Source organism: Helianthus annuus, chromosome 4 (assembly GCF_002127325.2).
Source record: "Helianthus annuus cultivar XRQ/B chromosome 4, HanXRQr2.0-SUNRISE, whole genome shotgun sequence".
Classification (NCBI taxonomy): Eukaryota; Viridiplantae; Streptophyta; class Magnoliopsida; order Asterales; family Asteraceae; genus Helianthus; species Helianthus annuus.
In genome coordinates this window covers 184,113,750-184,185,838 of record NC_035436.2, presented here as the reverse complement: position 1 = coordinate 184,185,838, position 72,089 = coordinate 184,113,750, and the positions used below count along the sequence as shown (strand labels likewise).

The 72,089-nt window shown below is 37.1% G+C and overlaps 2 protein-coding genes across 5 annotated transcripts; both read right to left on the bottom strand.

The window, feature by feature from the left end:
• Nucleotides 1-18,728: 18,728 nt before the first annotated feature.
• LOC110933906 (small RNA 2'-O-methyltransferase-like) lies at nt 18,729-26,046 on the bottom strand. The gene is given in 8 exon segments (XM_035989496.1): nt 18,729-19,138; nt 19,217-19,365; nt 20,404-20,529; nt 22,709-22,920; nt 24,889-25,087; nt 25,132-25,475; nt 25,478-25,638; nt 25,732-26,046. Coding segments are annotated over 8 exon segments (1,575 nt in total). The 5' UTR covers nt 25,993-26,046; the 3' UTR covers nt 18,729-19,015.
• A 6,490-nt stretch (nt 26,047-32,536) lies between these two features.
• LOC110937280 (dammarenediol II synthase) lies at nt 32,537-47,344 on the bottom strand. 4 transcript variants are annotated; one of them, XM_022179675.2, is made up of 17 exons: nt 47,117-47,344; nt 46,716-46,988; nt 36,690-36,875; nt 36,523-36,612; nt 36,181-36,387; nt 36,024-36,108; nt 35,766-35,932; nt 35,040-35,231; nt 34,708-34,941; nt 34,462-34,584; nt 34,264-34,362; nt 34,111-34,170; nt 33,988-34,034; nt 33,527-33,848; nt 33,264-33,344; nt 33,073-33,156; nt 32,537-32,852 (listed from the first exon to the last, which is right to left on the bottom strand). In XM_022179675.2, the coding sequence occupies exons 2-17, from the start codon at nt 46,947-46,949 to the stop codon at nt 32,730-32,732; spliced, it is 2,334 nt and encodes a 777-aa protein (XP_022035367.1). In that variant the 5' UTR covers nt 46,950-46,988; nt 47,117-47,344; the 3' UTR covers nt 32,537-32,729. The 4 variants fall into 4 exon arrangements, with proteins under 4 accessions (XP_022035367.1, XP_022035366.1, XP_035844560.1 ...); XM_022179674.2 differs by having other exon boundaries at nt 46,716-46,952; nt 47,117-47,272; XM_035988667.1 differs by having other exon boundaries at nt 46,773-46,952; nt 47,117-47,272.
• Nucleotides 47,345-72,089: the final 24,745 nt, after the last annotated feature.

Genomic DNA, 72,089 nt, shown 5'->3' with positions numbered 1-72,089 from the left:
ATATATATATATATATATATATAATAACAATTAAAATCGCATGTGTAACATAACAATTTCGCATGTCTAAAAAATCATGCAAATGAATAAATTTTAAAATCGCATGATAAAAACCAAAATCGCATATTGCAAGATGATGATCTGAAAAAAAAAAAAGAAATTCGCATGTATGTTATCAAAAAATCGCATGTTTGAAATAAATATGCTATAATACCTCCAATAAACCATCTCCATGGGCTTTAAAGTCCTTCAACATTATCCTGATCTGTGGACCCTCTATTTTGGTATCCATCGGCAGACATTCAGAAATTGTACCATAAATCTCTATTTGCTGATCAAAGAATATAGACCTGGTGAATCTCTTAGCAGCATCTTTTCCCAAAGGAGTTTCGCTCCAATCAGCAGGCTCAGTATATCTTGAAATATGATCGTTCTTTCTATGATTAAAATGTTGGACATCCATTGCACCATCGAAATGATTCATAAGCTCTACGAGAGTGAGTTGTGAATTAGCCACCTGGCAGAAAAAATGGTTCTCACTCTCTGATCTTGAGGTTGTTCTCATAAGTCCCGACATTGGCTCGTGTCGGTAAAAAGCCGGAATCCACATGGATCTCATCACAAACATATCATCAATCCATTTATTTTCTGTGAGACCGAACTCAATCATCACCAACTTCCACTGTCTCTCGAATTCTTCGGGCTCAATCGAATCAGTCTATACAATGTCGCACATCCTCCTTTTAAACTCATCGTTATTGCATAACTCGTGTCCAACCTATAACAATAAATGCTTTTTATATCAGCTTATAACAAAAATATATAATATAAAAAAATAACGCTAACAGAAGACAATATAACATGCTATACCTTATCTGCCACTTTTTTCATTATGTGCCACATGCACAATCTGTGTCTGCTGATAGGGAAAACCTCCTCAATAGCCTGTTTCATAGCAGGGTCTTGATCCGTCACTACAACCTTTGGCTGCTGACCAAATGACTTTAAGAATGAATTCAGAAGCCATTTACATGATTCAATGCTCTCCAATGCCAACAACCCAGCTCCAAGTGTTACATTTCGACAGTGGTTGTCAATGCCAGTAAACGGAACAAACACCATCTTGTACCTCAACAACACATGCGAAAACACGTTGAAAACATGCGAATTACAAAAAACCAGATGCGAAAACAAAAAGTATAACATGCGATATATTCAACACCACACACATGCTATATTACAAGCTCATGAAGACATATAACATGCGAAAAATAGTAAAAAAACATGTTTGTCTTGAAACACTAACCTGTTTGTCTTGAAAGTTGCATCGAAGGATATCACATCCCCAAATTCCATATAGTTAAGCTTGCATAAACCATCAGCCCAGAACAAACCAGTTAAACATTTGTCATCATCAACAGAATTTTCAAACGAATAATCAGCTAAATACTTTTTTTTGTCAGTCATCCTATTAATCACCATATTAACATCATATTCTCCTATATAGTTGTTAATTCGCTTCCTAAAACTTTTGCAATCATCAACCGTGGCACCAATGTTCTCGAAACCACCATAACGTTTCCTTATTATATGGAAAGCTTTGACAGGACCAAGGTTTAAAGTGCCTAGTTCCTATACCATCTCCTCCTGGACATCTGACAATTGTTTGTAAGCTGGCAGCATGTGAATATCATCTTGACAAACAAACTTATGATTATGCCCATCAACAAATCTCTTTACTGTATATAATCTACCATCACAGTGCAAATCATAAGTTGAGCTTTGCATCCCGTTCTAATAGTCCCCCTGTTCCTTATTTTGAATTGCTTCTTTGACTTCGAATAACGATCGTCAATACACAGTGGCTTATGTCCCTCTTTAGAACAAACAAAATACTTAGTTTTGATTATACCACCACTGTGCACTTCACCACCTTTCCGAATAGAAAAACCATCTAACTTAGCATATGATTGGTAAAACGCATATGCTTGTTCAATAGAGATAAATTGCATTCCAACCAAAGGTGTAGCTGATGCTTGAACATCCGGAGTGTAAACCCTTTCATCTAAATGAATCAAATCAGAAAAACAAAAAACATGCGAACTATCGGACTATTTACATGCGATATATTAATAACAGCATAATTTCATTTTAAAGAACACCAACACATGCGGAATCAATGAAAAAAACATGCGAAGTTGATGATTTTGATTAATCTGTTTTATATATGCGATTTATTATACCATAACATGCGAAATACTTAAGGAAAATAAATATCAAATGCGAATTGAAAGACTCATAACGTGCGAATTTGTACATGTTGCTTTCATGTGAAAAATATACTCAACATTCAAACTTCAAAAACAGTTACAACAATGTAAAATCAGTGGTACGATTAAACAAAAAACAAGTATACGAACAATTTAGAGATCTGAATTAACATAATTACCACTAAAACAATCGTTTAGAGCACTTGAACTTGCAATTAGATTTGGATTTGCAGGTCGCGGATTTAAAACATCCTCAATAGAAACTCTCTGATATGCAGATAATTGAGCATGATCACCGATAGGTCGACTTTCTTCAAAATCAACATTTGCTCGTCCAGTGCTGCTCTGTGGACCATCGAAAAAAAACAATTGAATGAAACCCTAACACAGAAGAACGAAAACTGCAAATTGAGAATTATGAAAAATTTGAAACTGATTCGAATGACAATTACCGGGATATTAGTGTAACGAACTTCTCGCTCGCTGATTGAATGAAGAGACGAATTTACCCTCAGATGATTGAATTAATTGCCTCATTTAACCTTATATATGAAAAAACGAATCAGGACACGTGTACGGCTATTATCGTCGCGTATGTAATGTACGATTAGATAATTTGTACCATACTCTTTACCTATATATATATATATATATATATATATCAAACTAAAACTCATACCTGAAACTCTTTCTTCTTCTTCTACTACAGATGATAAACCAGCTTGTTCGAAATACGTTTAATTTCACTGAAACTCGATTGTTGAAAAAAAATTATGAGTATTTACTAAAGATAAAGAATGACATACTGCATCATAAACTTGATTCAAAAGGGTTTCACCATCAATATTCTCATGTGACCCTTCTCTTCTTGCAGCAATCCAAGTCGAATTCTTTCTAACAAATGCTGCCTTGTATGTGGGGCCTACAGGTGACAATCCACATGAAACTGGGTTTCTCCTATACCTGCTAAAAAAATATTAAGAACTTCTCATAGCTGGACGGAACCAATCTTTAAATGCAACATTACTAAAAGAAAATTGATCTCAAATACAGATCAGCAGAGATAGGAAAATAAGAAAGAAACAATAAGAATATGATAAACAATATGCTTGCTATACGTTTACAAGTTCAGGGGCTTAGGGTCAGATGAGGTCATTTTAAAAAGTGATAGGGCTTCAACGGCTAGTACCAATTGATCTCATACTCATTACTTGATCGTTTCGTTGTTTGATAGCGTTTTAGATTCGTTTTCTTTCGTGTTCGATAATCTTCGAGACTGGAATTAACATTTTGGTCTTGATTGAGATTTGTGAGCCATGGAAAACATTGCGTTAAATAATCTCTCTTAAACCCGCTTGTATTCTATTATACCCAACCTGACCAGTTAGTTTATTCTAACCTACTCAACCTGACCCACAAACTTTTTTCAAACTTCTAAATTATGCCCAGCCTAACCTCCCACTCTCCAAAATTGTAGTAAACCCAATACAAGCCATAAGTTAATATTTCAGGTTTATGGTCTATCAATAGCTTTATACGAAAAAAAAGGAAAGGAAAGATTTATCGGATGCAGCTGACTTAAGAGATATTCCAACTTAGGTGCGGATGAGAAATTATCAGATGTGGATGAAAGACCAGTTACCAGAATTCTACCAAGGGCAATCAGATGAGGATGAACAATTCTCAGATGCGGATGACCAATTCAGATGCAGATGACCGGGTAATGGTTCCTTGTAATCAATAACTACCTTTGTAACCGCAGTGACTTAAAAAAGGATCATCGAATGTAGCCCAGAACCATTTGAAGAACCTAATTGATAAACAACGAATTCAGTTTTACACATTATAAATAGAATCAAATTTCTATTTTGAACCATGTATTCGATTCTAAAAGAAAACTTATTTCACACGAATCAGATTATTGAAACGACAGTGCAATCGAGATCGATACCAAACACAATCCGTGATTATTGTAAACAGTTTGAAATTATCAAAGCTTTAACCAAAGATCACCATCTCAATCCGAAACAGTTCGTATAACTCCGAAATGATCCTAAACAAACAGAATTCTCAACGAAATCAAATGGATTAATTCGAAATCTATGAACAGCAATCCAAACGAATATATATATATATATATATATATATATATATATATATATATATATATAGGGAGCCGCTAAAATAGAAACCACCTCCAGTTGTAAGAACCGCGAGAACCACTTTCAACCAATCAGATTATGCCGACTAAAAGGGTATTTTGGTCTTTTACCCCTAATGTCTCATCTCTCTCTCTCTCTCTCTTTTTTAATTCCACGAGAAATGCCTATGTCATCTTCTTAACTGTCTCTCTCTTCTCTCTTCAATTCACTTCTCATTTGTATCCTTTCATTTGTCTCTCTCCTCTCTTCTTCAAAAAACAGAGAATTATCAATCAACCCAAACCATAACCCCCCCCGCCCCCCAGATTCATCTTCTCCGATCCACCCCTCCCACCTAAACTGCAGCCGCACCTACTCCCCGTTGTACCCCCTCCTTCTCCGTCTCCGGTGGATGCCGCCGCCGCACATGGGGGTTTCATTCATGTGTGGGCGGCGGTGGCTGATGATGTTACTATGACCGCTCGTTTCTCCGGCGACCCTCAGACCTGCAACCCATCTCTCATCTCCTCCAAGGAACCCAAAAGATGTTTGATCGGTGGAGAGGAGGTGGTTGGTCGACGGCGGAAGACGGTGGTGGGAGGTGGTTGGTCGACGGTGCTGGTGTTGGAGGCGGTTTCACGTTTGTGGAGATCATGGCAGAAAAGGGGAGGCGGTTTCACTAATGATGTTCATGTGTTTGTTGGTAAGAGATTTTGCTGGGTTTTGCTTGTGATTTTTAATGTTTGAATATGTGGGTTTTTGCTGGGTTTTGTTGGTGCTTTTTGCTAGATTCGAACACTGATTTTTGGATAGTGATTTCGAACCACAACAGTAATTTTGAATGTTTGGCTAGTGATTTGGAATCACAACAGTGATTTTTGGATAGTGATTTTGAATCAAAACAGTGATTTGAACACTGATTTTTGGATAGTGATTCGAACACTGATTTTTGGATAGTGATTCTTGGATAGATCCGAACAGTGATTTTGAATGTTTTGAATATGTGGTTTTAAATCTTTGAATGTTTGGATAGTGATTTTGGTAGATTTCGAACATTGATTTTTGCTGGTGATTTTGAATGTTTGAATGTTTGAACAGTGATTTTTGGTAGATTCGAACAGTGATTTTGGCTGGGTTTGCTGGTGATTTTGAATCTTTGATTCTGTGGGTTTTGCTGGTACTTTTTGATAGATTTTCGAACAGTGAACTATGTGGGTTTTGATCCGTTTTGATTCGAGCGGTGATGATGGAAAAAAAAAACCAGTTTATTTTGATGACGATGGCGCGGCACGGTTGGTGGATGGTAGATTTTTGAACATGCAACCCCACTTTGCAGCCACTGATTATCGAAAAAAATCTGAGCCAAACCCCTTTTTTTCAAGAATCCAAACATTGTTTTTGATTTTTGTTGTTGATTTTTTATTTTTTTCCCAGTCGATGATGATAACAATCTGCCTGAGACACCTACCGAGTTGCGATTTCTGGGTGTGTTCGGCTTTGTGTAAAAAAGTTTTTGAAAAATAAAACGCTAAAACCGTAAACTGTTTATGTAAAACGTAATTTTTTTAGCGTAAAAACGTATAAAGTTTAACGTAAAACTTTTACGTAAAAACGTAAAACGTAAAAACTTTAACGTAAAACGTAAAAAGTTGAACGTAAAACATAAAAAGTTTAACGTAAAACATAAAAATTTTAACGCAAAACGTAAAAAGTTTTACGTAAATCGTAAAATGTAAAAAGTTTAAAAAGTTTAACGTAAAATCTAAAACGTTAAAAGTTTAACGTAAAACGTAAAAAGTTTAACGTTAAACGTAAAAAGTTTAACGTAATACGTAAAAATTTTAACGTAAACCCTAAAAAGTTTCACGTAAAATGTAAAAAGTTTAACGTAAAACTTAAAACGTAAAAACTTTAAAAAGTTTAACGTAAAAAGTGAAAAAAACGGCGCGAAAAAAATCGACGCTTGAAAAAACGGCTCGTTAAAAAAACGACGCTTGAAAAAGCTCGGCGTAAAAAGGGCGCGTTAAAATATTAATAAATTGTCTTTGTTAAAAAAATCTGAATTTAAAAATGTTTTTAATAAAAAAATTCTTTTTAAAAAATTATAAGTAATATAGCAAAACAAAAAAGTAATAAAAAAATAATATAGACAAAAAGACAAAAAAGAGTAATTTTACTAAACTACCCTTTTAAATTAAAATATTAAAGACATAATAAGACAAAATCTATTTAATATTAATTTTAGTTACCTCCAATTGTAAGAACCGCGAGAAACACTTTCTAGCCATTAGATCAAGAAGATGGATGGATGAGATTGAAAGTAACTAAAATGAATATTAAATGCATTTTGTCTTATTATGTCTTTAATATTTTAATTCAAAAATTTAGTAAAATTATTTTTTTGTCATTTTGTCTTTATTATTTTTTTATACATTTTTGTATTATTATATTACTTTTTATTTTTATTAAAAACATTTTTAAATTCAAATTATTTGGACACAACAAAAATTTTTACGCGCCGGTTTTTTCACGCCGGGGGTTTTCAAGCGTCGTTTTTTTGTGCGCGCCGTTTTTACGCCGGAGTTTTTCAACGCCCCGTTTTTTACGCGCCATTTTTTACGCGTGTCGTTTCTTTTACGCGCCGTTTTTTTACGGGTCGTTTTTGCACGTCGTTTTTTACGCTCGGCCTTTTTAAAGCGTCGTTTTTTACGTCCCGTTTTAACGCGGCGTTTTTTTGCATTCCGTTTTTTTTTCGCGGCGTTTATATTCGCCGCATTCACGCCCCTTGTTTACGTCCCGTTTTAATGCCGCGTTTTACGTTAAACTTTTATGTTTTACGTTTTACTTTAAACTTTTTACGTTTTACGTTTTTACTTTAAACTTTTTACGTCTTACATTTTTACGTTAACCTTTTTACGTTTTACGTTATTACGTTTTACGTTTTTACGTTAAACTTTTTACGTTTACGTTTTTACATTTTACGTTTTTACGTTTTACGTTTTTACGTTATACGTTTTACGTTAAACTTTTTACGTTTTACGTTTTTACGTTATACGTTTTACGTTAAACTTTTTACGTTTTATGATTTTACGTTTTTAAGTTATACGTTTTTACGTTTTACGTTTTACGTTAAACTTTTTACATTTTATGTTAAACTTTTTACGCTTTACGTTTTAAGTTAAAAAGTTTACGTTTTACGATAAAAAGTTTACGGTTTAACTTTTTTTTTCCACAAGAACTTTTTTACGCAAAACGAACGCACCCAATAATCGCAAACTCGGTAGGTGTCTCAAATAGATTGTTATCATCATTGACTAGGGGGAAAATATAAAAAACCAACATCAAAACAATGTGTATCTCGAAAAAAAATAGGGTTTGGCTCAGATTTTTCGATAATCAGAGGCTACAAAGGGGGGGTTGCACGTTTAAAAACCTACACTCCACCATCCTTGCCGCGCCATCGTCATTAAAATATGGGTTTTTTTTTTTTTTTTTTTTTTTTTTTTGCATCATCACTGCCAAGAACACAGACCCATCAAGCATCTCTAATATATACATCCAACACCCATTTCATATAGAATACCCAAATCAAAGGAAAACCCAGCAAACAAAATCAAACAAACATGCTGTATGTGACAACCGGTAGTTAACGCCTTCTAATTACGCAATTAACAAACGTTAAGGCGATAATAAATAGTGTTTAGCGATGGATATCAATAATAAAAATATATGTATGTATATGCATTTAGCGTAGTCATATATTTTTAATAACAAGAATGACTGATAATAATTGTAAATAATAAAAACAAGATAAACAAAACAAATTCTCAACATATAGAACTTCACTGTCGATGAAGTTAAATAAAATAAAGTAACTCAAACATAAAATAAAAAAATAACAAAAGAAATGAAATCAAGAAATATCTTGTCTTGATATAAATGAGCATGAAAGTCAAAAAAAAAAAAAAAAATACTACCCAGTACTCAAAATGTAGAAACCATACGACCCACCATACTTCCTTGTAATTTTCTTCTTACTTGTAAGCAAACCGATATGGCCTCACTTACCTTAATGATTAAATCACTTGACCTCAAGTTTGATATATTTAAGCTTTAGCTTTGGCACACTATCATAAAATTCCTACAACCCTTTTATCACCACTCCTCTTCTCTGTGTTGTTTTTTTTAGAACCCTAATCCACACCTGCAATCGCACCCCCCTCATCACCCCTGTCTCTCCTCCGGCGACTTGTTCTCCGACAACCACACATCCACACCCTAATCGGACGGTACACAGCGATACACGACAACCACACGACAGCTCCGGCGTCAGCGCCGCCGTGCACGGTGGCGGAGGGGGGGGGTTGCTGATGACGACGACGCTGATGATAAATCGGGTTAGATCTGGTTGGAATCGGCTCCGGCAGCTTCACTTCTGTTGACGACGTGGTTTCACAGCGGTGATGAAGAGAAACATTGGTAAACTTTCAAATACATGGATTTACAAACATTCAAATGTCTTTAAGATTCATTTGACAGATACTCACAAATACATGGATTTACAAAAATTGGTAACGTTTTCAACTTATGTACAAGTAAGAGGACGAGTTGGTCCTGCTTACAAAGACTCTCGTGGGCTAGACTCACAACTATCATATATCATGCCGAGAAAATGATTTTACCATATTTTCTCAACAACTTTTAAACCGGTTATCAAAAGGATTTTGTTTTAAATCTTTTTCAAAACAAACTATGAACTCGCTCAACTTTATGTTGACTTTTTTTGCATGTTCTTTCTCAGGTTGCATTTTCAAAACTATGGAACGGTTGGAATAGGAGAACCCATGGGAATTCGAGTACTTAGCGGCGTTCACTTTCTAGAAGTCTTAGCAAACAAATACTTCCGCTCTGCAATGAAGATACCGGTCCAGTCACGCCAGCTCTGATATTTCGGGGTGTGACAGATTGGTATCAGAGCTATAGGTTTCAGCGAATTAGGTTTCTGTAGAGATACCTAGGCTTTAACCTCACTTTCCTCTGGGGACTTAGATTATTAAGGCTTAAACACACACAGAACGCCCAGTACTCAAATATGGGTTCCAACCGTTGCCGAAAACAACGAGTCAACAATTTTGTTTTTAAACATACACAAGTGTTGTGTTGATACACGTTACACGAAACAAATTACACACAAAAATCAAAACTTTGAGTGTTTTGGATAACATGCATTTAGGACCTTTGGAAAGCTTATGTTGAAACTCATTAGAGGTCCTCACTTAGAAATTGTGATTAACAACTTGGGCAAACGCTATTATCTATATTGTCTATGCTATTTCAATTACCTGAGCAGGCAACCTATGCGAAACGAAACGCTATTACGAACTATACGTGAACCTTAAACTATACGTCAGCGGACGTCGAAGTATATCACACGAATGACATGAGGTACGTTTAACGGGGATTTCACAACAATCTATACTTACTCTAATGAGACTCACAACTACTGGCGCTGCAAAAGAAGTCACATGTCTTCGCATTCCCCCTACGTCATTCATGGCGATTATGCTACGTGCAACATTCTATGGTAATGTCACATAACAACCAATTATCACGTGAACTTCCAGGTAAAGTCCTTAAAATTCTTTTGTTGAAATTTCGACTTCTTGCATATAGTGAGTAGATTTTTGCATTTCTACTCCCCCCTAATGATTGTTGCACCACAAAGATTTTCTTCCATGATAGCAAACACTCAATTGTTTTATTTTTTATGAATTCATATGTACGCATGCATTGTTTGTCGCGCATGTGGTTCGTTGATCCGTGAAGACCATTGGAGGGCTTCACTCCAAATTGTCGTTTTATCAAAGCTCAAATATCGTTCGCTATACTTGATCTTTGCATTGTGATCTAGATGACCCGCATTGTTGCGAAGTATTGACTCTTTGATATCGAGTCAACGAACTCGTTGAAACTCCTTTTCTTTTTAAGCCACATACATGGTTTTTCGTTGTAACCATGTCAAAACTTTCTTGTCAATACATGTACTCATTGTTGAATTCAATCATGTTTTTTACACAACCATGAATAGTCCAGGTTTCGTACTTTTTATTTACCGTTTAGCTAGCTTCATGGATTCTGTGATATCCTTTAATTTCATCTTATATGTATCGTCCAGGTCCCGTGTTTTTTTTATTTTTCGTGCCGCTAGATAAAACGAGTTCTGTGATATGCTTGTAGTTCATCTGATTATTGATTTCAATAATGAGATTGAAGCATTATGCTGATTTTGATTATCTGTCGACAAAAAACTGTTTTTTGGTGCACGGTTTATAGAATTCTGAATGAGTTGTTTATTGCCAGTATGATAGAATTTTTGTTTGCAGATATAATGAAGTAACTGAATTTTTTTCGCTAACAGTTGCATGTACACATATGTACGGATCATACACATAACAACTTATATTCTTGTGTTCATAAGTTATTATTCTTTGTGTAGTCTAAAAACTGATTGTTATGTAGTTTTTAGAAAATCCTCTACTTTCACTTTATTGCCAGTATTTTTTTCCTGATATACTAATCTGTATAAGAATGTTTTTGAAACTTAAATAATTATAGTTGTTTTGTTCTATTAATGTTCAGAGTCAGTTGCTAGCAACGTATACGAAACACCCAACGTCAGTAGGTATTGGACGCTAGTTGTTCCGCCCGGTTTCAAACCCGTTCTCAATGCAAGATTTAGTTCGATAGAATCCGCAATTGCAATGTACGAGGAATATGCACAACTAGCACGGTTTTGTACATGTTTGGGTACATCTAAGAAAGAAAGAATTGGCGACAAAAGAATCACAAATCTGCGATATGTCTTCTGTTCTAGAGCCAACAAAACTAAAGGTACTGATGGTCAACCTTCTGAGGTTGATACTATTTCCCCCAAACGACGCTCAAACATAAAAGTTACAGACTGTAAACCTTGTGTCAAATTTAAACGTCTAAAAGATACATATGAGGTTGAATTATATGATTGGGTAGAACATCACAACCATGGGTTTACGTCTCCTGAAAATCTTGATTTATCGCTAAAGAAGAGGAAACTTGATTTTTCCACTCAAGAGTTTATAGCAAAATGTCGTAATGCAACTATTGGTCCCACGAAATCCCACAAAGTCTATGTGGTCATAAAAGGTGGCCATCATAATGTCCACGACATGGTTATGGACAATAAAAATTGTGGGAGAGATATTCGAGATTTCATAGGAGAAAGAGACACCCAAATGTTAGTTGACAAATTAAAAGCAAGATGCAAGAATAAAGAAAATTATACATTTGATACACATATTGTTGATACTACTATTTTGGTGTGATAATGTTTCGAAATGAACTACGAAGCATTTGGGGATGTTTTGGCTTTTGATGCAACGTACCACACGAATATGTAAGTTATAAACTCACATTTACCAGCTCTTAAGTTAATTACATTGATTTTTTATAAAGGAATTTTTATATAGGTATGATATGATTTTTTTCCATTTACTTGCGTTGATCATCACAAAAAATACACGATTTTTGGTGCTGGCTTGCTTCATAATGAGACAATCGAGTCATACACATGGCTTCTACAAAAATTTCTTCAAGCTCATAACGGGAGACAACCTCTTTTGGTACTGACCGACCAAGATTGTGCCATGAAACAAGCAGTTAGCAATGTATTTGACAAGTCACATCATAGACTATGTATATGGCATATAATTCAAAAGATACCAGCTAAGGTATTTCTTTCCAAACTCTCTGATTATGAGGCCCTTGTACAGTTGTGTACAATTCGATTGATACATACATAATATATCATACACTAGTGTACATGTGTATATTACGTTACATGTGCGTATAAGCTAAATTTGATTACCTTTCCATTTTTCTGTTTAAAATACAGATCAAGGGAGATAACCTGAAAAAATATCGAAATAAAAGAGAAGTTTCACAAGCTTGTTTGGAACGTCTTTTCATCAAACCAGAAACATTTGAGAAAAGGTGGAATTTTTTTTTGGACGGCGATTTTCTACAACAGACGATAGACATCGCACCCACCGGTTACATTAGCAGACCCATCCACCCCACTCCGGCATCCAAGGGTATGTTGTCTTAACCGGGCCCACGCTTGGTGCATCAGAGTTTAGCTAGGCGCACCCCGAGAAAATTTCCAGCCTACTGCCCACCCGATTGAACGGGAGCATGTAGTTGCACCCTCCACAAGAGTCGAAGACTCTCTGGAGTAAATGCACTGTAATAGAAAACTCGGGTGTGCTCCACAGGTTTCGAACCTGTGACCAGGCCTCTATCCACATCATTGCATGACCACTGGGCTGTGGACCCAGGGTTATTGATTGAAGAAAATGTGGAATTTATTAATTGCAGAATATGGATTAGAGTCCCGTTCATGGTTGGGAGAGATGTTTACAATTCGATAACAATGGATTCCAGGATACTTTCGCGAAATATCCATGTGCACTTTAATGAAAACGACATCCACATGTGAAAGTGCAAACCATATGTTTAAAGCAGACTCGAGCGCCCATAATACATTGGTGCAATTTATGTTGTGTTATGATACGTCCGTCGATGGGTTACGAAACAAGCAACGGGAACTTTGTCATCATACGGACACCACCAACCCAGAAAAATTCAAAACAAGCTACAGGATTGAACATCATGCAAACGTTATTTACACAAGGAAAATTTTCTACGAGGTTTAAAAGGAAATTTTCAAGTCAATTCTTTTTATCGTGTTTTCTACGAGGTTCAAATGGAAATGTAATTACTGTGGAATAGAAAATTTTCAACCATATTCTGCAATCAATAAATTTCACCTTTTCTCAAATGTTTCTGGTTTGATAAATGACGTTCCAAACAAGCTTGTGAAACTTCTCTTTTATTTCGATATTTTTTCAGGTTGTCTCCCTTGATCTGTATTTTAAACAGAAAAGTGGAAAGGTAATCAAATTTAGCTTATACGCACATGTAACGTAATACACACATGTACGCCGGTGTATGATATATTATGTATGTATCAATCGAATTGTACACAACTGTACAAGGGCTTCATAATTAGAGAGTTTGGAAAGAAATACCTTAGCTGGTATCTTTTGAATTATATGTCATACATAGTCTATGTGTGACTTGTCAAATACATTGCTAACTGCTTGTTTCATGGCAAAATCTTGATCGGTCAGTACCAAAAGAGGTTGTCTCCCGTTATGAGCTTGAAGAAAATTTTGTAGAAGCCATATGTATGACTCGATTGTCTCATTATGAAGCAAGCCAGCACAAAAAATCGTGTATATTTTTTGTGATGATCAACGCAAGTGAATGGCAAAAAAAAAATCATATCGTACCTATATAAAAATTCGTTTATAAAAAATCAATGTAATTAACTTAAGAGCTGGCAAATGTGAGTTTATAACTTACATATTCGTGTGGTACGTTGCATCAAAGGCCAAAACATCCCCAAATGCTTCGTAGTTCATTTCGAAACATTATCACACCAAAATAGCAACTGGAGTTCCGTATCCACAATATGGGTATCAAATGTATAATTTTCTTTGTTCTTGCATCTTGCTTTTAGTTTGTCAACTAACATTTGGGCGTCTCTTTCTCCTATGAAATCTCGAATATCTCTCCTACAATTTTTATAGTCCATAACCGTGTTGTGGACATTATGATGGCCACCTTTTATGACCACATAGACTTTGTGGGATTTCGTGGGACCAATATTTGCATTACGACATTTTGCTATAAACTCTTGAGTGGAAAAATCAAGTTTCCTCTTCTTTAGCGATAAGTCAAGATTTTCAGGAGACGTAAACCCATGGTTGTGATGTTCTACCCAGTCATATAATTCAACCTCATCTGTATCTTTCAGACGTTTAAATTTGACACAAGCTTTACAGTCTGTAACTTTTATGTTTGAGCGTCTTTTGGGGGAAATAGTATCAACCTCAGAAGGTTGACCATGAGTACCGTTAGGTTTGTTGGCTCTAGAACACAAGACATATCGCAGATTTGTGATTCTTTTGTCGCCAATTTTTTCTTTCTTAGATGTACCCAAACGTGTACAAAACCCAGCTAGTTGTGCACATTCCTCGTACATTACAATTGCGGCTTCTATCGAACTAAATCTTGCATTGAGAACGGGTTTGAAACCGGGCGGAACAACTGGCGTCCAATACCTACTGTCGTTGGGTGTTTCGTATACGTTGCTAGCAACCGACTCCGCATTGCCTCCGCCACTCGCCGCCGGTCTCCGACTCAGGTTGTGAACATGCGGACAAAGAAAAGACCTTGCGAACCCGCTTCGCCATTACCACCGACGAAGCGTGCCAATAAAAAGTCTTCAAGTGATTCCCCATTTTCTAGCTGTAAAAACGAGAAAGAAAATTCAACCTTCCTTAAAGAAAAAGAGAAGCTAGCAATTGTTAAGGAACGAGACTTATGTAACACCAAGTTTGCACACGAAGAATCAATGAAAGACCTTGGTGTTCTAGAAGGTGTGAAGACACTATTTGGATTCATTGGGTGGGTGAAGTTACTTGAATGGTTCGATGTTGGCTACGCCCGTACAACCGTTGAATTTCTAAGTTCTCTTCGTCTCGAGGATGACAGACTGCATTTCCACTTGTTTAAAAAGGCATGTGTCCTTTCGGTGGACACTATTCGCCAGATGATTAATGCTACCACCACCGAGGACACCTTCGGCCTTAATGATTTAACTCACGATGACTATAAGGCTAAGAAATTTTGGAGATTTATCACAAAAGACTCAAAGTTTGACAGCAGGAAATTAAAAGTTTCGCAAATTATCCATCCTGTACTACGGGTGACTCATCAATTGTTGTCCAACATAGTCGACATGACACCGGAAGCGTCACCCTACAGGAGTTGTACCTGCTGTGGTGCATGATCCATCCCCAATCTTCAAGAGTCAACACCAATTTCGGGAAGTATTTATGCCACAAGTTGTTGCAAGTTTCTAATGCAACAAAAGGCAAAATCTGTTGCGGGTCGGTGATTACCATTTTGGGCCGCCATGAATCTTTAAATCTCCAGTTTCCACAAAACTTGGGCGAGCTAAAAGGTTCTCAATATCTGGAGATAGTTCAATTAGCTAAAATGAAGTTATCAGAGCTACCGGTTAAAGGGGATGGGAGGTAGCATTGGTTAAAGGGCACGAGTAAAACAGTCTTTATTATCGAATTTAAGCATAACACTTTATCCTTGATTCTGAAGATACTGATTTTGAAACAGATGTTGATCCTGGGGATGCTTCTGAAGACCAAGATCATATGGCTCGCTTTACCACTATTGATACGGAGCTCACCAGCTTACGAGCTGAAGTGAATCACCTTCGTGGTGAGGTTACCAATCAGCGAGCGATGCTTCGTTTCATTTATGCTCATTAGCGTGAATGTAATAAGAGTTGATAATGTCAGAGATATGATCTCATTACAAGTTTATTTTCCGGAATAAAAAGAAGCGAGTTAGAAAAAAAGATGTTAAGCATGCATATGTGTATTAATTTACATGTTTATTTCTCGGTTTATTCTTATTCTTGACTTCCTTGAGAACAAGGAAAGGTTTAAGCTTGGGGAGATTTGTTAGTTGCATTTTTAGGCATATATTACCACATTTTAGCGTGCATATTTAATTGCATTTTTTAGGCGTTTATACTATAGATATTGCATTATTTTGGAAAATACGCGTTTTTGTGGAACGGAATCCACTTTGGACATTTTAACGATTTTTGTAGGTGAGGAGTGATCACGAATGATAATGAGCATTGGACAGATTAATCTACCATGAGGGGAACGAGTTTAGTCAACTTATCGATTTTAGACAAGACTCGAACTATGACACCATCGAAGATGGAAAAGAAACTGTTGATGTCGCTTTATGAAAGTTAGTAAGGATTACCAAGTTGGAGATTGCATATAAAATCCAAAAGTTGAAGTCTTCAATTAAGTGTGATTAGAAGCTATAAGCAAAACTATGGGGGGGGGGGGGAATTCAAAAATGATATATCACGAACAACCTGGACAATTTCATGGGGGACGACTTTTGACGGCCGGAATTGGAATTGTTGGCTCGAGATCACTTTAATTAGCTTTTCTTTTTAATCTAAAAGTTTAAAATTGTCTTTACATTAAACTACAAACCCCCCTTTCAAAACAACCGTATTTGTGTCTAAAACATTTTAGCATAACTAGTTAATTTGTATCCCCGTGGACACGAACCTGACTTTCATTCATACCATTTTTAGTGTGTCATGTAGGTTTATTTTATATTTATTTGCTGGATTCGACACCCAACAATCACTTACCATGAATTTTTATTAAAATCAGTTATATATATATATATATATATATATATATATATATATATATATAAACTACAAACCCAGGATCATTACAGAACACTAAAATTGCGAGAACAAAAAGAACAACTCTAAATCACTAAATTTTGGGATTTAAGGTTGATATTTTTTTAAATTTTATGTTTCTTACATTCATATGTGTATTACATATACATAAAAAAACCATATATTTTACCTACACATAGCCTACATACATGTAGGTAATTTAACCTACACATAACCTACCTATGTGTAGGTTATATAAAAACTGAAAATTTTCCATATTTTATTTTGAATTCTAGTGTGAGAAACAATAAATCTTACATTTGTAATATTTTCATTCACTTTTGAGGTTTTTAGGATTGAAAAAATAAGTAATTCATTTTGTTCTGCGTGTTCTCGCAATATTTAGTGTTCTGCATAGAACCTTCCCCTATATATATATATATATCATGGTTGCAAAAGTCGCTAGGCGCTCCCTAGTCGGATTCGGGAGTACTCGGGAAGTACTCGGCTTAGGCGGAGATTACTCGGGGAGTAATTGGTCCGGGAGCAGTACTCGTGCCTCGGCAACCTACCTTGTAGCGAGTACTCGGAGCCTAGGCGGGACTTTTACAACCATGATATATATATATATGTTAACGTACAAAACTGCTTAACGTACATTACGTACGCGACGAAATTACAACATGCATGATTAAGTTTACAACGTGCGTGATTATATTTTGAACAATTTTGTCGTGCGTGATTATGCACACTTATGCGTGATTATGTACAAAGCGTGATTAGGGTTTTAACTTGATAACTTGCGTGATTTTCAAATGAACTAGCGTAATTTCGTCGCGTATGTTAATGTAGGTTAAGCCGTGAAGTACATTATACTTTCTCTCTCTCTCTCTATATATATATATAGGGCTAAGATCATTTAAGAACCATAAATATTTACAGAACACGCAAAACTCCTAATAAACAATCTTTTTACTTATATATTTTTATGTTTAGGATAATTTTATTATTTATTATGTGTATTTTTATGATACATACATGTTAGAACTAATTTTATTAATTTTTATATGTAATTTTATAATTACACATATGTAAACTAGTTTTTTTGCATATATGTAATTAGTTATTACACACACACACACACACACACACACACACACACACACACACACACACACACACATATATATATATATATATATATATAGGGTAGGGATCCTAAGAGAAGTGCACCCTATTTGAGAAACTTGAGAAGCATTCTGGACCACACATTTTCCTAAGCTTTTCGTAATATACACATATGTATAGTTTAAAATTGACTATATACATATATGTATATTGTCAAATCTTGAATTATACACATATGTATATAGTCAATTTTAAACTATACATATGTGTATATTACGAAAAGCTTAGGGAAAATGTGTGGTCCAGAATGCTTCTCAAGTTTCTCAATTAGCCTAGTGGTTCTCACACGATCCTAACCCTATATATATATATATATATATATATATATATATAATTTGGCTATTAAACATATGTAAACTACTTTTAACATGTATGTAATCATAAAAATACATATAATAGAAGATAAAAAGACCCTAAATACAAAAAATTATATATAAAATGACTGTTTATTAGGAGTTCTGAAAGTTCTGCAATTATTTAGAGTTCTGAAATGAATCCAACTATATATATATATATATATATATATATATATATATATATATATAAAGAGAGAGAAAGTGTAGATTACAATAGTCCCTTATCGTGCGAAAATACCCGAGCAGGAGATTGAGACGCGTGTCATCCTTATTTTTTTTATAACGTGCGTGATTATGTATATAAGATGCGTAATTAAGATTTTAAAACAACCAACGTGTAATTTTGAGTTTAACATGTGTAATTTTCATGTTTGGTGGCATGTGGGTTTTGATTTTTTTTATAACGTGCGTAATTATGTAATAATGTGCGTAATTATGCAAATAACGTGCGTAATTAGGGTTTAACCCAACCCATGCGTAATTAGGGTTTAACCCAACCCGTGCGTAATTATGTCATGGTAATTACTATTGTGCAACCGCGTTCAATTGAAGGCCTAGGATAGGTAAGATGTGCGGTTGAGATGCTCACGTACGCTTCGCATGATAAAGTGATCTTGTAAGTTAACCGGCCTCTATATATGTGTGTGTGTATCACCTTTGCTGCGCGAGCCAGTAAGCTTTTACTGACATGTCAACACCAATAATTCTTTCAAGTGAAGTTGGATAATCCAATAACGAGTCCAATAAGCTTCCAGAGCTACAACCGAAGTCAACCTGTCACAAAACTAACAATAACCTCAGATCATATGTTAATTTCAAAGATTTAAAGAGTTCAAAGATTTCTGAAAATACCAAAACAGTTGCACTGGATTCTTTAATGTGTTGCACTACGTAATTAACACGTTGTTTTGATAAAGGGCTAAACAGAGCTTTTTCCGTTCTATCTTCCAACGGTTCGGTAACCCGCAGCAAAGTTGTAGAATATTCCAGGCTGCACCCGCCTGTTTTACGTGAAAGTGATTGAACTAAAATGTAGAAATATACAAAAAAAAAAAGAAGCAATAACGAAAAGTTGTGCAGTTTCAACCTATTTACGAGAAAATGGGTCTATTTTAAATTACATTTAATTGTTAACATATCAAACATGCAAGGGTGGAGTTAGAATGTTAGTAGAGGTAACACGGGCTACTCCTCAACCATGTCTCCGTAGTGTAAAAATACCCCTAAAATCTGTTTCCCTAGTGTAAAACTACCCCTTAACTTTGTCTCCGTTATACAAAGGATACCCTCATACCAATGATCCAAAAAAAAAAAAATTGGGATACCCCTAAATTTTTGGGTTAGTTCCGCCACTGCAGTGGCGGATCTAGAAAAAACCTAAAGGGGCAGCGAAATCGGAAAAACGTCAAAATTTTCCAAAATTTACACTAATTTTACACTATCGCCGGAGCGTAAAGGGGCAACGGGGGTTGCCCCTTGTTCTATGCTAGGTCCGCCCCTGCGCCACTGCAAACATGTACATTACAAACTTCAGCATAAAGAACATGGTCAAAGGATTTAGATGTCGCTATCAAGAACTGAATCGTTATAAAAACAAGAGTAAAGTACACAGATGGTCCCTATGGTTTATCAAAAATTTGGATTTGGTCCCTAGCTTTCCAAAAGTACTGGATGGTCCCTGTAGTTTACCAAAATTTTGGATTGATCCTTAGCTTTCCGAACATTTAGGGACTAAATGCGTTACAAAGTGCAAACCAAAGGGACCGTCCGTGTACTTTTCGAAAGCTAAGGACCAAATCCAATATTTTGGTAAACCATAGGGACCATCCATGAACTTTACTCTAAAAATAATATTATTTTAATCAGATTTAACATATTTTTTAATAATAAAATATATAAGAAATAAGTACATATTATTTCAACCCAGTGACCTGTTTCATTCGTGGAGTTGTTAAATGACCCGTTGTAGATATAATCTGACCCATTTTCAAGTAAACAGATGGAAACCAACTCTATAATAAACTAATAAACAAACTCACGTGATGAGAGTAAAGACGAAACCCGTGCAGGATCACCATTGGCCGCAAAAATCAACTCTAGAGAAGGCAACATCGCTTTAAAGCAGGCCGATTGACCCACACCCATCTGGGCCACAACTACTTCAAATTAAAGAATACACACACTAAACACCCGTTTGATGCGAAACTTCAGAGTCCGGACCTTCTATATTATACGATGGTGCGGCAGCCACGCCATTGGATTGCTTTGTGGCATCATCAATCGTTATTAAGTTTTTATGCACCAATGAGAAAAGATTCAATTCGTTCGAGATACGTTCAGGATAGAAGTCAAGATCACGACCATTTCTATATAAAGTCAAACCCTCTTGAGACGTATTTAGTTTCTTGAAGTAATCATTCAACAATGAAAGAATTCTTGAAGAAGCATTCTGGATAGCATCACTTTGTTTCTCGAATGACTCTTGAGGGAATCCTTAGGGTGTACGGGGCGCAATCGGGGAGCGGTTCGGTGAAGGCTTTCCCCGATCGGGAACACCGCCGCCATCCCCGCAGGGTCCCGAATCGGGGTAGCTTTTGGGTGTGGGGTTACCGCTTGAATTTGCACGTTGAACGATGATATGACCGTTGCCAACGGTCGATTTTATTAAAAAAAAAAAAAATTCAATTTTTTTTAAACAATATATACTAACCAATCTAATTCATTTTTTTTACCACATTCACAACTCTCAAACCCACACCAAAACTCTCATTCCTTTCAATCTTTCAAACACAAAATGGATTCCAAGTTCCCGTTTCTTTCTACCCTACCCGACTTTCCCGACGATGGAGATGCATCGTCAAGCGATAGTAGCTTAGTTTTCTTCCAAAATCTCATCCAACAAGCGGAGCTACTAGACACGGCATCGTCTAGTAAAAAAAATTATGTCCGTCGAGATCGTGTGGGGGGCCACGAGACACTCATGGCCGATTATTTTGATGAAAATCCAAAATTTAGTGAAGATACTTTTCGTCACAGGTTTCGTATGTCCAAGTCTTTGTTCCTAAAAATTGTTAGTGACGTGGAAGCGTATGACGAGTGGTTTCAAGAAGGCTTAGACGGGAGAATGAAGAAAAGCTTTACACCGTTGCAAAAGGTTACTTCGGCAATTAAACAACTTGCAACCGGTAACCCACCAGACGAGGGGGACGAGTATTTAAATATGTCTGAAAGGACCTCTCGTGAGTGCCTTGAATATTTCTGCGAGACGGTATGTAAAAGGTATGGCGGTGAATTCCTACGTAGACCAACGAGCCACGACATCGCGCTATTGTATCAGGCTCATGAGGATAGGCATCACCTACCTGGTATGTTAGGGAGTCTGGATTGTACACACTTCGTCTGGAGAATGTGCCCCACAGAATTGCGTGGACAATACATGAGAGGCGATCATCAATACCCGACGGTTATGTTAGAAGCGGTAGCGTCTCAAGATTTGTGGATTTGGCATGCTTTTTGTGGGCCAGCGGGTTCACAAAACGATATCAACGTGCTGCAACCAATCTCCGTTATTTCTTGCTCAACGAAACGGAACGGCGCCAAATTGTCCATTTCAAGTGAACAACCACTTATACAAACGCGGGTATTATCTTACTGATGGGATCTACCCTACCTGGTCCGTGTTTGTGAAGTCTTTTCCATATCCACACGACCCGAACGAAAAAAAATTCAAGAGGCAACACGAGGCCGCAAGAAAAGATGTGGAACGGGCGTTTGGTGTGTTAAAGTCGAAGTGGGGAATACTAAATCGTCCAATGCGTTCGAAAACGGTGAGAAAGATGAGGTCCATCGTGTATACGTGCCTTATTTTACACAACATGATTATAAAAGACGACGGAAGGGCGATAGCACCGGTTCATATTCAAGATCCTCCAGTCGAACCCGTCTTCGATGATACAGCGTATACGGAGCTCATTGACGAAGACACGCATTGGAGGCTAAAACACGATCTCGTTGAGCATCTCGGAAGTTTAGATTTGCCTCACCTTGAAGTTGATTCGGACGAGGAGTAGTTTGTTTTTATATTTTTCTAGGTTGAATGTATTTTTTTTTTCTAGTTCGAATGTTTTTTTTTTAATTTAATGAAATGTCTTTTATTTAATTTTTATTTTTATTAATCTTTTTTTAATTTATAAACATGCATTATTTTAGAAAAAAAAAAAAACAAAAAAAAAAACAACTCCCCTAATAGGGGAGTGCCGCCATCAAAAAGGGGTATTAGGGGAGTGTATTAGGGGAGTTGACGTGGCTTGATCTGGTTGGTTACGTGTAAGATGGGGGACTCACCTATTAGGTGAGCACCCCTTACACCCTTAGTAACAATCAAAGAGAAAACCGGTTCTGGCAATCGGTGTTGACGGCAGAACGTACAGAGAATATCCCTTGGAAATAAACCCCTCCAATTACTCCGGGTCCTGAATTTTGGAGGCAATTCAGCTGCAAGTACTGCTTCACGTGATAACTTATATATACCAGTGGGTAACTTATTCATAAGTAACCTGAACGTTAAAAGATAACCAACTTCAAGATCTGATGCAATTAAAATAGAAATCCAAAATGAGGAGCTTATGAAATGGATTGACCCATTCATATGTAGATGGTTGAAACAGCAACAGAAAGTAGTCCAAAAGCAAAAGAATGATGAATAAGCTAAGCAGTAATGCGGTAAAAATCGGATATCGGTAATTTTAATATGAGTTAATTGCTCGGATGGTCCCTGTGGTTTATCATTTTTTCATCTTTAGTCCCCATCTTTTTAAAATTACATGTTTGCTCCCCATGGTATTCTTATTTGTTACTCGGATAGTCCTTTGATTGGATGAAGGTTAGTTTATCCAGTTAAGTATATGTGAAATGACTAAAATACCCTTACTATTAAAAAAATAATTAAAACATTATTAGAAATATAAAATCATTTAATCAATTAAATTCAAATGGGCCCATCCAAACCCTCACTATCTTCAACCTCTTTCACCTTTCACAATAGCTGACCAAAAACTCCGGTCACCACCACCACGGCCGTCGCTTTCGACCACCAACCCCTCATCTGTAAAACACTTTGGATCTTCAATTCACTCTTCAAAATTCAAATTGTCATTTACAAATTCCACAAATTGTTCAAGAAAAGATGCTAACTTTGACAAATACAATAACAGCGATTAATTACAGAACATCATTGGTATTAACTTTGTAAAAAGCTAACATCAATTTCAAGTTTCAATAACTATAAAAAAAGGGTCATACATGACTATGAATCGAAGGGAACAAGCACGATGGTTCCGGTGAAGATAATCAACAAGCATAACGGTTCAAATTAATTAGATAATTATATATTTCAAGTAACTAACTGCTTCAAATTTCACGCAGGTTCCGGCAAAAATAAGCAACAAGCACGTCACCTGCATCATCGTCGTCTTTCCGGCGAAAGCTGCTTCAATGTGCCCTCACCAAATCTGCAATACATGCTGGTTTACATCAGCCGGCATCATATTTAACATGCCTTCTAGTTTGGGTTATAAAATTCAGGCTTTTAGTATAGCCTGTAACATGCTGCCTCAGATTTAGATCATCGCCCTTTTTTTACGCCTGAATGTTGTCTCTCATGTTTGGTATAGGAGATGGTGGTCGCCAGGGGGGTACATGCCCGGAAATTGCAGGCGCCGTTTAAGGGGTTTAGGTTGGGTGAAGGAAATTTGTGGTGACAGAGATTACTTCAGCCCAAGTTTATTTAATTCAGTGGTGGGGGATTGGTTGCAGTGGAGGAAATTTGTGGTGACAGGGATATGGTTGTTGAAGATGAAGAAGATGATTGCGAGGGGAGGGGGTGGGGTGGGGTGGGCTGTGGTGTGGTGGATTATTGGTCAATTCAAAATGGTGGGCCATTATCATATTTGATTTTGATTTTATATTCTATTATTTGTCTTATTATTAAGGGTAAAAAAGTCATTTCATACGCATTTAACTGGATAAGTTAACATTCATCAAGTGTAGGGACTATCCGAGTAACAAACACTCAAACCACAGGGAGCATACAAGTAATTTTGAAAAATTGGGGACTAAAGGTGAAAAAATAACAAACTACAGAGAGCATCCGATCAATTAACTCTTTTAATATCATGCTGAATTTATATATATAGCAACTTAACACTAACAATTCAGTATACTCTCCTGCCATTAACATATTAACCTTTTGCAACTTACAACACTAACAATTGTAACAAGTAGGAACTGATTAAGACTTAAAATACTAACAGTTACCAATTAAGACTTAAAACACTAATAGCAGCAATAAGAAGAAAGACGAATGGTAGAACTAGGAAGAAAGGTATCGATATCGGGAAAACCGTTGATACATCGGTCCGATATCGGTCAATATTGCTGATAATATCGGTACCGATATTTTGCACTGATATCTCACCAGGTGACCAATATATTTCGGCGATACTAACTGCATAGGGAATAAGAACCTATAATATGTGCGGGGAGATACATCTTCAAGGAAAAGATCACAAGACTTCCACAAGTATCCAATAGTAGCCAAAATTGCATCCCCGTATACATCCTGACCAGATAAATAACTTGCCCTCGCATTTAAATACGACCCATCTTTAAAATTTTCTTTATCCCACTTGTATGAATTCGGAGCATGAGAATACAACCTTGTTTCTGAAGAAGATTTTCCAATGCACCTGGATATACAAAAAGCATACTGGAATGAAATATATTTAGCATACTGAAATAATATGCATATAATAGTTGTTTGGCATACCTGGAGAGCGAAACCATAGAAGCATCTGCAGCTCCAAGTTCTCTAGCAATGGCATCCATGTAATACGTGTTTGCGGAAACATCTAGAGTCAAAGGCTCAACAACCTTTTCAACGAAATACGGCATGCGAAGAACTTTAACATAAGTTTTTTGATCAAAGTCAACTTCTATAGATTCCAAGACTTCAGGAGGGTATGGACTTGTTCTTTTCAACGACATAAACTCATTAGAAATGAGTACAGGTTCAGATAACCTCGTGGCAGCATCCCTGATTATCGACATTACTTCCAATGGTTTTGAGCAGTTTCAGGTTTTATGCTCTTATACAGATAAGATATCTTTGAATCGAAAATGGGCATCACTGAAATGGGGATGAAACCGTTGAGGGAGCCCGCTATATGTAAAGCTGCTCGAATGTGACCACTCAGTGGATGACATATGGAATAGATCTGTTGACAGGATCAAGAACCAAAATGACGAAAAGAAATAAAATATTAAGAAGTTTAAATAATGCATAGAAAACGTAGAATGATGTTTCAAACCTTCTCTAGGGCTTTTTCTGCAGCAAATTGCATTGCATCTTTCTTTCTCTTGAAAACATCCGACACAATACTAAATTCAGGAAGTTCCAAGTTGCAACGGTATAAACACGGACCTTTTTGCGGAATAGCCAGTCCAGGACATCCATTTGATGAATTATCTTGAACTTCTTCTATATTGTAACGTGCCTTATCCCCGAATCTTTGGTGTATGATAGCCTTTGGATTAACGATTTCCTTCTTCGATGAACCTTCTCCTGCCATTTTACACTTTGCTAATATAATATAACTCTTCTTGTTTTCTGATGAGATTAATTAGCAGCTGCATACATCAAACATGCATATTTAAAATATCAGCAAAATATGTACTCATTTCTTTAGATAGTAATTTAAAATTTTATGCATCCTTGCTTGAATTTAAAAGTCATCATCTACATCAAGCAGCCGATTACTATACACCTATACATATTACACACAACAAATTAAGCAAAAAAATATGATTTTTTAACCAGAAATAAAAATGATTTACCTACCATGGTAGGAGCAAACAGACCATGAATTCCAAAAAAAAAAAAAAAAAAAAATAAACAAATCTAAAACTAAATGCAAATGACAACAAAACTGAAGCCTAATATCTGAGGAAAAAAAACCGATGAGGATCGATATACTGATATTAGTCCAGTTAATTTAAAGTCCAAGAGCAGTTTCAACAACACAAAACACAACATTCTTGCAACAAAATAGTTATAAATATAAAAAAAAAGTGATACCTAAAGTGATGAAACTGAGAGCAGAAGGTGTGACAGTCATCTAACCCTAGGGGGGCGGGTATAAAGCAAACTAATTTAGTAAATTGATGAAATAGTGGTTAACCGAGAGGTTAGTCTGGGTAGTTTCGTTAAGTAGCATGGTTGATGGTTGGGTCGTCCTCCCTGCACAACACACCGTGACTCGCAACAAGTTGGTTTGCTCCTTGTTACCACCCTCCGGCTGCATGAGAATAAGTATTTGCTTTAGAAGCAAGATAAGTATTTAAGTAGTAATTGTGAGAGAGCAGATTAGCGATACCTTAAACCTAATTTATAGCTAAGGGTGAAGGAGAAGACCACTGGGCCGCTTGATGGGCCTAGGCCCGACTAACAACTTGCAGCTTCTTTTTGTAGACGTGGTCACGGAAGTGTTAGGCGCACGAAGTTGTGATAGTCGTCTAGCGGAGGTGTGGCAGTCATCTATCTAACCCTAGAGGGCTAAAATATATTGGGTATAAAGCAAACTAATTTAGTAAATAATAACCGAATGATCAACAATCGTTGAAAGAAAAAAAGAACAAGTTTTACCTTGGCATTTGCAAGGTAAAGATGTACGAATGATTCGGTTGATTTTGAAAAGCCGATGTTGTTGCAGAGTGGGGTTGGGTGGGGCGGGGTTCGACTTCCAAAAAAGAAACGTGTTGGGGTTTTAAGAGAGGGATAAAGGCCTAGGGATGGCAATCAAACCCGAACCCGTTGGGTAAACCCGAAACCCGACACATTTGGGACGGGTTTGTGGTTGGTTAATCGGGTTTGAGACGGCTATTGCCATCCCTAGATAAAGCGTAGTCGACCCACCCTATACGGATACGAATACTCCATGACCTGACCCGCGTGCCTCGCTATCCAAATGTGACTCTTCAGGGTGTAATATGTAAAGGGTTGCAAATGAGTCTAGTTGAGCCCGAGCTTTACTAGGCTCGAGCTCGAACTCGATTAAATTAGGCTCGAGCTCGACTCGAAAACAAAGCTCGAGCTCGGCCCGTTAGTATTTTTTTAAGCTCAAGCTCGGCTCGTTTATTATCTATTAATTAATATATTAAATAAAAATAATATAAATAATAGACTATTTAGGCTCGCGAACTTGATAAGTGAAGCCCGGGCTCGGGCTCGTTTACTATATAAGCTTATTTTTTAGTTTGGGGTCGGCTTGTAAACAAGTTTAAATAAGCTTATTTTTAGTTTTTCCAATTTAACCTCACAAGCTTTTTACTTTCAACTTTGATCCCCTATGTTTTCCATATTTTGCAAAATTTTCCGTTTAGATATAAATTTTGCGACTTAATACGGCACAATTTGTGTGTGTGGTTCAACAATTTTACGTTTTGTTATACGCTTCGTTCTAAATTTTGCCGGTTAACATGGGGCAACGTACGTGTGTGGTTTAGTGTGTTTACGTCATCTATTTTTTCCCGTTTAATAAGTTCGCCACAACGTGCGAGTCCTAAATCGAGTTAGTTATTATTTTCTATTTTTATATATGTCGGTCTAATTTTTCCACGTTAAGACGCCGCAACTTCAATGTTGGTGGTCGTTGGCTATAGTGTGGCATTGGTGCTATTTGTCACGGTTTTACACCCCCGACGCAACGCGGGGAGCTTAATACGATAGGTTATTTATATGGATACAAGTAATGTAACGTAGTAATTATGATACCATTAATTGTATTAAGATTATTTGGTGAATTACTTATTTGTATAAGATAGTAATACAGACTTAACTAATAAAAACATCTTTAACATATTGTAAATATGAATCTGATCAACAACATGTCAATTTCGTTGGTCGCGGCGCAACGCGCGCGGGTCAATCTTCTAGTTATAGATGGAAGACAAACAAAATAAGTTTTTTTAATAGAAAATATATATTTTTGTAATATGTAAACATATTTTTCATTTTTAGTCATAGTCATTAAATGAAATTATTTATAGAATTAAGAATAAGACGTAAGATGTGAGATTTCTTTTGCATTTAATGAAAAAAGTGAGATACCATTAATAAATTAATGAATATTAAAGAAGATACAAAAATATATTGAAACAAAGAAGAGGGGGGACACATATTAGAACTTGTATCCGGCCTTAAAGAAACCTAGCAACCACTAGGCCAAGCGTTTGTATATGACTTCTTTTGATTTAACTTGTATGTATCACAAAGAAGAAGGGGACGCACAGATAGCGATATAGCTCATCGCATCCAGGTAGGCTGGTGTAGGTGGAAAATAGCTATAGGGATATTGTGCGACAGAAGGTTTCCATTAAAACTAAAGAGAAAATTATAGGGTTGCAGTTAGACCGACTATGTTATACGGAATTGAATGCAGGGCCATTAAGAAGACACAAACACGTAAGTTGGACGTAGCAGAGATGAGGATGCAAATGTGGATATGTGGGCACACACGACTGGACCAAATTCCAAATGAGTTTTTTCGTGAAAGATTGAGGGTGGTGCGTATATCAAATAAAAAAGAGAAGGGAGATTAAGATGGTTTGGACATGTGAAGAGGACACTGATGACAACCCCAGTTTGATTAGTGGAAACCCTAATTGTTTATAGGAAGAGGGGTAGAGGCAGACCCAAATTGACTTGGGAAGAGCGGATTAGGCAGGATTTGCTAGACTTGCACCTCTCCGAGGACATGGTCGAGGATGAGACTGCGTGGAGGCATATGATTAAGATTAAGGACTTTTAGAAGATGGTACATATCTGTCTTAGCCTTGTCTTGTCTTGTCTTGGAGCCTAGCTTTAAAATTTCTTTTAGTGGCTTTGCGTGTTAGGAGATGGTACATAACTGCCTTAGTTTGTGTTTGTTAGTTCGACTTTTTTTTTCAGTATCATATACCTGTTAGTTCTGTTTAGCCCCTGGTTTTTATTTTTATGAAGAGCTTTATTGTTGCCAACTCATTTCTCAGGTGCAGATAAATTTTTTTAGGTAAGGGTCTCACGGGAAGCAATCTTTCTATCCTTTGGCATAGAGGTATGGGTTGCCTACATTCCACCATCCCTAGACCATGTCAATAACTTTGGTATTTGTGTGACTTTACTGGATATGGTTGCTGTTGTTATATACCACAATTTTTAAAATGTCAATATTTAAAACAAAATAATAGAAAAGTTTCAAGCCCCTAGGGAAGGTGGACCCTAGGCTGTCACCCACCCTGCCCCTCCTTTGGGTCAGCCTTGTGTACAGCCCAACATATGGTCCATTAGTAAGTTTGGATGAACAACCCAACATTTGGAACACGACACTTTACATGAGGTGCACAAATCGGGTTTTCTAATACCCGGTTCCGAGTATGGAACCGGGCTGGCCATGACCAAGGGGCTGTTTGGCAACATCTGAATGGTTAAGTGCTTAACCAGTAAGAGGTCTGAACCATTAAGTGCTGAATCAGTAAGAGGTCTACCATTAAGAGCCTGTATAATACTTAACCATTCAGAGACAAATGTCTGACTAATTCTGATTAGAGGTCTTAACCATTCAGACTCTGTATAAATCTTAACCATTCAGAGGCAAATGTCTAAACCATTCAGGCATCTTCTCGTGAAACAAACAATCTGAACAATTAAGTGCTGAATTGGTCTGAACTATTAAGAGGCTCATTAAGAGGTAAACAAACAGCCCCCAAGTATTTGAAAATCAGGTATTGAAAGAACCGAGTAGCGTTCGGGTGCAAGTATTGAGGACAAAACCCGACCTTATTTACCCGGGTAAGGTGTGATTGGGCTCAGGTATAACTGGTTATCGGAATATGGTATGAGTCCAGGTATAACCAGGTATTCATACCCTTTACTTTTTAGTTAATTTACAAGAAATAAGTTTGTTTTTAAAATTTAAATTTGTTGTCTACTTCGTATAACTAATTAATGCATATTACAGTAACATTTTTTTGTTCAAAAAACATATTACAATAACATAAGAACATAAATTCACTCAAATACAAATTATTTATTTTATAGTATATAATTTAAAAAAAAATAATTCTAAAAGTTGTAAAGTAAACATAAAAGAATACTTAAAAATTTGAGTATTCTATCGGGTATTAATAATCAGTATCTGACATAGGGTATAACTGGGTTGGGATATAGGGTATAATTGGTTCCGGGAATTTATCTTATATATAAATCTGGTGTGGTTCCTAATACGAGTATTGAGCTCAACATATAAACCATATCCGTACCTTACAGGTAAGGTCAGGTTCGATTACTGATATAAAAACCCAGTAGAGAAAAATGCCCGGATAGTCCCTGTGGTTTCGCCTTTTTTCACCTATAGTCCCTATCTTTCTAAAACTACTTGAATAGTCCCCAAGTTTTCGATTTTTGTTCTCGGATAGTCACTGGGTCTAACTTCAGTTACTTTTCTCAGTTAAGTGGGTGTAGAAATGACCAAAATACCCTTTCCTTAAAAGGCCAAACCATAGGGACTATCCGGGCACCTTCTCTTTATAAAACCCATCCACCCTTCATCTTCAACATTAAGAAACCCTAATACCCACACCCTGCTTCTCTTTAGATCCACTACCAAACACCCCCTGCCTCTTGTTTTCCCTACCAACGAGCACAAGGGAGTCCGACTGGACTCCGGTGACGGGTCTAACTAGTTAATCGGCCGGCAAGACACCCCCAAACACCTCCCCTCGTCGACAAAACGGACCACCACCGTCCGGTGGTGGTGAGCGATGGCTGTGGAACTAGAGAGACAGAGAGGAAGAGAGAGAGAGACCGAGGAGAGGGAGAGAGATGGCGGAGGTTGGTGAGTGGTGGCGGGTCGCGGCGGTTTCATTCAAACTGATTTCATTCTGATATACAATTGTTTCATTCAAACAATCGAATCTAAGTTGTTTCTACATAATTTTCGAACATAATCAGTGAACTTTGTTTCGGTGAAATCGAATGAGTTTCGATTGATTTTTAACGTGTCTAGGACTGATTTGAATGAGTTTCGGTGATTTTCGAACTGTTTTGGTTTGTTGATTAAGAGTTTCGGACTAATTCGGTTTGTATCGGATCAAATTTGTTCAAGTTTCTGTGTGAATCAGTGTTTTTGATCGAAGTTTTGAGATTTCAAAAATTATAAGACAATTTTAAACTGTTTACATACTTATTGAACAACTATATTTGAACGAACTGATCTGAATCTGAGTTGCTGAAAGAAGCTGGTGTCGATTCGTATTTCGATCTAGTTTCAGATTGTTTCGTGTGAATTTCGGACAAATTCGGTTGATTTAAGACAAATTTTGATGTGTCGTATGTGCTTTTCGAACCGATTTCGATTGATTTTCAGAGAGTTTCAAGTTGATTTGATCTGTTTCGGATCAAATATTGTTAGTTTCGGACTGATTAAAAGATGGTGTTGGTGTCCCGCCTGAACAATGGTAAAAGATGGTGGTGAAAAGACGGCGTCTGAACACCGATAAGGTGTCGGCACCGGAGATGAAACAACTATGGAGAAGATCCAACAGGTGGAGAAGAAGGGTGGGTGTGGGGGATTTTATAAATAAAAATGAAGAAGGTGCCCGGATAGTCCCTATGGTTTGGCCTTTTAAGGAAAGGGTATTTTGGTCATTTCAACACCCACTTAACTGAGAAAAGTAACTGAAGTTAGACCCAGGGACTATCCGAGAACAAAAATCGAAAACTTAGGGACTATTCAAGTAGTTTTAGAAAAATAGGGACTATAGGTGAAAAAAGGCGAAACCACAGGGACTATCCGGGCATTTTTCTCAACCCAGTATAAATAAAACCGGTTTCGTGTTTTTTTCACCACTAACCTTTAGTTCTTTACTTTACCAACAGCCTTTGGGCCAGATCATTTTCGAAATCGGGCCTCCCTACAAACGGGGCTTAATTTTGGACTGGATCTACATGTGGGAGCAAATTGCGAAGGGTACAACAAGCGTGCTTGTTATTAGATTTTATAAAATCTTAGGAAATATAACTCCTTGTGTATGTCTATATCTATGTATATTAAGACAAGAACAAACGTGAGCACAACAGTCAGAATGTCCTGTATGAAAATCAGTACAAGAGATTATCCTAATATAATACTCGAGAACAATCACTACATGTTCCATGATCCATAAGATTGAATACATAAATCAAGACATGTATTCTTAATACTCTTGTTTCAACATAAACAATTTTCATGAAAACAGACCAACTATATAGTTTTATTCAATAGTACGGTGTTTAGGGTTTATGTTTTGGCAGCCAAACACGCTTACGGTATTCTCCCAACGCCCATAACGGAAAAGTGTTCCTGTATTCTGGATAATGTAGCATGCAATTTTTCATGTACACTCCCATTATTTCCTGCAATGTTATGAAACGTCTTTTAGTCGAAGTTATTGATATAGAAAACCATACGTAGAGACATACCATAACTAACGTTCATTTCATCGTATATAGAGAACTCTTGAACACTCATACTATTTATATAAGTTGACTACAATCATCTAGATTTCAATATGTTTAACATTTATTATCGCTTATGAAAATAACGCGCCTCACGTACTTTATCTAAAACATATACCTGTTGAGGAAAATCACCATTCTCCATCTGGCTATTGATGAGCAATTTTGCTGCCTTGTGTAGTGGTGTTGGATCCCTTTCGGCCTTTTCAACAAAACAAGTTTCGTTAAGTTTTTTATCTCGATTTTGACATATGAATATCGTATATATCTTCAATAAGTATTCATTAGCATCATACAAAAGTTTCTAACCTGTCCACCCAACATAAGACCGAGCATGGCCCATGAAGTTTGCACCAAATTTGTTCGGTTCCCCTCCAAAGGTATGAACTTCTGATCATTTGTTCCAACAAGAACATATTAAGAAAAAAACTAAACTTTATATGGCTATGTTTTGAGTAAATTAACTTGTGTTTTTAGCATCGTAAGCATGGTTGCATTTCACCAAAATTAAGGTTTTGTTGTGACCATTATATTTTGTTTATCCAAATATTAAAAACTCGTCACGTACATACCTCTTTTGGGCATGATTCAAAGCTCTCTCCCCAACCGCCTTCTAAATTCTGTGTTGAGAGCAAAAATTTGACACCTTTTCGAACTGCTTCATTATTTTCATATGTTTTCCCACAAGATACCAACCCTTGCAGCACAAAAAATGTGCCATAGAGAAAACAAACACCCCAATAGCCATACCACGAGCCATCATCTTGTTGCTTGTTTTCCAAGAAACGTATGCCTTTCGCGATAGCAACTTCTATTTCTATCTCACGATGCCCAGCATGCAAATCTTTAAACGCTTGCAAAGCTTGAATTATGGAGCCCGTACATTCAACGTGTCTAACAACACAAAAAATAACAAACACGAGTCATATTTTTGGCCTAAATAGGCGAAACATGGTTGATTAAGGCATGTTTTTGTTAATCTTTCAGGTTTGTTTCAGTAAACACGTATTCAAACGGGTCCACGAAGGCTTACTCTTTCTCAACCACAATGTCAGCAAAAAGTTCTGAAGGATTCAACATCTGAAACACAAATTAACCTATAGATTATAATTATATTCTATGTTATTTTATAATCAAACTAAGCACAAAATGGCACCTGTAAATATGGTTTTGGAACTGGTGGCTCCCAAATTGCAAAACCACCACTTTCAGGACTCTAGTTGGGTGCATACACAACAAATGAACAAATAATTAGTCAAATATTCAATGTAGTGAAATATTCTAAATAATAAGTTGAAAGAACATGTACTTGTAAGTAAAGTAGGACATTCACAGCCTCATATAATCGCTCAACTTCAGCCTTAACTCCTACGATTTCTTGCGGCATTTGCGACAAAGCCAATAAACACTTCATATAAAATCATGTAAGCTTTCAGTTCAAGCAACTTTGATTTCTTATAAATTTTGAAACCCAAAAAGTAAATCAAGAGAAAAATGATCATTTCACCTTCAAAGCTTCTGCAGTGCAATCCGATACTACCCATCCATGATCTTGATCAGAGAAAGTCCAAGCCCCTTTTGTAAACTGACGACACATTTTTGTGAAATCCCCTTTGGGATTCTCTTTGATCTACAAAATCCATTTGACCATTAAACTTTCTGAAGACCATGGTAATTATCATACGCCTCTTATCCAGATAGAGCAAATGGGGCTTAACTTTCAATACATTTAGAAACAGTGAGTGAAGCTAACCTGTGACTCTTTCAAGTAAAAGTGAGCTTTCTTGAGCGAATCTCCATACTCCTCAACCATATCACTTGCCAAAATCGCTTGAGTCACGAGAGCGCAATCCCACAACTGACTACCAAAACTTTGCATCTTCATACCGTCCTCGGCCACCCACAAGTAATCAGGGATTCTAGCAAGGTGTCTTTTAAAGTCTATCCCATTTGGATCCTCAGCATAAAAACTCATGATTTGCAAAGCCTACAACAAAATCAACATAATATAGCGAGGTGTATATATTGTAGTATTAATAAGTTGGTTAGGATATGTGTTTGTTACTTAAGTGACTTAAGTCTTGCCTTGTCAACACAACCCTGTGCCATGTAACGCCCTTCCTCGGCTCCATAACGCATTAGGTCAAGGACTCGTTTGAGACCCTTTTGTCTTATGAGTCTATTGAAAGGCCATCTTTTCATAAGTGGTTCAGTAAAATAATGAAGGCTGTCCCATAAGAGATCTTGTAAGAAAGAGTGAGGGTAGTATAGATCCACCTGCACATAATGGTTTAGCCAAAGGGTTCATTTACTAATTACTACTCATTAATCATTTGTAACACACTATCTATATATAGGGGAAAGGTTAAAATGAGAACCACCTTGAGTTGCGAGAACCGTGAGAACTATTTGATCCGGCGCGATTTGGGCCAAAATTTTTTTACACAAATGTAGATGAAAAAAACATAAACACATCTGTAAAAAAAAATTATTTAAAAATTGCCGAGTCGGTAGTTTTGACTCATGCAAGTTTTTTTTACGACAGGCGTAAATTTTGGAAGAAGATAAATATTTTTTTTACCTCTCGTGTAAATGTGGGTGTGCGACGTTCTTTTTTTCAATTTTTCTTATTTTGCTGAAACAAGTGATTATTTTTACGACTTTTGTGAAAAAAAATTTGGAAAAACGTTTTGGATGGCCTAGTTCTCGCAACTCGTGGTGGTTCTCATTTGAACCAAAGCCTCTATATATAGTCTTTATGTTTTAATATATTTATATTTCGATTCAATTCGGTGGAGCAAACGATCAAACCTTGCAACAGTTATGTCGTTGTTTGTTCCAATCAATCTGGTGGTAAGGAATGGTATGAATCTCTTTTCTCAAAGACAAAACAAGATCAGTAATAGGGCCATGGTAGCTTTTACCATACAAGTGTGACATTGGCATGTATGTGGTTCTGCAATAACACCACATTTTTGCTGCAAATACACAAAACCTAACATGATATATAAAAAAACAAAAAATACTTTATGTAGATAAAAAAATAAATAAAAAACAACTCTTGACCACCTGGATGGTAAGGCAAAAAGGAAGGAAAAAGCCAAAATTCTGGAGGAAGAGGGTTGCACCCTTCCCATTCATATACACCAAGTACCTATAAACTCCTCATCAACATTATTATTTTAAAAACAATATGCTAATATAAAATGTTAAATACTATTTATACCGCTAGATAAACTTTGCCCCAAGAAGGGATGGATGTAGCGCCACCATGATCAAGTATCCATTTACGCGCTCGAGCAAGTTGATCTTCATCCATGTTAACATGATCAGGTGAAGCTTCTCCAAGAAGTCTTAGAGCCACATAGTTCAAAGCACTCCCTATCATTGTGCTTTTTCCTGATATATAAAAACCCCATCCCCCATCTTCATTCTACACGTACCACATCAAAACATTGGTCCCAAATTTTACCATGTTTGTAAATTGTAAATGTACATGCATGCATGGATGTTGTATATATGTATAATGTATATGTGTACATGTAGATAGTGGAAGTGTGAAACGTACTTGATGGATGTACATGTATCTAATCATCTCCTTCTTGTGTTCTTTTGTTAAAATTGTATCTAATGTACCACTGATGTACAAGGCAATAATCTGCAAGTTTAAATAGTAAGAATATGTGGTTTTTACTTTTTTGCTGCATGAAAGTCAAGAAAAGATCTATGCATTACCAGAGGAGGGGTGAAAAAGAGGGGACCCGAATTTTCAGCCGGCCAATGACCGTCCCAAGCTTGAATTGCCCGGTTCAGTCGGACAGCTTTTCTAACCGCTGTGGACACTGCTTCGTAGTTCACATCTTCATCTTCTAGTCTCATCGGAAGTTCACTTAGAAGATCAATCCCACTTTCTTTGATAAGCTGTGATCAACAAACATTGAAATATTGTAGGAACCATTCGCGTAATTAAATAAAATAAAACAAATTTTATTAATACGATTACAATACAGAAAATAGGAAACTAAAATTCTAGTACAATTACAACTGAAATAAACCAAAATACAAGAAGGAGTAGAAACAGAATAGCTGAGGCACGTGTAAACACGCTTCCCTTAAAACAAATTCCGAGTCTCCCAGGAGCACTCGTTTTGTTTCCCAGGGTACAACAGCCGGAGTAGTAGCACTGCCGGAATTCGCCTACAACCCGAAGGTTACCTTGAAACTGCAAGAGAGAGATTAGAAAAGCTGTGGAGAGAAAGAGAATTGCTGTTGTGTTGCTGGGTTTTCGTAGTGTACTCTACAGCAAGGTATGGAGCTGTATTTATACAGTTCCTGGTTTGAAACAACCAAAAACGAATTAAATGGGAGGTTTAAATTGCATTAAACGTCTTCAATGCAATTTAATACGTCATTTAATTCTCAGTCAAAGCTTGTTAACTCGTCAGTTACGAAACTGGACTGTAACTGCACTGTCATTCAATGCTGGAAGCTTCTGCGCGTGCGCGCAAGTCACCCTGGGGCGCACGCGCCCAGGTCTGCACGCCCATGCGTGGTGCGTCCTCTTGGCTCACTGCCATGCGCGCATGCGCCACACTGGCTCAAGTCCATGCGCGCGTGCGCCACGTCACCTGTGAGCCTCTACGAGCACGCCACACAGTCGCGCCGTTTTGGCTCACAGCGGTGCGCTGCGCACGTCACATCAGACCCCCATGCACCATGCGCAACCGCGCGCCTCCGTGCCATGTGTACTCGCGCGCGCATGCGCATGACTGCAACGTCATGCGCCGCATCACCTACCACTTGGTCCTTGCAACCCTTGTGCTCCACCACGCGCACACAGTCAAAAATACAAAGGCGGCTCTCAAGCGGCTCACGGCGATGCGAGCGTGCGAAGTGCGCCATCAAAGCGCCACATTGCGCCTCATCGCCCACGCCACGCGCGCGCGCGTGTGCGAGTGCGAGTTAGGGTGCTCCACACCCTTCGCGAGGACACTAGTGTGTGCTTCCATGAAACAATAAGGATGGAGGGTTCCACCTTAAATACCCATTTAAGTTCCATCTCTCCTCCTATGTGGGACAAAGTGCTACTTTCCCTTTTGTTTCAGCATTCAATGTTTCAAACACCCAACTTTGAGCATCGATATCTCATTCATCTTAGCTCGGTTTTGGACGTGGTTTAGTTCGTTGCGAAGCTCTTCCAACATAGAACACAAACCCACAAATAAATATATAAAACCCGCTCATTTTATTATATTTATTTCTAGTCCAAAATAGGAAAAGATCATTTTCCTATATTTGTGAAAAATGCTATTTTCACCTATTTTTCCAACAATCCCCCACATGAAAAATGCTATTTTAATCAAATTTCCAACAATCCCCCACATGTATGGAAATGGATCTTTTCCGTACACTTTTCAACGATAAACTTCGACAGTTGAGTATTGCAAGATAGGTAGGTTGTCACCTTTGAACCTTCTTTTGTGAAGCGCACTTAGCTTACTAGCGGTGTGTAGACGCGATGTCCTTGAACATACCCCCATTTGCGTAAACGACAATACACTTCACACAATACTCTCCCCGGTTTGGCCAACTCCTCATTGTCGTGTCCTATTATGGTCCTGGAACACTAGCCTGGTTCTGCGAGAGCTGTAGGATTTGCGCAGCCACAAATCCATTTGAGGCGACCCCACTTCTCTCTAACATAGGTGATTCCACTGAATCATTAAAAGCATCATGGTTATTTGATTTCCCGAAATCGTTAACCTTACTATGCTTAGCCTCACTTCAATGTCACTGATTGGAATGGACTAGGAAATATATATAACTCCCTTTTATTTAGTTTGTTTGGGGTACTCCCCCACAGTGACTCCCTTTTGGTAATATGATTAAGTTGTCCCATTGAACTTAGATCTTGGGATCTCCAGTCAACTAAGTTAGGTTTCCCTCATATTCCCATTTACCATGGGCTTTAGTCCCATTCCTCTTGACGACGTTTCTACTAACTCTCTGCTTAAGCCTTTTGTAAACGGGTCCGCAATGTTATCCACTGATCTCACATAATCCATTGTGATAACACCCGTTGAGAGTAGTTGTCGTATCGTGTTATGCCTACGTCGCATATGCCTTGATCTGCCATTGTACATCAAGCTTTAAGCTCTACCAATCGCTGATTGGCTATCACAATGTACACATATGGCTGGCAAAGGCTTTGGCCATCTTGGAATATATTCCACGAATTGACGTAGCCATTCCGCCTCCTCGCCTGACTTATCCAAGGCGATAAATTCAGATTCCATTGTGGATCTTGCTATTACCGTTTGCTTAGAGGACTTCCAAGCAATAGCAGCCCCTCCAAGTGTAAACACGTAACCACTTCTTGATTTGGAATCTTTATTATCCGATATCCAGTTTGCATCAGTGTATCCTTCGATCACTGCTGGTTGTCGGGTATAATGCAATCCATAGTCTCTTGTGTATCTTATGTATCTAAGCACCCTCGTGATAGCCTTCCAATGATCCGCGCACGGATTGCTGGTGTATCTACTTAGCCTACTCACCACATAAGCTAATTCGGGTCTAGTACATGTCATTAGATACATTAGACTGCCAATAATTCTTGAATACTCTAACTGAGCAACTCCATCTCCTTTATTCTTCTTGTGATGTTGGGAGGTATCAACTGGAGTTCGAGCTACACTCGTGTCTCCTGAGTTGAATTTTTCAAGAATTTTATCCACATAGTGAGATTGACTTAACACAAGACCATCTTGGGTTCTTATGATCTTTACTCCAAGAATCACATAAGCTAAACCCATGTCTTTCATGTCAAATCTCGCTTTCAACATGCTTTTAGTAGCTTTGATAATTTTATCATTACTGCCAATGATAAGCATATCATCTACATAAAGGCATAATATCACATAACCTTCATTTGTGTTTTTGAAATAAACACATTTGTCGCACTCATTTATTTTGAAACCATTGTCAATCATGACATGATCAAACTTTTGGTGCCATTGTTTTGGTGCTTGCTTCAAGCCATACAAAGACTTGACGAGTTTACATACTTTACCCTCTTGACCTGGGGCAGAGAAACCTTTAGGTTGCTCCATGTAAATCTATTCTTCTAGATCTCCATTTAGAAATGCGGTTTTAACGTCCATTTGGTGAACTTCCAAATTTCTTAAAGCCGCTATAGCAAGAACCAATCTAATCGAGGTTATGCGCGTCACAGGCGAGTAGATATCAAAGTAATCTAGACCTTCCTTTTGTCTAAATCCTTTAATCACCAACCTAGCCTTGTACTTATCAATACTTCCATCAGTTTTCATCTTCCTTTTGAATATCCAACGATATCCAAGTGGTTTGCAACCAGGTGGAAGATCTACTAACTCCCAAGTATGATTTTGCATTATAGAATCAATTTCATTCCTTATTGCTTCCTTCCATTGAGGTTCTTCTGAAGAGGAAACCGCTTCGCGATATGTATTGGGCTCGCTCTCAACCATATAGCTAACGAAGTCTGGTCCGAAGGATTTTTCAACCCTTGGCCTTTTGCTTCGCCTACGATCACTTTCTTCAACCTCAGGTCGTTCATGTGTCTTATCATGAACTACCTCATCAACTGGTGTAGATGAGCTTTCACCTACTTCAAAATTAGGTGTTGATGACGTTGCATGTGTTTGTCTTCTCAAAGGAAACACATTTTCAAAGTAAGACACAACGTTAGGATTCACCTCCATGATAGTGTTTACGTGTACATCAGGATTCTTAGACTCATATACAAGAAAGCGATGTGCACTACTTTGATGCGCATACCCAATAAATATGCAATCAACAGTTTTGGGTCCTATCCTAAGAGCCTTAGGAGGTGGTACAATCACCTTTGCTAGGCACCCCCACACTTTCAAGTATTTGTATGAAGGCTTCTTCCTTTTCCATAACTCATATGGAGTTTCGTCTCTCTTTTTGAGTGGTATCTTGTTTAAAAGATAATTAGCCGAGAGAATGGCTTCCCCCCACATTTCCTGGCTCACCCCAGAACTTATCAACAGGGCGTTCATCATTTCTTTCAATGTGCGATTCTTTCATTCCGCCACGCCATTTGATTGTGGAGAATAAGGAGGTGTACACTCATGTACAATGCCACTTTTTGCGCATAAATCGGCAAAAGGTGCAACATATTCGCCTCATCGGTCGCTTCGCAAAGTTTTTATCTTCTTTTGAAGTTGATTCTCAACTTCATTTTTATACAAGATAAATTTACTTATTGCTTCATCTTTACTTTTTAGTAAATATACATAGCAATATTTAGTACTATCGTCAATAAACGTGATGAAGTACTTATTTCCACCTCTTGTGGGTACCGCTTTTAAATCACAAATATCAGTGTGAATTAAATCAAGGGGTTTGGTTATTCGTTCAACCGATTTTGATGATGATCTTGTAAGTTTGGATTCAACGCATGTTTCACATTTATAGTGTGAATCAATATGGAATGTTGGTATACAATTTAAATTGATTAAACGACGTATTGAATTAAAATTAACGTGACCTAATCTACCATGCCATTTATTCGAATCAGAAAACTCAAGCATATAAGTAGAAGTAGTAGCAATTTTAACATGTTCTTGACAGCCATTACATTCAATTTGAACATACCATTTTGGGCATAGCCCTTGCCTACATACATTCCTCGTTTGGTTAGTACAAATTGATCGCTCTCAAAAACTAAACGAAATCCAAACTTGTTAAGCAACCACCCCGAGACTAGATTCTTGCGCAAATATGGGACATACAACACGTTGCTTAGAGTGAGCTCCTTTCCCGAAGTCCACTTCAAGATCACCGTTCCTTCACCCATGATGTCAGCGGTGGCTGCATTTCCCATATACAGCTTCTCTTCTCCAGAAAGCGCCTTGAAGGTGGTAAAGAGACTTTTGTCTGCGCAAACGTGACAGGTCGCGCCCGTATCAACCCACCATCCTTTTGGAGTGTTGGTCACAGCATTGACCTCATCCATCATTGCGCTTTTGTCGGAAATCATTGCCACCAAAGGCATTCCGTCTTCATCCACCATGTACGCACGCTCACGCTTTGGTTTCTTGCATTGGTTAGCCCGATGCCCCGGCTCGTCACAGTTGTAACAAGTCCCTTGGAACGTCTGAGGTTTCTTTTTCACAACCCCTTTCTTTGGTCCAAGGTTGCTAGCCTTTGCTTTCCCTTTGTCCTTTTTCCCCTTGCCCTTCGCGCCCTTAGAGGATTGCCCATGCTCAACCAAATTTGCGCTAACACTAGTCTGCGCAAGGCTGCCTTTTAGGGCAATTCTATTGTCCTCTTCAATCCGAAGACGAACAATAAGGTCCTCTATAGTCATCTCCTTTCGTTTGTGTTTAAGATAATTCTTAAAATCAACCCAACTAGGAGGTAACTTTTCAATCATCGCTGCCACTTGGAATGTCTCGCTAAGTGTCATGCCTTCCACAGAGATGTCATGTAGTATAATTTGGAATTCTTGGACTTGATTCATAACTGTTTTAGAATCAACCATTTTGAAATCCAAGAAACGGGCTACCACAAATTTCTTTGTGCCAGCATCCACCGTTTTGTACTTCTTGTCCAAGGCATCCCAAAGATCTTTGGAAGTCTTGACATTGTAGTACACGTTATACAATGCATCCGAAAGCCCGTTTAACACATAGCCTCGACAAATAAAATCCGAGTGCTTCCAAGCCTCTACCGCGCTCAGAGCCTGAGCGTTGGTCTCCCCTTCCGCAGGTTGGGGAGCGGATTCAGTTAAGAACCTCGCAAGGTTCATGGTCGTCAGGTAGAAGAACATCTTCTGCTGCCACCGCTTAACGTGTAGACCCGAGAACTTCTCAGGTCGTTCAGCGTGATTAGCCACTGTGGACGCTCCCACAGTGGTGGCATTCAAGGGGGTTCCCGTCACAACATTTGTGGTGTTGTTAACGTTGACATTTTCGTTCGACATGCTGAAAAAAAAAATTAAAATTTTAAGGTTTAGTAAAAAAAATCTGATTTACGCAAAAATCAGAAGTAAACTAGTAAATTTTAATTTTACCACAAAATTACTGTTTTGGCTTCTAAGTCCAACTTTGAAGACCAAAAAATAGAAATTTTTAATAATTATAACTTACTGATTGGCTTCTAAGTCCAACTTTGAAGACCAACTCAGAAAGTTTTTAGCAAATTAGGACAGATTCTGAGATGTAACCAAAATGGTTTTCAACCAAAGTCGCTCCTTTGAAGATGAAAACCAAAAAAAAAAAAAAAAACCGGTTTTTAAAACACAAACTGAGTGAAAACAAAACTGGTTTGAATCACTAACAGAATGGTTTTGATTACACGAACGGTTTTAAAAATTTGTTTTAAGATTGTAGGAACTGTTCGCGTAATTAAATAAAATAAAACAAATTTTATTAATACGATTACAATACAGAAAATAGAAAGCTAAAATTCTAGTACAATTACAACTGAAATAAACCAAAATACAAGAAGGAGTAGAAACAGAATAGCTGAGGCATGTGTAAACACGCTTCCCTTAAAACAAATTCCGAGTCTCCCAGGAGCACTCGTTTTGTTTCCCAGGGTACAACAGCCGGAGCACTAGCACTGCCGAAATTCGCCTACAACCCGAAGGTTACCTTGAAACTGCAAGAGAGAGATTAGAAAAGTTGTGGAGAGAAAGAGAATTGCTGTTGTGTTGCTGGGTTTTCGTAGTGTACTCTACAACAAGGTATGGAGCTGTATTTATACAGTTCCTTGTTTGAAACAACCAAAACCGAATTAAATGAGAGGTTTAAATTGCATTAAACGTCTTCAATGCAATTTAATACGTCATTTAATACTCAGTCAAAGCTTGTTAACTCGTCAGTTACGAAGCTGGACTGAAACTGCACTGTCATTCAATGCTGGAAGCTTCTACGCGCGCGTGCGCGCGCAAGTCACCCTGGTGCGCGCGCGCCCAGGTCTGCACGCCCATGCGCTGTGCGTCCTCTTGGCTCACTGCCATGCGCGCATGCGCCACACTGGCTCAAGTCCATGCGCGCGTGCGCCACGTCACATGTGAGCCTCTACGAGCACGCCACACAGTCGCGCCGTTTTGGCTCACAGCGGTGCGCTGGGCACGTCACATCAGACCCCCATGCACCATGCCCAACCGCGCGCCTCCGTGCCATGTGTACTCACGCGCGCATGCGCATCACCTACCACTTGGTCCTTGCAACCCTTGTGCTCCACCACGCGCACGCGGTCAAGAATACAAAGGCGGCTCTCAAGCGGCTCACGGCGATGCGAGCGTGCGAAGTGCGCCATCAAAGCGCCACATTGCGCCTCATCGCCCACGCCACGCGCGCGCGCGAGCGTGTGCGAGTGCGAGTTAGGGTGCTCCGCACCCTTCGCGAGGACACTAGTGTGTGCTTCCATGAAACAATAAGGATGGAGGGTTCCACCTTAAATACCCATTTAAGTTCCATCTCTCCTCCTATGTGGGACAAAGTGTTACTTTCCCTTTTGTTTCAACATTCAATGTTTCAAACACCTAACTTTGAGCATCGATATCTCATTCATCTTAGCTCGGTTTGGACGTGGTTTAGTTCGTTGCGAAGCTCTTCCAACATAGAACACAAACCCACAAATAAATATATAAAACCCGCTCATGTTATTATATTTATTTCTAGTTCAAAATAGGAAAAGATCATTTTCCTATATTTGTGAAAAATGCTATTTTCACCTATTTTTCCAACAAAATAAACTTAAATCATAAGGGGACAGGGGGCGGTCCCGTTATTTTTCCGTGATGCATAATTCAACGCGTTGAACTTTCAATATTCCCACCCCCACCATGAGTTTATTACGTGTGGTAATGTAACGCGTGTAAAATTCAACGGCGTGATGGCCAGATTTTGTGAGAGAAATTGTTGGTTGGGGGAAATTGTTGGGTGTGGTGGTGAGTGATGACCATTGCCACCAAAAAAGGTTGTGAGTGATCGAAAAAATGATTGATGACATGGCGGAACTTGATTGGTGCTTGTGAGTGATAGAATTCCATCACTAGTGACCACCCCATCCCCCCTAAGGGGGTAGAGGTGGTCATTACTCACCACCAATTTATCATTCACAACTTCCAATTAAATTCCACCACGTCATCAAGCTTTATTTCATCACTCACAACCTTTTTTAGTTGAAATGCCCATCACTTGTTTAAAGGGTTTTTTTTTTTTTTAAATTAAAGATAACATGCAAAACGGTTGATTTAAGAAGTTATAACGCGTCAAAAAAAATAACGCAAATTAAGTTCCACTCGTTATCTTAGAGGGGTGGCGGTGGTGTTAAGCCTTGTTCCACGCGTGAAGAAAATCTATCACACACAAATTTTGTGCCACCCCGGGTGACCTAAACCATCAAATATATATCATGGGATATCGGGTTAACAGGTTGAATTGTTAACCGAAAATGACCCATGTTTTTATTCGTGACAAAAACATTAACCCTAACCTGCAAACACTAAAAATGGCTTGCCAATGGAAAGCGAGGGCTTTGGGCCTCCAAAATTTTAAGGCCTCCATTTAAAAAAAATATATATACTAGGCTATCAACCGGGAAAATTTAGTTTTCAATAATAAAAGGTATATAAACAATATTTTGAAACTCGTTAGTATCTTCTTTACCTTTCACAATAATTTATTTGTTCCGTATCATCAGTATCCTAACTTTGTCTCCATGTGTCATAGTGCCATTGCCAAGACACAGGCTCGATTCCATGAGTATTGTTTTTTTAATATTAATATTAAATTTGATGCCACATGAAAATCAATGCTATTGTGTTGTAGTGGTAAGGATCCCAAATTGTCATTGCCAAGACACTGGCTCGATTCCATGAGTATTGTTTTTTCAATTTTGATATTTTTTTGTGTTTTTTTTACCGGGACAAGCCTCTTGAAGAGATATAACTGTAAGGTCAGTTGGAGTGGTATAGTGGAGTTTCTTTAGAAACTATTTTTTCAAAGTTGAAGTTCATCTTTCAAACACAAGACAATGACTATTAATGTTGGTTTGTTGTGAATCGAAGAGAGGGGAAATCATAGGTAGAAACTACAATTATGTTCCTCCTTTTTATGTTTTGTTAATTGTTTTCTATATTTCTATGTCAAATCAAAATCTAAAGTACAAAGTTTTTTGTTTAAAAATATTTAAATTATTCGAAAAGGGCCTCAAGTTTTATTTCGCTTTGGGCCTCAAAATAGGTTGAGCCGGCCCTGTAAAAATCATGTGACCAAAAACATCAACTCTAACTGTACACACTAAAAATCATTAATCATGTAACCGGCCCGAGCATGACTAACATTAATCATGTAAAAGTAGGTTAAACGGGTAAGCATGTTCACGAAATAGATTGATGGGTCGGTTTGTTGACATATTTAACTAAATAAGTTAAACATGTCTATCCAAATACACCAGTTTAACCAAATAGGTCAACCTAAACAAGCCTCGTTATTAAACGGGCTAGATATAATTACCCAAAACCTTATATACTTGATGAAAACCGAGCCGGCTCTTGGGCCGGCCAACCCGTGCCATTGCTCGAGACCCAAATTTTCAAAGTGCCCGAAAGGTTTCTATAAGCTTTAATTCATTTCCCCAACCACAATTTTGGGCCCACTTTTTTTTGTCGCCCGATGCCTAATTTTTTTTAGAATTCTCGAGGGACAGCTCTGGATGAAAAGGTTAGCAATGATAGACCTGGTTACGCATAAGCAAGTCACCGCAACAATGGATACCGAGCTTCTTCTTACTAACCAAGAACTGCTCTCGAAGCCTTTCGATATGGTCATGCTCTTCTTGCGTGCCTGCATCGGGGTCGAACTCCCATATTTGTCTTCCAACAAAATTGTTGGTGCTATAGAGATATTCATTACCATTTCCATCACCAATTTCAAGCTTTCCATTTTTTTCACCAATCTTTAGTTTCCACATCTTCTGTTTCTTTCAAAAAGTGTGTTGTTATAATATAATCTACATTTTGATAAGTGACAAGTATGTAAATATATACCGACTTAGTGGTTGTTTATACAAGTAAGTTAATGATATATACAAGTTAGTTTATTTAGAAAGTAAATAATCTATGATCACATAATACGTACCTCAGTGTGAGAAGAGAAAAGGCGAACGCACAAGGAGACAACTAAGTGTGTGGTGTTGTCTTATATATAAGCGGGAAAATGTGAGTGGCTTGTGTTTATTTTGAAGTAAAACATTTATCTCATCTATATTTTTTATACGTATCCCTACATACATGTGCAGTAGTGTGGGTACCAACGTATCACACCCCTTCGACCCTTCACCGTTCTCTCAAGTACTTCACCGACAATGGAAGCGTATAGTTGTTTTCTTTTCTTTTTATAAATAAAAATAGGTCATTTAAATATTTAGTATTTAGTTAATTATTAATATAGTATTAAATGCTAACTTTCATTTCCATTTATGAGGAAAGTAAGCGCACAGGTTGTACAAGGTTTAATACATAAGTTAGACTTAAATGGTGGTTGGTTGTTGTGGTTTTAAAAAATTGTAGAGTTAGTCCCAACGGTTCATTAATTACAGAGTTGTTCCTATTAGTTGTAATTTTTGCATTTGGGTGATTCTTAACAGTAACTCTTAAGAAACTTTTATGTAAGTATTGAAGAAAAAGATGATCAATCTGATATGCTATGCTGAAGATACAGTCAAGAAAGATCAATAATAAGGCATCTACAAGATAACAAGACAAGAAGAAAAAAAGAAACATCTTCAACAAATATTAGGAAATGACAAGACAAAAGAAAACGATCAGAAAAGGCCATTCTGATGAGTCTTATGATAAATCTGGTATTTATCATCAGAATCTAGTAACTCTGATCATTAGAATTTCTGATGATCAATCTCAACAGAATTCTGGTATAGCTGGTCATCAGAATTTCTAATGGACCAACTTGTCTTAAAGATAAGGCCCAGACACAATTTGGAAAGTAGCAGGTTGACATCCACGTATTCAATGAATATGCCAAAAATCTACTTTGTGTAGAGCAAGTGCATGAATAAACAAATGTTTATTCATGATCCAGACTCTCCATAAATAGAGATGTCAACCACGAAGGTTAAATGAGTTGAGCCAAACATTCAATACACACACCACAAACTCCATTACCCTTCAATACATAATTCTTTGAGCATTCACTTGTAACCGGCAATAACTTTGTTTTTCCAAAATGATTAATATACTTGAAAATTATGTAAGTTGTTTTGTAACACCCTTGTTATTATTTTAAGGTTTTCGTATGGTTTACGAAAATAAGCATGTAATCATGATTAAATGTATTTTACTAAATACGGTTAATTTAAAACTTTTACAAATAAAGGTTTATATACATCGTAATGAATTTGAGTTCGTCGTTTAAGACATAGGACAAAACGCCGTGCGTAAGCTTTTAACTTTATCGTGTTCGGTTCTTCTTCGAGCTTGATCTTCATCCGGGCACTCTTAGCGATCACCTATGATCAAAACCAACTTAAAAGTTAGTTTTGATAGTTGAATAACAAGTATAAACAAGTTATATGGGTCAAACAAACAAAATTAAACATTTTTGGAATTTAGGGGGGGGGCTAGACGCCCCACCTAGGGGCTAGACGCCCCACCTAGCCCCCTTTTTGACAGCAAGTTATTTATTTGTTGCTGTACAATTCCTAGCCAACCCAAGTTTCACGAAAACGGACATAACTCATTCGTTATTGATCCGTTTTACACGATTCTTTTTCCTACGCGTTATTTAATTCTCCATCACATGGAGTTAAAATCCAACATCCGAATTCACAAAAATTTAGATTTCAAGCTCTCGGCTTGATATTCAAATATGACACTTTTGACCCGTTCATGCTTTTACCAAACTAATTTGTTATTTTCCTTCAAAATCCCATGGTCATCATGTTATATCCGTTTACTAACTTTTCAAGATTTAACTTTACGGTTTCCTTAGGAAGTTTTAACCCGTTATACATATATACTCGTTTTGACCCGTTACGAGTATTTTACATTTTTAGACTTAAATTATGCTTCTATTGGTTTACATCCTATCACTATTTTTATACGAATTCCAAGGACTCAATTTAATAAGACGCTTATTTCAAAACAACTCTTTAAAGGTTGTTTACCCTATTTACCCCTCAAGGGCTTTTTGGTCAATTTTAGTCCCTCAATTTGCGACGAAGGACTTCCACTAATTAATTGACCACAATACCACTTTCAACTATAAATCTAACTATATGTACCTGGCTCGGGTTATAGCATTGACCCGTTTACATACCTCTTGCTTTAAATTTTCTAATTAAAGCAACGCAACATATGTTATTTCCTGTAATCACAAAACTCAACAAATAGTCGTCAATTATTAATGTCAAATGGTATTAACACACCATTTGACCCGTATAGTCGACATGACCATTTATCAACGTATGATGGTATATTAATTTCATCATGCTCCTTGAACCAATTCCGGTTCACGCCGTGAGTTTTTACTACATAAAAGACATTTTCTTAATCTGTCCGACCCGTTATAACTTTTACCAAATGGTGTCTCTATTTTTTTATCACTATTATTTTAACTATTAATTTGACCCATTTGGTTGTCGAGTGAATTCCATCACCTCATTGACATACCAACTCAACCATTTTTGCTATATCAACTTTAAACATATTTTAACTAAGCTTGTCTGTATAAATGTAACGAGACGACAAGTCGCGTACCTTTAAAGCGTTCCCTTCAAGCGCATGTCCACTCCGGTTTGTCCGCTTGAAAACTCGACTCCTTTGTCTATAGAGTTCAATCAACGATGTATTTAGAACTCCATTCATGACATATAACACATATTTCACAATGTTATTCGAATATGCGTTTTTATTCGAAACTTAACATCTTAGCTTTCTCTTAGGCGTTTTAACAAACACCTTATGGGCAGAAATTTACATGATTCATTATCAAGTTCATAAGTTGTCATATAGCCAAATTTAACATCAATCGGACTATTTTATATAAAGGTTAACATCAATAAATTAGAAATCGCTTCATAAATATCAAATTACACTAGAACAACATTTGAAATCCTAGTGTACATCAAGTTCACAACAACCCACTAATCACCTTCAATGGTGTTCATGAAATTTACTACAATTAGGCATGATTTCATCATATACTTGTCTAGGGCTTACTCCTAGACACTATATTGTTCCTATTCCATCCAATTAACAAACATGCATCATCAAATTTCTGATTTCCCAAATTCATGAGAATTTCAAGTAGAGGATTTTTATGAATTTTCACATACCTTATGATCTCCTTTCAATGAGGATCACTAATCCCAGTTCGGATTTCGTTTTAGGGCTGATCTTGACCTTCAATTTGTGGATTTAAACAAGAACTAGGGTTGGAGTTCTTTCCCTTGGTCGCCCCCTGGCTTCTGGTCGAATTCAGACACTCACAAATGTGAGTGTTTGAGTTTTTTTTTATTGATATTAGTTTCAAGTTAAACACTGTTGGTCCCTCTAGTTTCTTTTAGTTTATTTTTATGTCGTTAACTACATATAAGTCATCATCTAACTAGGTTAGCGTCATTCCTAGTTAGTTTATTTTACTAATTTATTTGCAATAAAATTGCAAATTCATGAATTTACATTTTTAGGATGTTACATGTTTCTTGAAAGTTTGATTTCTAGTTCCGCATAATATATTCATACTTATTGAAATCTATTTGCATACTTAGTCTTTGAGCATCTTATCTGGGATCAACATTAACCTTTATTAATTTTCCAGTTAAAATCTTTGTGAAATGACTATATTATCCATGAACAATTAAAAAAATAAAAAACCAAAAAATGGGTCCACCTCTCCTCCTCTTCTCCCCCCCCCTCCACCGCCACCGCCACCTCCACTTTCAACCCACCACCACAACCTCCTCCACCTCTACTGTCAACCCACCACCTCCACCCAACCACCACAACACCACCCAAACTACCACCAACATTAGCTCCACTGTCGTCGCTCAACAACCACCGTCCTCTCCGACCCCAGCTTCAACAACCATCACGATCTCTGACCAGACGCCGCCCTCTCAGACCTCTGCTTCAACAACAACCACCGTCGTCTCGCCACTGTGTGTCTCCGACCACCAAAACTTTCGATGGTTGACCCGTCCCCTTTTGTTGGATCCGGCAGGTTTGTTTTGTTCCTCTGGAGGGTGATGCTTGTGGTGTTGTGGCAGGTGGAGGGCAGTGGTTGTGGTGCGGTGTGCGGTTGCAAATTCGAAACAATAGGGGTTGCGGAGGGTAGCGGTTGTGGCTGGTGTGGTAATTATCGGCGGGTGAAGCAACAGGGCAGCGGTGGTATTAGTAGTAGGTGTGGTGGTAGGGTTTTTGTGAGGTTAGGAAAAAGGGGAGGAAGAAGATAGTTTTGTTTATTTTAATTGCTTAGGGGTAATCTAGTTATTTCACATACACTTAACTAAGGGGCTGTTTGGCTAAGCTTATTTTAGTGACTTATTTACTTATTTACTTTTTGAAAAGTTAAAAGGTGTTTGGGTTAGCTTATTATGTGAGAGGAATAAGTAAATAAGTCATTCCATTATGACTTATTTGCTTTTCAAATAAGCAAATAAGTAAATAAGTCATTCCAATAAGCTTAGCCAAACAGCCCCTAAGAAAACTAATATAGGTTAATGATGAGGATCACGCGAGTGCAAAAATTGTGTTAACTAGATTCCATCCAATTTCTTTACCATCAGGCAAATTCTTGAATCTAAATGAATTAATTTCCAATCAATTATTTTCTTTTGAACATAAACAAATGAATGAATTTTGCGAACCAATAAGATTAAAGAAAGCTTTTTTGACTTTTTCTTTCAAACTAAAGCTAAAAGTAACTATATTATATTATATTATATTATATTATTATTATTACTATTACTATTACTATTACTATTACTATTACTATTACTATTACTAGAGTTATGTGTCGCCCGCGTTGCAGGGCGCTAAACCGAGTATTTCTTAGTTTAATAACTTGTACATCTTTATGTCGGTTAGTTATACATGTTATTTATGACACGATATTAAAAAAGATCGATACACCAAGTTAACCAATAAAAGAAAAATAGTACCATAGTTATGATAAAAAAAAATAACTAAGACGATGACAAGCGTATAATTTAGAGTTGGGGGCAAAACAATAATTTATCAGGACCAATTAGCGAGTGCTAGGCAGTTGTTTGGCATGAATAAAAACAAAATTGAGTCAACCAAGTAAAATAAAACACTACCATAGTTTTGTAAAAAAAACGATGGCAAGATTGCAATTTTTAACTGAGGTAAAATCATAATTTTAAAATGGAGGTAAAATAATATTTTGAACCAAGGGCAAAACCATTTTTTATTTTGAATTGGGGGCAAAATCGTAATACTTTAACTGCGGGCAAAATCGTAATTTTTAGCTGGGGCAAAATCGTAATTTTAAACTGGGAACAAATCGTAATTTGGCAGGACTTTAGCTGAGGGCAAAACCATAATTTCATTTTGAACTGGGGGCAAAATTGTATTTTTTAACTGAGGGCAAAATCGTAAATTTAAGCGGGGGAAAAAGCAAAATTTTATTTTGAATCAGGGACGAAATCGTAATTTTACACTTGGGATAAATTTGGGGGGGGGGGTAGTGCACGGTCCTCCCAACCGCCGGAGTGATCCCACTCCGGGAGCCGCTATCCGACCAAGCTAACTCCAAGGTGAATTCCCCTTGCCGAGTTCTTACCCTGGGCGACATATGCCACTCCCAATACTCGAATCCGGTACCTCTGGGAAGAGGTGGGTGTCGGTGGCCAACTGGGCTACCCCAGTTGGTTACTTGGGATAAAATTGTAATTTGGCATGACATATAAATAACTATTATATGAAAAAAGAATTAAAAACAAAAAAACAAAACTTGCCGCCACTTTTGGCCAACCACCTAAGAAAACTATTCCCGCCGTCAACTTGTAAATGTATGTATTGTAAATTTCACAACGAATTTTTACGATTTCACATATTGAGCAATAAAGTTTTTATTATTCAAACGTATACAAAGACCATGGCAGGGAATAGTGTTTTCCTGCCATTGGTCGAAACGGGCGGCCGACATTCCCCTATTGGACCAACCAGTTTATTATTTTATGTCCACTTTAAAATTAGGGTGTCGCCTCTGTTTAAAATTACGTTTTTCTCCCAACTTAAAAATATAATAACCACGCTTTTCTCCCAACATAAAAATATAATAACCCTTTTGCCAGCAGGTCAAAATTACGATTTTGCCCTTGGTTCAAAAAATATGATTTTACCCACAACTTATTATTTTATACCCGCTTTAAAATTATGGTTTTGCCCCCAGTTTAAAATTACGTCTTCACCCTCAGTTCAAAATAAAATTATGTTTTTGCCCCCAACTCAAATTAGATTTTCCCCTCGGTTCAAAATTACGATTTCACCCTCATTTTAAAATTACTTTTTTGCCCCTAACTAAAAATAAAATTATGGTTTTCTCCTACCTCAAAATTATGATTTTACCCTCGGTTTAAAATTATGATTTTCCTCCGGTTCAAAATAAAAATATGACTTTAAACCCAGCTAAACCGAAAATACGATTTCGCCCTCGATAAAAAAATTACGCTTTTACCCTCAGACAAAATTACGTTTTCGCCCCATTTCAAAATAAATTTTGGTCCCCCCAAGCTCAAAATTACGATTTTACACCAGTTTATTATTTTATACCGACTTTAAAATTACGGTTTTGCCCCCAGTTTAAAATTACGTCTTTGCCCCCAGTTCAAAATAAAATTATATTTTTCCCCCAACTAAAATTTACGATTTTCCACTCGGTTAAAAATTACGATATCACCCTCAATTCAAAATTACGTTTTTGCCCCCAGTGCAAAATATAAATATGGTTTTCCCCAAGCTAAAAGTTAAGATTTTTAACTCGGAAAAAAAATTTGATTTTTCTCCAAAGTAAAAATAAAAATATGACTTTACCCCGAGCTAAAAATCGTGTCAAGGAGCTGTCTAATATGCTTTTTACTTTTTTTTTTTCTAGCAAAACTATAATACTGTTTTTTTAATTGGTTATGAATTATTCGGTCATCGCCCCGTAACGCGGGCGGGGCATCTCACCTAGTTATTTACAGTTGACGCAATGTATTTGTAGTTATCAAACTATTTATATACTATCAATTTTTAACAATCTTAGGCATTAGTTGTTGTATTGTTTGCTCTCAAATTTGTACAGTGGTATAAGCATAGTATGAGCTAATATATACAAACAATGGGGTTGTTAGTCTTATGACAGCTACACTGTAATGAGCTATCCCTAAAAACCACGTGTCCCCTCCTCTTTCATCATACGTATTCTTTAAGGCGATACCCACTTTTTGGCTTTTTCGGTATCGGTATCGGTACCGGTTCGGTACAGTACCAGTAAAATACCAAAATTTACCTTAAAATACAGGTATCGTTCCGGTCTCATACCCGTATCACACCGAATATTTTGGTACCAGTACTCAATTTTAACGAATTTCGGTACTCGTATTTTTGGTACCGCTACCAGTTTGGTACGGTACCAATACCACGCTCATCCCTCATGAATGACATGGTAAAAGGTATTGGGGAGCAGCCCATCGGCTAACATGGATAACGCTTGTATTGTTGGACATGGTTTTATCTGAAGATTAGTTGAAAGATATAAAATGTATACATTATTACATGGTTAAGAATCCTATTCCTAATTGGAAATTATCCGTCGAGTGAAGGTAGTGAATCTGTCCGTTTCATGCATTTGTTTGTTTTTACCCGTTTTTAATATCCACTATATGTTTTGATATCCATGTCAAGTGTCAAGTACGTGGGTTTTTTACATGATAAATAGAAAATGTTGAAGAGGTTAGCGCGCGGAAATGAAACACGAGGAGTGTGTTGGGGTGAACTATCAGGTGATCGTGGTAGAATCCGCAGCGCAACGTGCACGGGGTTATATCTAGTTATTATACATATGAATAGATAGTTGTTATGAACAGTAAATTAAAATTTTTTAGTTTTTGTGTTTTATTTTTTAGTAATATTTTATTTAGTATTCATTTGATTTTTTTAATAATAAATAGTAATTCATTTGACAATTCTTATGTTTTTATTTATTAATGGTATTTTATTGCATTCAAATTGTTTTTTATATAACTGATAATTCTTAGGTATTTTTTTTATTATTAATAATATTTTATTTAACGTTCAATTTGATTTTTTAGTAATTACTCATATACTTTTTAACAAAAAAATTGAAATCTACATCTATGTTTATTTATATTTTTAACATTCTAAGTTATTTTCATGCGCCCTGTGATGGTACGTTACCGTGGGCACTGGATCAATATCGTTTGTTACAATATCGGTATGATTAATGCATTCGACATAGAAATTAGCACGTATTTTACTTTGATCGAAAACGATCAAATCAAACACCGGTACCGACACTGATGTTCTTTGAACGGTATTGATCGATATCGATGTTGTTTGGTACGGTATGCTAGCGATACGTTGTCAGATTATAAAAAAACAATAAAAATATATACCGGTACTAAACCGATGTTGTTCGCTCGGTTTTCGTTCAATTAACTACGGTAGCGACACGATATCTATTATCAAACCAAAAATCATAAAAATTAATACATAACGGTACTGATGTTGTTTGTTCCGGTATGGTATGGTAGCGATACGATCTTAGCTTATCGAAAACAAATATTGTGCCGTAAACTTAGTTAAGATAGTTGTTTTCAAAACAACATTAGTATTGGCATTGATATTCATTTTTATTGTTTTTATCGATGTAAGGTTTTCTCTTTCAATTACTATAGCGAGTGTGAGTTGATGTGCGTGAGTGTGTATATAATTTAGGTGTATATTTTAAGCCCTTTTACACTTTTTAGCCAAGTTTTAAATTTATAGAATACGATATTTACTAACACTAAACACACATATGGGCAAGTGCACCCATCGTGGACGTAGTATAGTGTTGGTAAGATACCAAGGTCGTCCAAGGGCACAAGAGCTTTTAGTACCGGTTTATCCTCAACATCTAATCAAATCAAAATGTTAGAAAAATGTTTTTTTAAACTAGAAAAATAAAACTAACTAAAATGCTGAAAATAAAATAAAAATAAAAATAAAAACAGATAGACAAGCTGAATCACTTGGATCCGACTCGTGTGTAGTGTAACCTTTGATTATTTTCGCACTTTTGCACTGGTTTAAGAGATTATCTTAGTTATTGTTGTAGGCCCCTCTTTTGAAGGTGACGTTACCCTCAACACAGTAGTTTGAGTCAGCAAGGATACAATCCTAAAGGGTCGGATTATTGAAAGATAATTAATTAAGTTATTAATGCATAATGTGGTAGGCCCCTCTTTTAAAGGCAACGTTACCCTCGGCTAGTCTGAGTCAGCAGGGATACAGTCCTAAGTAGCCAGGTTAAAGTTTTAATAGTAGTTTAACTTATGAGGGGATCAAAGAGTTTGGACCCCCGCCATCCAATACCGTTGGGCATTGAAGGAGGTCCTACTAAATTTGACCCAGGTCCTTTGCAGGATCTATACACTGAACAATGGCAAGACTCTTACCAAACCGTTCCCTTAACCCCCAACCAGGTAGCCAACATACCTCCATATAGACCGTGGAGATATGAATGGTGAAAATCTTTTATTTTATATAGACAATAAAATAATGCCAAGACACCACGGATAAATGATAAGGAAGAATCACCTTCAACATAAGAAACTAGTAATTAAAGTCATTAATACAAAACCAATTAAAAAGTGCAAAAGATTAAAAATAAAAAGTATTACAGTAAACACTTGTCTTCACAAAGTGATGTAAGAGACTTATGCAAACATGGCCTTTGATTGTCAAGAACTCTTACGATCAGTCTTGGATCCCGAGACGACTCACACACTCTATGATGGACAATGGATGATGGTGGTGGATGATGGTGTTGTGATGGTGGTGGGTGAAGTGTGAGAGAGGTGGTGTGCCAAGGGATGAGTTGCAAGAGCTCCAAGCACTCCTATTTATAGGCTGAACAGAAGCTCGGGCACGACCCCGTGTCCACTGGGCACGACCCCGTGCCCTTCCTACTCTCTTTCTTCATTAAATGCATTTTTGTCTGCATTAGTTGACCACTCCCCCGTGTCCGCTGAGCACGACCCCGTGTGCAGAAGCATATCTGTACTATCAAGATTTGCCTGGATTTTGCGAATCTTATACTTGACCACGGCCCCGTGTCCGCTGAGCACGGCCCCGTGGTGGGCAATAGAAGCTTCTACCACTTTGTCTTTTCTGCTGACACTTGGGCACGCCCCCATGCTCACTGAGCACGGGGCGTGTTCAGTCTTCTGTCTTCTTGTTTTGCTTGGGAAGATGTTGTCGGGAGGTCGGGCATGCCACGTTTGTTCCTTTCTTGTATTTATGTTAGATTTAGCTGTCTTTTTGCTTCTTTTGTTCATTTTAGCTCATTTAATCCTGAAAATACAAAAGGAAGACAAAAGCACACTTTTTCCAACATTAGTACTAAAAAAGGGTTAGTTTTATGCCACAATTGATGTAATTTATATGTTGCATTTTGTGCACATCAGAGTACCATAACAAATCGAACAAATACTGACCAAATTCCCGCCGCAGAGTTCGGGGAATATCACTAGTTAAAATTAAAAGAAACTATTAAAAGAGAACTTTAATAAATGGTGAATATGTGATGTGAAAAAAATTTCACTCACTACTGTATCTTAATTTTTGATAATTGCAGTCTCAAGGACACCCAATTTTTCTTTTATTTCTCAAGGCATCTACTTCTCCTTCTCTATTTAATAATCTACTTATATATAAAAGGAGAAGTAAGGATGATGTAATTTTGCCTACGTGTCAACTATCCAACTATGCCACATAGGTTTTGCTCATGTAATAAATCATAATTAAAATTTGAATTTATTATATTAACTTTTTTTCTAATCAAATAATATTAAAATATATATTAGTGTGTATTAGTGATGGGGAAATTTGAACTGCATGGGGAAGTGTAATTTGCATTAAATGTCTCTGGAGACATACATCATCATACCTCCTCTCAAATGTCTTTTATCTCACATTAACCCTCATTCTCTCACACTCACTAAAGCGTCTCTTCTTCTTCTTCTTCTTTAATCTCTTTTTTTCTCTCTTCAGATCTTCAAATTCAATCTACACGGAGATGTCAAAATCGGTTATGTTTGAAGGCAGATGATCATCTCTTTCTCTAAGTTTCATCGATGATCTCACTCCTTTTTAGGTCTTGGATTGGTTTAAATTTGCTCGACAAGGCTCGAGCTTCCATGGATAAGTCTGACCCAACTCGTGACCCTGACGATGCCGATTTTGTTGCCGATGCTAAGAAGGCGGTGGATGAAGTCGTTGATGATGTCACCGCTGCCGTTGCATCTGCTGAAGCTGCAGAACCCTAAGTATGTGTTTTACATGTAACTATTAATAATAAGTAAGCGTTATTTGATCTCTACATGTGTCTGTCACTTTTTTTGGTATAGCTTCTAGAACGGATTTGTCTTCGCTTGAATTTGATGAATCTGTTTTTTTAATGATTTTGAGCCGATTTTGAAACTTAATGTCTGCGAATTTTGTGATGTGTTACGTTTATGATTTGTTTGATAGAAGGTGAGAAGAAAAAGATGAAGTGAAACATAATTGTTTGGAAAATTGATGGATAATTGTTTAAATGTTGATGATGAAAATGGTTTGTAGATAGAGATTGTTAAGAAAATAAACACAAAACCATTCGTGGTGGTCAAACGAATGTAAGTTTTTTCCAGTTCTTCCTGTCGCATCTCTCTTATTGTTTAACGAATTTAAGTTTTTCCAGTTCTAGCAACAAACAATCTCGATGTGTGAATCATCTGGTGGTTCAAGTCAGCGATGGCGACACCAAAGGGAGCTGCTGCCATGTGCAGGAACAAATTGTAATATGCAGTATTTATCTCTCTCTATTAAAGCTGAAATTAGTGGCAGTGCTTATATAAAATAATACTAACTCACATGTAATGTAAAATGGAAAACAAAACTATCTTTTAACTTTTGGAAGGGGCAACACTTGATGTTTTTAATCGTTATTCCACACAAATGACAAACTCACAAATGTCCAAGGACTAAGCTGTTCATGAGTTAAGCTAAACTGAACCATGGTTAGCTCATGCTTGGGTTGGTTTGTAAATGAGTCGAATCAAGCTGGCTCAGTTTGAAAATAAATCAAGATGAGCTGCAGTTGACTTGGTTTTTAAATTATCCGAGTTGAGCTTTGTAAACAAGTCGAGACGAGCCACGCTTGACTTGGTTTTTAAGTTATCCGACTTGAGCTGGCTCAGTTTGTAAATGAGCTACAACTATATAAGCACTCCGAAGCTGAAGCCGGAGCATATCATTAATTTTAGGTATGACAGTTTGACCTATATACCACTACAATTATATAGCGTTGATTAATGAATTATGATCTTATTGTAGGGATGGAGTTAGTGAGTCATCGTTTGAGCAGGTGCTTAACATAGAGCTTGAGCAAATAATGCAGGTTTGAACTTTGAACACTTAATTTCTAGATTTATCCGTTAACTTTGCAACTAAATTAAAATAAGTGGAAAATTCAAATATGTAATTCAGGCATGCAAGTGAATAAACATTTCATCTAACCAATCTTCACAGAGGGTTGTTGCCATGAAGTGATGTCGAGTGTTTAACACCCTTTGTGTCTATCTGTGGCTTCTAAGCTGGCTGGCAAATCATTCTTGACTCATGTTAATATGAGGGACAAGCAGGTAAATGTACCTTTTGGTTTCCTCTTTGGTTTTACGTTCAGGATTTGGTGATCGTGCACCACGGTAATTTCTTGGTAATGACTATAAATGTTTACAAGCTGGTTAGCATATTCCCAATTTTTTGATTTCATGCATATGGATTTAACATTTGACTTTTGACTTTTGAGTGTCAAAGAGCTGTTTATTTTGATTTTAAATATGACCAAAATGACTTATTTTATCTTTTGTTTCCGGTTTGCAGCATCGATGATGGTTTTCCGGTTGTCAATTTACACTTTGCAAATTCACTTTTATTGAAAGTTTTACCCCATCAATATTTCTTCCAAGTTGAGGTATATATTTTGTGATATTAAACATAAAAATAATCTGATCTATTGCTTGAATTTTAATAAAGATTTTGCATGATCTTCCCTCTTCAGGATGATGAATGGTGCATCGATTTTCAGAACAACAACCTTAAAGAAAAAAACAGGAAGGCACTAAGTTTGTTAGGAGGTAGTGTTTATTTTCTTCTGTTGACAACTAAAACGGGTCAATTTGGGTCGAGGAAAAACGGGCTGGGTTGAGTTGGACCGTCAACCATTTACTTAATCTCATAAATAACTTAATTTGATGACTGTTATTATTATAGCAGCAAATGTTTCGAATAAATCATTTTAAGAATTTTGTAAAACTTGATCATTTCATGGGAATATCTCTTTTTAGCCGAGCTTTTTAATTTTACCCAATGAACCCGCCTCACATAAATCGATGAATTTGGCTCCTGTATAGTGGTTTTCATTTTTGGTTCAGTTGAACCAATTTTATTTAATTTTATCCCAATGAAATCTGAATTACCAATTGCCTTTTGACTTTTAGAAGTCAAATTTAGATTTCTTCAAACTAAAATCTGAGCATATATTTTGTTGCTTTTTTAATTTAAACAATGCTTTCGATTCATGTACTTTGTGTAGATCAAAACTAAAAAAATAGTATTTCCTTCTACAATCAATGCAATTCTTGTCAATTGTGAAGTTAGAATAGACACCTTTGACTCCTGAGAGTTAAATCTGAACTATATGAATATTTGAGCAGCAGCATTTTAATTAGGTGTGGATTTGTATTGGGTATAATATGAAATTTGTATAAATCTTCTTTTCTATATACAGATATTGTTCTATCAGATAAGTTGGTTACATACGATATGGAGAAAAAAGTAATCGGATGGACTGATTAGGACTGTAAGTACAATGTTTCGGCTGACCAGTTCAACCCGCTTAATTAAACGGTTCATGTCCCGGGTTGACACATTTAATCCATTTAATTAGATAGGTTGATATGGCCAACCCACATTTGCATAAAACAGTGTTTTAATCCGAGAAAAAGTATTTTTCAAACAATATTTTAATTGTATTTTACATAAAACCTGTTTTTCAAACAGTGTTTTAATCCGAGAAAAAGTGAAACCACTGTTTTGGGTTAAAACAGTGTTTGAAACCACTTTTCGGTTAAAACAATATTTGAAACCACTGTTGGGTTAACCCTAGAAACCTGAACCCGAAGTTAGTTAATTGAGTTTGTTATCGGATAAGATTTTGTTTGATACACTTGGTTTAAAAAAGCGCAAAGCGCACAAAAGTGATGTAACACTCATCTTTAAAATATATATTCTAACAACAAAAATGGAACGATTCTTTCTAAACCATAAGCCATAACTATTACATTAACATGTAAACTTAATAATTACTAGTTTAACAAACATTCAAAAACAACATTAGAGTTCCTTCGATTACATAGATTCATTAACAACTAATAATGACAAAAGTTGCGGAATGAGATCTTGAATGTGTTCGGTTCGGAAGCATTGACTTGACCCTCATCCATGAGCTTGCATCACCTAAAAACTGATTTTTTTTAACATACATTAGTGTTAGAGTCTTAAAAAACTAGCATAATCGAAACTACGCTCAAAAGAACGGATTCGATTAACTAAATATGCAAAATTCAACAAAATACTGGGCGCTACCGTAGCTTACGGTAGCCACCGTAAGCTACGGTAGCCACTAGGCATTTAGTGGCTGTCGTAAGGTAGTATAAAACCAGCGTAACAACTTCAGTCGCTACCATAAGTTACGGTAGCTACCGTAACTTACGGTAGCTACTGCAAGTCCTTCATGTCTTGCTGTTTTGACCTGCTTGTTCCAGTTTCGCACCTTTAAAACGTCAAAACACAATACGGAACATCCTAAAATTTCTTGAGGAGCTTACGACTTCTTATTTCAATCCATTAACCTGTCCATAGCACGATTTGTAGCAATTATGCGTCATAGGACACAAGACCGTTTTATATATTTATTTTACATACTAACCATTTTACCTTTCAATTCATCTTACCCGAGACCATACGGACGGGATATTATTTAGTACTATGATAACCCATTTCCGGGTTCCTTTCCTTTCTTATTTCACGTTCCCCATTACCGAGTTTACGCTTTTAATTATTCGATTGATTATTGATCTAACTGCATAGACTTAAACCACTTTAAGAAATGTGACTTGGGATGCATCCATCCCCTTTTTCCCACTTCCGGGTTTATTATTTTCAACACTCACGCTCCCATTACCGGTTGTGTGTTTAGTATTTCACTATCCGTCACCCGGCTTAAAGTCTACGGATAAGGTACTTCCGTTACCCGGTTTGTACCTACCCTTTCTAACCCATTTGGTTTGCCATTATGAATTCCATAATTCAAGCAAACTAACCATTCAACTCTCATATTCTAATGTACCAACTATTTACAATAACAAAAGCTAAATAACAATATTAACGAAGCGTTTAGCCACGTACCTTATGGCTTTTCCTTCAACCTTGTATTTGCCCCAGCTTGACTCCCCGAAGCTTCACCCGAGTTGCCTATAACGTGCAACCCAATCGTTAATATTCCTTTTTCTCAAACTAACAATATGCACATTTATCCATCTTTTATTCTCAAATTTACATCAACATCATATGGTGAACTATTTTTAAAACTTCATGTTTCATTCAAGCCTTTCGTCAAACACTTTATGTGCATATTTTATAATTTGCCATTTCCTTCAAGTTATTGAAGTTTCTAGCCAACAAAACTCCTATTTAACAAGTAGACATATCTATATTCCCCTTTCTCCATTAAATTTCTGATTATTATGATTTCAAACATCATCATAAACTTCCTAATTTCATGATTTTAGATTTTACACATCAAAACCCATTTGTTCATACTTGTGCATTCAACTAAATGCCTAACCATGGCACTTTTCAACTAGTGTTTATCAAACCTGTTTAGAATCATGTAGATTTTACTACTCTTATCATAATTTCAACATAATTTTACCCTAATTGAGCATCATAGATTTCACCAAGAACTCAATACATAAACATACATCAAATTCTCAACATATCTTATGAAGAGATGATGTTATAGACTCTAATTCAGCTACATGCATTCAGGATCGTTTGATTTGAGGGCTGAATTTGATGGAATAGTTCAAGAACTAGGGTTTGGTCCCTGTTTCTTTCCTCTGGTCGCTCACACCCACACGCACGTATGTGTGTGTGGTTTTGATTTATATTGTTTTTAATAATATCAAGTTTCCATTTTACTAATTCAACCCCTCAAGTTTTCTTTGTTAGTCTTTTGTAGAACAAATTAATACCCTTTCATTTATATTTAAATGTATGGTATTTTAACTATTAATTATTTTTGGGGTGTTACAAGTCCACCCTCCTTAAAGAGGCTTTCGTCCCCGAAACCACCGCATGCACATAAAATCATAAACACGTATACGTACTGAAAAGTGAAGGGTAGAGTCAGTCACCTCATTCCCTCTTCAGACTCCCAAGTGGTGTCTGATCCTTTTCGGTGCCCCCATTTGACCTTTACTTGGTCAATTTCTTTGTTTCCTCAGCCCTTAACCTTATGGTCGAGGATTGCAATAGGATTTGCTATATAATTGAGTTTGTTATCAATTTCTATATCACTGAGAGGAACATAAGCCGTATCATCTACTAAACACTTTCGTAGATGTGAAACGTAGAGCGTATTATGTATTCCGCTCAACTCTTCTGGTAACTCTAATCGGTAAGCCGCCTTACCCACTCGATCTAGGATTTTATAATGCCCTTTGAATCGCGGGCTTAACCTTCCTCATTTTCTAAACCGGATAATCCCCTTCCACTGTGACACCTTAAGCATGACCTTATCACCAATCTGGAATTCAATAGGTCTTCGTCTCTTATCCGTATATGATTTCTGTTGATCTTGAGCTGCCTTCAAATGGGCTCGGATCATGTCGATTTTTCTTGTTCGTAACTCGAAACACATCTTTATGAGAAAGCTCTCGCGGGCCTATCTCTTCCAGCATATCGATGTTCGACATTTTCTAGCGTAAAGCATTTCATATGAGGCTCTACCAATACTTGAATGGTAGCTGTTGTTATATGAAAATTCGACTAATGGCAGATACGCATTCCAACTACCGCCGAAATCTATTATGCATGCTTGAAGCATATCCTCTACGTCTGAATCGTTCGCTCACTTCGCCCGTCGGTTTGTGGGTGATATGCGGTACTAATCAACAGCTTGGTACCCATTTGTTTCTGAAAATGGTACCAGAAATTTGAGGTAAACCGAGTATCTCTATCGGACACGATAGTTACCGACACCCCATGGCGCGCTACGATCTCATTTACGTATACCTCTGACATCTTCTCAGAGGTGTAGGTTTCTTGATTAGGGATTAAATGAGCACTATTGGTTAGTCTATCTACAACTACCCAAATGGCATCGAATCCCCGAGCCATCTTTGGCAGCTTTGTCAGCAAGTCCATAATAATATGTTCCCATTTCCAAACTGGAATGTCTAATGGTTGGAGATTGCCATAAGGCTTTTGATGTTCCGCCTTGACCTGTAAACAAGTCATGCACTTCTCCACGTACTTATCCACATCTCTTTTTATTCCCGACCACCAGTAGTTTTGCTTCAAATCTCTATACATTTTGGTTGTTCCAGGAGGAATCGACTAGCGAGACTTATGAGCCTCGTCAGTTAAAAGATCCTTAACACTACGTGTGTTTGGGACCCAAATCTTGCCCAACCGGTATTTCATTTCATTACTTCCCTTAATGCTCCAATCTGGGCTTCTCGAATTCATTCGAGCAAGCCTGAAATTACCACCATTTGCATGGGCCGTACCCGAATGAGAGTGTATTCTTCCTTTCCACTAAGGGCATCCACTACTACGTTAGTCTTTCTAGGGTGATAGTGGACTTCGCAGTCATAATCCTTCACAACCTCCAACCGGCGCCTCTGTCTCGTATTTAACTCCTTCTGATCGAAGAAGTATTTTAAACTTTTATGGTCGGTGGAAATAATACATTTCATGCCATACAAGTAATGCCTCTTGATCTTTAAGGCGAACACGACCGCTGCTAGCTCAAGATCATGAGTCGAGTATTTTGTCTCGTGCGGTTTCAATTGTCTTGAGGCATACACTATTACCTTTCTCCTTTGCATAAGAACGCACCTAAGACCTAAGTGTGATGCATCTGAATATGCTATCATGTCATCCATGTCATCCGGTAAAGTTAACACCGTGCAAAGGTTAACTTTTCCTTTAATGTTTGAAATGCACTTTTCCTGATCATCTTCCCAGACGAACTTCTCGTTCTCATGGGTTAACTTGGTCAAGGGCGACGTAGTCTTGGAGAAATCTTGAAAGAATCTCCTACACTATCCTGCTAACCCCATGAAACTTCTAATTTCGGATGAATTCTTTGGAGGGTTCCATTGACATAACTTCCACCTTAGATGGATTTACCAATATCCCCTCAGCACTTATAACATGGCATAAGAATTTGCACCTCTCGTAATTAGAAGGCGCACTTCGAAAGTTTCGCGTAAACTCCTTTACGCCTAAGCGTTTCAAGTACTTCACGCGATAACACTCATGGTCCGTTTCGCTCCTTGAATACACGAGGATATCATCGATAATTACCATCATTGATTTATCTAGTATCGGTTTGCGGACGCGGTTTCAATTGTTAATCCGAAAGGCATTATTAAGAATTTATGATGTCCATGACGTGTTTGAAATGCCATTATCAATATGTTTCCTTCTTTATGAGTAATACCAGTGCTCCCCACGGAGGAACACTTGGCTATAATGACCCTTTGTTAAAAAGGTCTTGCAATCTGACAACAATTTCTTATAGTTCCGATAACGCTAATCAATACGGAGCTTCGGCCACCGTCTTCGTTCCCGGAACTAATTCAATGCCAAATTCCACCTCGCGTCCGGGTGGTATTCTCGTTAGATGTTTCTGGAAAACATCTTCAACTCACGTACAATGGTTACGTCTTTAATTTCTAGATTCTTAGTCAAATCGTGTATGTAAGTCGGTTCCGCCTACATCCATGCTAAATAAGCTTATAAGCTTCAATAAACAAGCAGATTAGGGGACTACAACTTTTCTCCCTATAATAATAACAGGTTTCCATTCGGAAACATTAATTTTATTTTCTTATCATTACATATTAATTTTTTTTGCGTGATATCGAATTAGTCTATATATATACCGATTACCACTCGGATTTCTCCCAAAATCATGGGAATTAGGTCGACGAAGTAATCTTCATCATTAATTCTCACTCAATTTACACCTTCAGCACATATCGTACCCAACAAAACTTTTTATTATTACCTATTTCTACTTCTTAAAGCATAGGTAATTTTTGTTAATGTGAATGTAGGGTGTTAAATAAATCGATGTCAGACAGAAGATTTATTTGCACCCATAGCAATTAAATTCGTGCTGAAATTAAATTTACAAGAATATACCTGAGACAACATTAGGTTCATCTTTAGCCTCTGTGGCTATCATGTGGAACGACCCTGCCCTCAATTTTTGGGCATCAGATCTTGTATCAGTTGTTCCTTTGGTTCCAAGCCGCACTGGACATTTAGACTTCTTATGTCCCGGCTTATAGCATTTTCCCTTGTGAATTTTTCCACATGTCATACACTTATGTAATCTTTTTTTTTTGTAATTCCTTTCTTGGGAGCTTTGTTAGATTTTAATTTCCTTACGGGATTTGGATTCACATCCAACACCTTCCTTTCTTCTATTTCTTGTAAGATACTATCTTTCAGTTCAGTCATCATATCGTCCACTACCGGCACGAATTTGGTTTGTAATCCATCGATAAACTGCGATAGACTGTTTTCTAAAGCCTTTCCGATTTCCTCAGAAATCTTAGTTTTCAACTCGTCGGTCATAAGGGATACAATATTGTCACTAGCACCTCCCGACATCTCCTTACTGAAATGTTGAAGGTAAATTGATAAATAATTCATTCAATCATTCTCACACTTTTACATGAGAATTTATACTCACTATTTGGTCAAGTATGCAACTTTGCCTTAACTGTTTATGTTAAGTGTACTTCCCGGGTTCGAGTATATTATTATACTCCTCCCATATACTTTAAATAACTATTCTTTCTAATCTTTTAATTTAAAATTTGCTTCAAATAAATTCTTACCGGATGTTGATCAAGCCTTGAACCGAACACATTTATCTTTAACCTTAGCTCTGATTACCAACTTGTAACACTCATCTTTAAAATATATATTCTAACAACAAAAATGGAACTATTCTTTCTAAACCATAAGCCATAACTTTTACATTAACATGTAAACTTAATAATTACTAGTTTAACAAACATTCAAAAACAACATTAGAGTTCCTTCGATTACATAGATTCATTAACAACTAATAATGACAAAAGTTGCGGAATGAGATCTTGAATGTGTTCGGTTCGGAAGCATTGACTTGACCCTCATCCATGAGCTTACATTACCTAAAAACTGAATTTCTTTTTAACAAACATTAGTGTTAGAGTCTTAAAAAAACTAGCATAATCGAAACTACGCTCAAAAGAACGGATTCGATTAACTAAATATGCAAAATTCAACAAAATACTGGGCGCTACCGTAGCTTACGGTAGCCACCGTAAGACCGTAAGCTACGTAGCCACTGGGCATTTATGGCTCCCGTAAGGCAGTATAAAACCAGCGTAACAACTTCAGTCACTACCGTAAGTTACGGTAGCTACCGTAACTTACGGTAGCTGCTGCAAGTCCTTCATGTCTTGCTGTTTTGACCCGTTTGTTCTAGTTTCACACCTTTAAAACGTCAAAACACAATACGGAACATCCTAAAATATCTTGAGGAGCTTACGACTTCTTATTTCAATCCATTAACTTGTCCATAGCATGATTTGTAGCAATTATGCGTCATAGGACACAAGACCGTTTTATATATTTATTCTACATACTAACCATTTTACCTTTCAATTCATCTTACCCGAGACCATACGAACGGGATATTTTTTAGTACTATGATAACCTATTTCCGGGTTCCTTTCCTTTCTTATTTCACGTTCCCCATTACCGGGTTTACGCTTTTAATTATTTGACCCGTTATTGATCTAAGTGCATAGACGTAAACCACTTTAAGAAATGTGACTTGGGATGTATCCATCCCCTTTTTCCCACTTCCGGGTTTATTATTTTCAACACTCACGCTCCCATCACCGTTGCGTGTTTAGTAATTCACTACCCCTCACCCGGGCTTAAAGTCTACGGATAAGGTACTTCCGTTACCCGGTTTGTACCTACCCTTGCTAACCCATTTGGTTTGCCATTATGAATTCCATCATTCAAGCAAACTAACCATTCAAATCTCATATTCTAATGTACCAACTATTTACAATAACAAAAGCTAAATAACAATATTAACGAAGCGTTTAGCCACGTACCTTATGGCTTTTCCTTCAACCTTGTATTTGCCCCAGCTTGACTCCCCGAAGCTTCACCCGAGTTGCCTATAACGTGCAACCCAATCGTTAATATTCCTTTTTCTCAAACTCACAATATGCACATTTATCCATCTTTTATTCGCAAATTTACATCAACATCATTTGGTGAATTATTTTTAAAACTTCATGTTTCATTCAAGCGTTTCGTCAAACACTTTATGTGCATATTTTATAATTAGCCATTTCCTTCAACTTATTGAAGTTTCTAGCCAACAAAACTCCTATTTAACAAGTAGACATATCTATATTCTCTTTTTCCATTAAATTTCTGATTATTATGATTTCAAATATCATCATAAACTTCCTAATTTCATGAGTTCAGATTTTATACATCAAAACCCATTTGTTCATACTTGTGCATTCAACTAAATGCCTAACCATGGCACTTTTTCAACTAGTGTTTATCAATCCTGTTTAGAATCATGTAGATTTTACTACTCTTATCATAATTTCAACATAATTTTACCCTAATTGAGCATCATAGAATTCACCAAGAACTCAATACATAAACATACATCAAATTTTCAACATACCTTATGAAGAGATGATGTTATAGACTCTAATTCAGCTACATGCATTCAGGATCGTTTAATTTGAGGGCTGAATTTGATGGAATAGTTCAAGAACTAGGGTTTGGTCCCTGTTTCTTTCCTCTGGTCGCTCACACCCACATGCACGTATGTGTGTGTGTGGTTTTGATTTATTTTGTTTTTAATAATATCAAGTATCCATTTTACTAATTCGGCCCCTCAAGTTTTCTTTGTTAGTCTTTTGAAGAACAAATTAATACCCTTTCATTTATGTTTAAATGTATGGTATTTTAACTATTAATTATTTTTGGGGTGTTACAAGTGACAATGATGAAAACCGAGGCCCAAAGTGTAAAAGCTGCAGGCTTTTCATACGGAAGGCGATTATATAATTTTTCTTATATATTCTATAGGTTTCTAGGGTTATTTACCCAATATTTTGACACAAATAAGTTGCATATATTTTTTAATATTGAAAATACATACATGTACAGCCTAAAAGCATGATGTATAATAATCTGCTGGACAAAAATGTATGCTCTTTGCATAAATGACATATTTGCTGCTATAAGTTAATCGTATGGTTTTGACTTACACACTAATGGCTATGACACCAGGTCCATTACTACGATCACCATCAACTGTAACTAACAAAGATTCATTAAAGTGCTAATAAAACATTAGAATCAATTGATCAAACAACTAAACTTGGCTAGACCCTCCTTATCGGGTGGTTCTGGCTCATCTTCAATTAGGGGGTCATTATTGCCAAAAGGATATTTCATTGAACGCTCAAGATCTATGCTCCTTTTGAATGCCCCTAACTGAAGAGGTAGATTGTTAAATTGCCGGTTTTTCAAAGCTTCATGAGTTTTTACAAAAGGTTTTCCCAAGACTAGAGGAGCGTCATCGAGGATGACAAAGTCGGTTGGGATTACCATTTGATTTGTTTGAACCAAGACATCCTCAACTACACCGATTGATTTTATTACTTTCCGATCGGATAGAAAAATGGGTATTTGAAGTGGAGAAAAATCACTAATACTTAGTTTTTCAAAAATGTAGTTAGGCATTATGTTAACACAAAGATCTTTATCAATGGTGATATTACTAATAAATGAATTTTGAAAGAAACATGGAACCGGTGTAATGTTAATTTCAAAAGGGTCTTCTTTTATTAGCGAGGTTTGATCATTAGTTAACTTAACACTTACCATTTCTTTGATTTTAGCACTAATGTTTAACTCTTTTAATGTGACACCTGTGTCACTCCAACCATCAAACAAATTCCAAACCAAGGAAATATTGTATTTCATACTTGGGATTTGTATAAATATGTGTATGCTTTGCACATATCAATTCTTGTTCAATTTCATACTCTACAACGCTTTCTGGAGAATTATACGCAAACTGGTGCATAAACGTACTCAGTTTAATGCGACAAATACTCCGGGAGACCATCATACACTTAACATACCTTAAATAACCTTTACATAACTTAGAAATAAGTTTTGAAGGCTTTGGTATGGCAAAAACAAGTTAATTCGCTTACAGGGACTAAACTTGACAAACTGCGAAAGTATACCAATTTGAACTGTAACGAACATTCCGGAACATGTCCATAAGTTAAACATACCATAAATATCCCTTACATAGCTTAGAAATAGGCTTTGAGGGGTTTGGTATGCTAAAACAAACTTTTGGATCATTCAGGGACTAAAAGTGTCAAAAAGTGCATAAGTTTGCACTTTCGCGCATAACTCACGTTCTGAATACATCCGGACATCCAAAAATTTATGTAAGCATCCTTATATTATGCCTTAGTGTTTGGCATGAGAAAAATCCATTCGTCGCGTCATTTGGATCGTCTTTCACGCTTATGCGCATTCCGTCGTAATTAAGCGAACATCGCGATCGTACGGCCAAACGAACCGACATCCGGAATATTTTTGAGCATATTTCAAGTCCCCTACACTTTAACTTCATCTTAGAGCCTTGAAATGAGGTTAACGGGGCTTAAACGTGCCAAAAATGGGCCAAAATACGTGTTTCTGAAGTGCAGGGACCAAAATTGAAAATTCTGGTCTGGGAACCTTAGGCGGGGCGCGTAAGGATTTGCCAAATCCTTACGCGGGGTGCGTGAACATGTCTGACAGAAAGATTTTGCAATAAATGCAGAATCTGGCCTTTCGTTCGATCAAAGGGCAATGCCTCTTCACCCAATGAAGGGCCAAAGGCCAAGTTCTCTGAACTTATCCACTAGACACATGTACGCACGAGATCAAAGCACGATATTCGATAAAACGATCCTAACGGTTCCACTTTTCCTATAAATACCCCCCCCCCCTTTTGTGTAAAAACCCACAAATCAGATCTAAATGCTCTAAGTTGATGCTTTTGCTTCATACCTGAGCTATTGGATCTTGATTAGCACTCGGGGACCCTCCGTAAGTCTTCTTTCGCTCTTTTATTCGCTTTTCGAGTCCGAAAGTCAACGTTTTGTTGACTTTCTGCATTGACCAGCCTATGGTCGATGCGAAGTTCATGGAACTTCATAACGTGAGCGTGATCACGATGGTTATGGTCCATAGTGACCATACCTACTGATCACCACGTTATCTAGGCTCAGTGACGAGTCGTAGTTTCGGCCAAAATGTGCATTCTTGCATATTTTGTAACCAAACTACTCGTGGGCATCAAAGCCGTTTGTTTTGATGCCAAACCTGTTTCTAAACTTAGTTAAGCA

What these genes read in the sequence shown, in the direction of transcription:
- LOC110937280 (XM_022179675.2), bottom strand. Translation starts at nt 46,949, where the DNA reads ATGTGGAAACTAAAGATTGGTGAAAAAAATGGAAAGCTTGAAATTGGT. An exon ending in TTCCAAAACCATATTTACAG is followed by an intron (nt 34,035 to 34,110) that starts GTGCCATTTTGT and finishes TTTGTGTTTCAG; the next exon opens with ATGTTGAATCCTTCAGAACT. An exon ending in GTCTTATGTTGGGTGGACAG is followed by an intron (nt 33,157 to 33,263) that starts GTTAGAAACTTT and finishes TTTGTTGAAAAG; the next exon opens with GCCGAAAGGGATCCAACACC.